The sequence below is a fragment of the Oenanthe melanoleuca genome, chromosome 4A (assembly GCF_029582105.1).
Source record: "Oenanthe melanoleuca isolate GR-GAL-2019-014 chromosome 4A, OMel1.0, whole genome shotgun sequence".
Classification (NCBI taxonomy): domain Eukaryota; kingdom Metazoa; phylum Chordata; class Aves; order Passeriformes; family Muscicapidae; genus Oenanthe; species Oenanthe melanoleuca.
The window spans coordinates 16,486,970-16,559,058 of NC_079338.1; positions in this window are offsets into that span (position 1 = coordinate 16,486,970).

Consider the following 72,089-nt stretch of genomic DNA (forward strand, 5'->3'; position numbering starts at 1 on the left):
AACAGAAAATACTTTAAGTTTCTTTTGCTCATCTCTCTATGGTAATTTCTCCCCATAGAAGAATTTACTTCCCATTCTCACGACCTTCCTATGAATCTTCTCTATTTCTAACAGATATTTCTATCAAAAGACATAATTAACCCCAAAATCAAGGGAAGACACTGAGATCAAATAATGCTTAATGAAGGCACCAGAGAAACTGAAAATCCCCTTAACATTAAAAAATAAAATAAAAGCTGACAATACAGTTTATTATCTTCCAGGGTTTCTGTGATCTCTGTTTAATCATATACAAATGTGAGAAAAATTGTACTGCCTCAGATTGAATAACTCTTTTTCAGTTATTTTGAAGCTGTTGCATTAAAAACTTAATCCTCAAATCAGAAAAAAAAATGGAAATATTTTGAAAGACTGAGTTTAAGATGGCAATTCTGGTGTTTAATCAATCCTTACACTGACATATTACCAACTGATCTCCTAATTAAAACATGACAGTATCTTGATCAGCAATCAGAGGCAGAAACAGCACAGAAGAGGGTCATTATTATTGGATTTGTAACCTTCATAATTCTTCATTTCCTCTTTATCTTCTCTCTAGTAAAAATGACCTAATAAATTACACAAATTGATTAAAACAATAGAGCATTTTTACCCTTTTCTTGTTAAATACATAATTCCTGCACTTGTAAGAGAGGAAACACCTCTATGAAATTCTAAAGGAAAGAAAATTGCCTATTTACCAAGTCCATCCTTAAAAGAACTGCAGGATCCCTTTCTTAAACTTCATTTTCTATAAGTTCAGGAAGGTTTTCCCCCTGTATTTCTGCCAAGGCCATGCTGCCAGTCAGCCAAGCTGCAGTTATTAATGGCCAGTTTACAGACACTTGTTCTCAACCCAGCATTTGTATTTTTTAAAGCTCTTCCCTCCACTTCTCCTCATTATCTTCTCTGCATTCTGATTGCTCTTAGGAGGAATGAGTCTTTGTCAGAAGCTTTTTCACAGTCTGCTGTCTCCTCCATATGTCTGGCAGTTTGTATTGTGTTTTAGGTGATTTGTCACCAAATGGATTTGGAGATAGGGTAGAGAGCTTGTTCCTACAGCTGTACACATTCATCTGAGAATTAGGACAAAATAATTTAAATTCAGTGAGGAGGCTGACATTTTTCTTGGAGCATTCTGCTTTAATCCTATTTGCATTTTCATAAGGAGTCAGTTCCTGCTGAACAGCAAGATGAGGATGGTACAAGGTCTCCTTAGGGGCTCTTTTCTGAATCCATTCATGGAAAAACTTACCCATGGGAAAACCAAAACATGGTAAAGGATTCAAAATGTTCAAAACAAGAAAGGAACAAATATGAATGTAATGCTGAATGAAACACCATGAAAATGTCAGGAAGGGACAAGCTTGTCCTTCTTTCGGTCTCAACTGTAAAAATCATATTGAAGGTGAATCCCAGAAGAAGTGCAAATCCTCACAGTATTTCTTAACATATTGGGGAAGAGGAACCTAAGCCCTGGAAGACTTAAACATGAGAGCAAGGAGATTTCCTGGCTAGAATTATCTTGCTGTTGAAACAAGGTCTATCTTCTTTTTAATGTAAGTTAATAATAAAATCATCCCTGTTTTACCCTGTTCTCAGCACAAATCCAAACCCCAGCCCTACACCAGCTTCTGTCCCAGCCCAAACCATCACAAGTAATTACTGATTAAAAGTACACAATTTGCACAACAAAATGTCCTCCCCCATTTCTAACAGGAAGTTCTGATTGGTGTTTTAAAAGAAGGATTATGAAATTAAATAGAGGTCTTTCCTCCAGTGCATGTGGCTCATTAACATTGATGAGAAAAAGCCTTTTGGAGTGATGGGAGAAAAATATACCCCATGTGCAATTAGACATACATGGGTCAGTTAAAAAAAAAATCCCCAAAACCCAAAATCTTGCTGCCTCATTGGAGGTCAGTGATGGATACAAGGACCAGGAGTGATAATTTAGTCCCCAGAACAATGCAGAGTGGTAAAACTGCTGCCCAAGCTCACAGGTACCCTCCTTGCCATTCCATTTGTATTTTGCTAGAACCAAGAGTCCAGGCTTTAAAGCATACAATAAAGATACTGAAATTTGGATGTCACATTGCTTTCTAGAGGGGAGCCTGACACAGAAGGTCACAAAAAAAGGAAAGCTGAGCATGAAGCCATACCAAGAGTGGTTCTAAAGCTGGAGGCAGAATTTCCAGTTCAATTTTGAGTCAGAAAGGGCCTGTTGCTCTCATGTTTTCCCCTGGCAATTTAGAGCTAATCTCTTAGATTGATGACTGGGTATTTTTCCTTTTTTTACCTCTGGTCCCCATTCTGTCCATTGTGTTTGATCTCTCTCCTTCCTTTGTTATTCACTGCCTTGTTTTTCACCCTTCTCCTGTTATCAAATCATACCTTATGAGCATTCCACAGGATATTAAGGCAGTCATTGCTTAAACACACATCCACAAATCTAAACAGGGGAGATCCTGCATGCTGCACTGGAGAAACTGGTCACAGTTAATAGAGGTAGAAAATTGTCATCACCTGTGCATTTGAACTTGCTTTCAGCTAGCTAGGATTTAATATTCAAGAATAAGATTTAAGAAGAACTAACAGGAGATGTGGCTGAATCCAGAAATGGCATCTTCAGGAAAACATCCTGGAGAGCACCAATATGCTAGGGAAAAGCATTTCTCTGCAATAACCAACTTTTTTAACACATCAAATGTTGTCACAGTCCTGACTTGGATTATTACCAGGGATGAAAACCACCAAACAACACCTCTGACCTTCAATAAATCTCAAGTGTGTCCTGTGTTGCACTGCAACACTCTTACATCTTTCAAAAGTAGAAATCACGTGAAAAAAGGAAAAGAGCATTGTCACAACTACTTTTAATAGTTTGGAAAAATATGGTAAAGACTGAGAACTATCATTGTGGGGGAGAAAATGGGGACCCAGAGGAAGCTCACTTCAGGAAAGGATGGCAGGAGTGCACATGGAACTAAGGAAGGAGCATGGCCCCTGATTTATAGAAGTTCTTCAGAGCAGCCACATTTCCAAGTCTCTCTTTGATATGTCTGCAGTGATTATCATAGCCTGCATCCCATCCTAAGAGCTCCATATGTGACATTTCCTAGTTTGCATAAATTCACAGGGAGGTTGCACTTCATATGTTTCCTCACAAATGTCTCAGCGTGGATCTCAGGGATGCAGCTACAGGAGCTGGGCTACATGGAGAAACTTTCATATCTATATTGCATTCACATCAAGCACTTCATTTCTTTGACATATATCATGTATCAGGCTTTTGGTCTTGTCACTGAACTTTCATTAGATGCCTAAGGAAAAGCTCTATAAATGGTGTTGCATTTAATTTTACACTGTCCTTGCTCACCTCTACAACTGCAGAGTAAAATAAGGGTTTTATAGTTCTAGAACTGAAGAAAAGCTCTGATTTTAAACATAAGAGCAGAAAAAACAGCAATTAAATATTTTTAGTGCTACTGATGCAAATTAATTAATATTAATTTTTATTTTTAATATTTTGCCTATTTTATTTATATATCTTAGGGGGAAAAAAGTATTAATTGGAATCCTAGGTACCCATATTCACTAAAAGTAGTAATACCCCCTACCTATATGAATATGGATGGATGTTGTAATCCTGTCTTGACTACAAATCTCCATCTGTGTGTGAAATGTTGTGTTCTGCCATGCTGGCTGCTCTGTGCTGTGTCCCTGAGCTGACTGCCCCAGGCTGAGCACAGGAATCCCAAATCCTGCCAAGCCTGCAGTGGCAACAAGTCCAATGGCACATTGGCCAAAGCCATATTGCTGAATTTCTCACTGGCAAGGGATAAACTGACAGTGCTAAGTCATCCCCAGAACTAACTGAAAATTATGTTTGAATTTACATGTTTGGAACCCTATACTAAAAAAAGAAATTAAAAAAAAAAATCCCCAAACCTTGTCTCCATTTACATTCCTGTCACCATTCTTTTAGTGATCTCATTTTCCCAGTGAGAAAGTTGCAATTCCTCTTTGCCTGGATAAAAGGCACAAGTGATATCTGCAGCTTTACCCCCATTTGTTGTTCAAAAAAAGAATAAAAAAAATTCCCTGCCTTCCACCTGTCAGATGCACTATATTTCACATTCTCTAAAACAGCCATAGATTTTAGAAAAGTTAGTGTGATGCCTTTTCCAAAAGAAATGTCACTTCAGGAATCACTCCTTTATAATATAGTTATGCATACATTAAGGAAATTACATACAATCAACTTCTTTTTGGATTAAGTGTTCTTTCAGAGCAAAGGCTGTGTGCAAACCAATTCATACAATCAGATACAATATTTAACATCACTTCATCAAGAAAAGCAGTCCAAAAGTAATCTTCCTAAGATGATACCACACAAATTACACCCAACTTCCTTTAGAATTTGATTAGGTGAAGAGATGAATCATAATCAGTGCTTGTTATCTCTGCAGTCTATTTTTATTAACAATAACCTTCCCAACGTGAGCAGTAAGCAAGAAATCTGTATTTTAAGGCAGTTATTTTTAATCTAATGAAAATCTTGCTTTTAAAGCATCATGACTCAATTCAGCAGCTTTTCTATTTCTGTTGGGTTGAGACTGACTCATTACTTCTCAGAGGACAGATCCCTGCAACAATTCTTCCTTCTGCAAAGTGCTTAAGATGCTGATAATCATCTGTGCAACATTTATTTTTGCTTTCCAGCAAATAAAACTGACAGACTGGATTTGCAAATCCAGATGTTTAGTGTTACTCATAAACCACAAAGGCCTAAATTCCAGTTCAGAGTAGTCTTTTTGTTGCCTGTTACGTAAAGTAACAAACAGCAAAGATTTGTTTTAGACCAATTTTCTTATTAAACAAATAATCTCACTAATAATGAGTGAAAAATAATGAAAATACTCCAACTCATTCAACTATTAAAATGAGCCAGATTTGAAATACTGGAACCTGCTGAAAGTCTTTCCTTTCTACAAGTGCAGAATTGATATCTACTCAAAAAAGAAAAATCATACCCTTAAATTATAAAGGATTACTTAGCTAATGTAAGTTTAATTAAGCATACACTCCTGGCACAATATTTTAATATTCTACCCTGTTTATTCTGGTGTAGAGAGATTTAGTTTTAATAAATTGATAGAGATGTCACCTGTCATGAGTTCTGCTAGCACTTAATTGAAAATAATTTATTGCATTTATCAGAAGTTGCAGTTAAAAAGGGGAGGACCACAACATTTCTCACTATATTTAAGTAGACCCTGGAGCCCAGATGGGATGTGCTTTTTGGGTTTTTTTTCAAGAACACTTTGTACATTAACATTTTCCTTTAAATAAAAACTTCTGGAATTGGTTTAAAATACACAATGATAAAATATTGAGAGAAAGATTCTACTGTGTAATCAGCAAGCTTTTCCAGAGTGAAACATTAAAAATAAACCCTAATGTCCAGTGTTTCTGCTCCAGGTTATTTTTGCTGGAAATCAGGATTTTCTTTTATTCGATGGTCTAACACACCAGTTTTGTTCCACATGGAAAATTCTACTGAGGAGAAGCAATTATAAAATTCACCAGTTGTACTATCTGGGTAGCTTGTGCCATTTTTATTTTTTAAAGCAACAGCTTTTGGTAACTTGCTCAAGTGAATGAAAGGGTTGTTCCTGTCCTCAAGGAAGGATGAGTGTCTGTCCTCAGGATTTTTCCCAATTGAGGGATGCTGAAATTTAGTAGAAGAGGCAAAGAGCCCCCCAAAAATTTTGCCTCCAACTTAAACCAAAAAGTTGGAAATTTGGTTTATTTGCATTTAAGTGGGAGAAATTTTAAAACTTAATCTTGCTTTAAGGGACAATATTCACCTGTGGAGCTGCTGGGCCCTTTGTAGATTGGGTCATGCTAACCTTGAAATACTGATTAGATAAAATTAATAATGCATTTGCTCCTGTAGTCCTGGTTATCCACACTTTCATGAGGGAAAGGCCATGCTCAGTGTTTTTATGGACTCACCAGGAACACGGATTAGCTCAGCAGTCTGTCTGGTTGCAGCAGAAATACAATTATGCAAATGAGCTGTGTGCTCCCTGAAGACTGCTAATAGAATGATTGACCTATATACTGTTTAATTTGTTCTCATGCTTTCCCTTTATTGTCTTCCAGCTGCACCAGAAATTAAAACTTGTAAACTGCATTGCTTCCCAGTTATATATCAAAGGTGCTTGTGTCACTTTGTGTCAAAAGCAATTAATAGTTTGCATGCTCCTTATCACCAGCAAGACATTGAGGGTGGTTTTTATTTTGTATTTTTTAAAAGCAAATCAGTGCCTCTATGTGTTAGAAACGTGGGAAAAGATCTCAATTTATAGTTAATAATAATAATGATAATAATAATGATAATAATAATGATAATAATAATGATAATAATAATAATAATAATAATAATAATAATAATAATAATAATAATAATAATAATATTGTTTTTAGAACTACACTAAGAAACTGGTAATAAGCTAAAAAAAAAGAATATTTTTTTAAAATATAATGGGGAAATTGCAAGGATTTCACTGGAAAGTGTTGTTTCTATTTAATAGCTATCTAATTATTTTTTGTTAATACACTGGGGTGCTTTATCTATTCAGCATATCAAAGTTCAAGCAGGGCAAGAAAAAGCTGTCAGTATTTGTCAGTGGGCTGTTGGTGACCCCATCACTCTTGGCAGACAAGGCTTATTTTGTTTCACCATAGCAATTTCTTAAACCCAATTTTTTTTACTCATGATTCCAATAAATGTTTGCAGAGTGCTAAAATGCAAGTGCTAAATGAGATATTAAATGGCACACGTTTAACTTAGTTGCTAGACAGAAAATGGATTTGCTCAGCATTAAATATCAAATTTTAGATAAAAATGACCAGAGCAACTTGTCCGTGCCAAGTTACAAGATGACAATATAAGCAGAAAAAAAAAGTATTATTTCTTTGACTCCATCATTGTTCATGTATATCAGCAATATTTACAACCACATCCCTCTCAAAAGGGATCTCAAAAAATGTCCAGCCCTTCAGAATCCTAAAAAACTTCTCAGAGGTTGTCTGAATCACACCTCTCTTTTGAGGTTGAACAGGTCAAGAAACTAAAGCAGCCAAGGGGTGCAAAATTCTCTGTAGTTTGGGGAGCTGCAGCAGGAACCCAGATTAATTTTCAAACGGTGTTTGCACTTTGACATTTTAAATCTGCTGTCACTGCCATTGCAGCCTAAGATCGATTGTCAGTTTCTAGCCCACACTGAATGGGATTAGTTGTATTTTTTTTAACCAGCTTTATTTTTTTGTGTGCTTGTTTATAGCAAATTTGCTTTCCTCAAGCTGTAAATATTTGGTGGGAAACAAAGCAAGAAGTGGAAAGGACATGCAAACACTCACACTGCAGCATTCAGAGAAGGAGCACCAGGGGCTGGGATTGTCTGGGCTGGTTTTGGGGGGCTCTGGGCTGGCTCCTGAGAAAAGCTGCCAGAAACCATCCCTGTGCCTGATCAGAGCCAGCTCAGCTCCAAGGCCCCATGGAGGTTCACTCTGGAGCAGCCTGTGAAGGGCTGCAGCCCTTGGGAGGAAATGTGTGTGCAGAAGGCAGGATCCCCGTCTAGAGCAAAGCAACCAGCAGTTCTAACCCAGGAGAAGGGTCATGCCCAGATGGATTTCCACTAGTTCTGAAATTAATGAACTGCAGAAGGTCTGCAAAAAAAAGACAAAACTATGTAAAGGAGATTTAACTTCAGAGCTCAGTGACATATCCCCAGCACTGCCTTAAACTATGAACTTCAGGGACTTGAGAGAGAGCCCAGTGTCCTGGTGACCAGAGAGATGAGCTGCTCTGCAGGGCTCTTACAGCAATTTATCCTCTGGAAGGTCCTCAGCTGAAGCCTCCCACTGAGCTGTGACATTTAATACTCTCATATCTTCTTCTTGATACACATTCCCAGCTCAGACTAAGCATTCAGATTGGGAGAGAAGAATTTCAGATATTGAAATTGTAAATGGAGATAACAGTTGCAAATGTCAGTTGTATCTGAAAGAAAAATCGTTTGACAAGATAGATTCATTAACTCTTCATTCTTCTTTGATAAAATGATTCACTGTTGTGTTTTTCAGGCATTCACACCTCTCAAATACTGAAATAGTAGAAGTCATGAAAGTTTGGTTGTTTTTGTTTTTTTTTCTCTCTCTCCCCCCAAGAGGAAATTTAAGCACCTGAAGAAAACAGAACTGGGAGTTACAGGAATAGTTGGGAAGGATCTCCTTCCAGACACCACTCAGAAATAACAGAAATAACACTGGGGGTGTTCCCATGCCATGGTCTGACACTCCCCAGCATGGGAGGGATGTCAAAACCAGGAAAGGAGATGACAGAGGAACCATTCCATCCCTGTCAGAGCCAGGGAGCAGCAGACCCTGCACAGCCTGTCCCAGGATTGCTGGAAGTTGAATTCCCATGGGATGTAAATGAGCTGTCCAGATGTTGCAAATGGAAATTCAGAAATTGCCCCTTGGTGTCCCTTGTCCCCTGGGCTGTGGATAAATTATCCTTGCTAAACTTTTCCTCTGCATAAACCACCCTGGTACATGTAGAGCATGGAGTGGGTAAAATCAACTCACCCAAAGATTTTGTGTAATAACATCAACTTCCTTTTGATTGAATTTGCACTCAAATTATTACAGTCATTTCCCTGCAGAAGAGTTCAAAGTATGGTTTTTTCCCCCTGTATTTTCTCACATCCTAAACTCACCATAGGAGTTGAGAGTTATTAGTGGCCATGCATGTAAAAAGTGAAATTTAGCCCAAATAATTAAATTTATTGGCTGCAATGTCATACTGTGTAGCTACACAGTTCTGTCAATTGCCAAAGTGTAATTCAGGCCATACTGTCTGTTACAGTATAAGTCTTCTAAATCCCACATGATTTATGCAACTCATACCAAAAGTTTTGAATATTCATAACAATCCTCACAATCTGTGGGCAAACTACACCCGTAATAATTCACAAATCATTTAAAATAATTAGTTCGTTGGAGGATTTTCATCCTGTGATCAATAATTGAACAGTTAAAGGGGTAAAAATCTGTCAAGTGAATTATTCATGGTGAATCTCACCCACTGCAAGCAAAAACTTCAAAGAACACAACCCCATTCTGCTCCCTGAGACAAGGAGCAGTGAGGAAGAACTCAGCTGGGAATATTTCATGGAAATCACATGAGAACCAAAATATTCAGGGTTAAATAGACAACAGCAACTCCATCAGTAAACTGGATTAGGTGGCTCTGTGCCAATATTCTGCATTTCCATGGATTGAATCAAATCAGAGCCAAATGTGAAGATGCCATTGGCAGACACAGGGATTGCTGCTCAGCCACCCAACTCAAACATTTTGGAGTCATTTGTGAGCAATATAAAGTGTGAAGGCTCCAGAAAACAGAACTAAGGCAATTTTCATTAACAAATAACATCTCTTTGTTTTTTCAATGTATCTCTGTGCTACAGAGATGTAACAGAGGTTTTGAATCATTGTTTTTAAACCAATTAACCAGTTTATGGTTATTTTGTTTTCCAAGTGCTATTAATTGTCGTTATCTACTGATTAGATAAAGGGTACAGAAGTCTGGAATCCTGTGCTGGGGATTCCAGATGCACTTTTTTTTAAACTCGAAAAAAGTTGCTAATGTCACTTATTAACATAAAATTACATTTCAAAATTACATTATTAATAGAAAAATAGCTTGCCAATGAAGATTAATGGAATACCATTAGAAGACATGGATTTTCTAGCTTTATTAAATCAGTCTCCTAGGAACAAATTGTGTTAGGAGAAGATAATCTCACTGAATATTCCTATGCATGTGTTGAAGATTATTTTTTATTAGCTCAATATATTAAGGCTACAGTAATGTGCAAGAATTAGTACCCTGATTTCTTATCACAAGTGGTATCCTTTGCTAAGGAATATCTTATTCATGATTTAGAGAAGAAGAAAGATGATTGCAATTTCTAAATTGCTAAATTCATTTTTAGAAGAGAAAGAACACAGACAGGAAGCAGAAATGAAAAATATGTAAGGTCTGGGTGGTACAGCAGAGGGTATAAATGAATCACTGCATCTCTGAGAGCAGAGAAGTTTCCCCTCACCTGACCTCCATCTAGTCACTCTGAGGAGACAGAAGAAAATGATGGATCTTTGCTCATCCTTGCTATTTTCTGTTTCACTGTCTGGGAGGAAAAGATAAAAATCTGATGTGATGAGATTTTAATGTCATGAAATATGACAGACAGTTGAGACAGGAATCCTGATCTGAGTAGAGCACCTGAACACTCTAAAGCACAATTCTCCAAAGCTCACTGTAATAGAGGATTTTGAAATGCTTGCACATAATTTGGACCTCTGTTTTGGAGGAAATAGAACTTGCTCATAATTTAATAAATCCACTTACAGGCTAAAGGAAGCACCAGGAACAGGGGTTTAAAGGAGCATTGGGAATAGCTGCTTACAACACTGCAGCTGAAATAAAACCTCTGTGAGGTGCTGAAATGCACTCTTTGCTCAGGGCTTAACCAATACTTTAGAGTTGGCACCTGTGACAAATCTGTTCTGGATTATTAGTCAGACTTCAGGCCATGGTTGGGGCATCAATCTCTCATTCTGTGGCATCTGCTCATTCACTAACCTGTACAGCTCCGTGTCAGAAAGTCAATTTTTGTCCAAGGATTTGATAGATGTTAATGTGATTGTTTCAGCCTCCATCCTTTTGTTCTAGTGATGATGGCTCAAGCTTTACTCTGCAGAATCTTTTAAGGCTGAAGCTTGATTGGATAATAAGGCACAAGATTTGAGTTCATCTGCCCCTCTCTTCTGCCAAAGAACACATTTCTCTGCTAAAGACACAATTCAGCAACCAAAACCCAAAGAAAAAAGTACAATTTCCCCTGTGTCAAGCTGGCACGTTGTGCTGTGGGCAGATGTTTATTTTTGGTGGAGTGTGGGGCTGATGGATCCCCCCTGATGTCTGAGACTCAGGACATTGCCTGCTGACCCTGCATCTGGATTGGATTTATTGTATTTGATTCACTATTGCACTACCTTTACTCACACTTTTAGAGGGATAATACAAGTTTTGGAAATGTTTGACTTAAAATGGGATGGATTTTACTTGGGTTACCCTAACTACAAGAATATGGTTTCAAAAGAAAAATGGCATGTTCCCCATTCTTTTCCATTATCACCATGAATTTCTGGTTTTAGCTACAAATACCAGTTGAGAGATATTTGATTAAACGACTAACCAATCATTAATGAATTTTCATTACTGCATGAGGTCAATTAATATATTAACATAAGATTCTTTATGATACCTCATCACCTTTTAAAACCACAGTCTCCATCACAATTATTTTTTAAATCAGCACTGGAAATGATAACTTATTCATATTCAAATGATAACTAATGCCCATATTCAGCACTGTGGAATCAAAACCAGAAATATATAGTGGGAAAATAAACCTCACTTGAAAATTAGATTTGCAGTTAGAAAAATTATACATGTGATGAAATTCTTTTCTAAAAGTGCAGCATTAATCTTTGGATTTTTAAGGAGAGGAAACCTATTTCATATAAAGCAATGCTCCTGTAAAACTGTAACACACAGAATAATTTTTGTTTTCAAAATGTCTCAGGCAGGGTGAAGTGATTCCTGTGGAATGTGTGGCACAAACTGCAGTTCCATGATAAAGTTGATATCTGTCAGGTGCTGTGGTGCCCTTAATTAGTATTACTGATCTTACATATCTGTCAAACACAGGATGGACCAACAAAACCTAATTAGCTGTTTAAACTCATTGCTGTGCCACGTTCAATCTTGAGCTTGTCACATTTAAATTTCTTTAAACCTTAATAATATTCAAGATCATGCACTTGTGTTAAAGGCAACATGTGTTTGAGCCATAATGAATGGCTGATGGGGAAGTATTCATTATCACTCAGACAACTTTTTTTCTTTATTTATCCAGGTCATTCATTTATCTTTTCTATAAGATTTATGAGGTTGTTTTACTCAAACCAGTGGAAAAACTAAAATCTAATAACTTGTTTTGCATTTCATATGTTGCTAATTCTGCCACATTCTTGATCATTTAATTTTAATGGCATTAATAATTAATGGTATTAAATCCACCTGAAATATGATTCACTTGAAAAGAAGTGCTAAATACAAATATTTAATTTGTATTTCACATAGACTAGCTGAACTGCATTCAGAGACTAAAATATCTGGGAAAAAAAATTACTGGAATTTCTTAAATTTATAAATATTTTTCAAGGAAATTCTAGATGTGAAGCTACTTTAGTTGCCAATATCAAGAGGTAAAAACTCTCTGCAATAAAGAGATATTAAGAATTGCCATAATTTAGCATTTGCATCTTTGATTTCACATTCTGAACAGCAGCTGCAGATGTTTGCTACTCTGAGATGTGCTCCCAGTTAATTTTAAGCATTGGTAATTTAATAAATGTTATTAAAAAACGTTGTTAAGGAGCAATAGAAAGTCACAGCAGAAATAGAGCGTGGTGCCTATACAACACTTGCATCAAAGTTTTCTACAGAAAGTGGATGTAGGAATTCTTGTTGGAGGGAAATTGAGCAATTAATTTTCAAGGCTCCTGAATGCTTTTGTCAAACAAAGGTGGGGATGCAGAAAAAGGCAAGAAAGGCCTTGACAGAACTTTTTGTAGGGAATTAATGATAAACTAGACCAGAGCTGTGCCTCAGTGTGTGACACAAGCATCAGACTGAGAAGGATTTTTGCAGGAGCATCACTGATGTTCCCAGATGGTTTTGAGCTGCTGAGCCTTAGAGATGGAGACACAAAAAAGTCACCTGGACATCCTGATGCCACGTGAAATGCAGCCACACTCCTAAGGCTTCTCCTGGTAAGCAGCAGTGCTAATATAAAATAAAAAGGCTGTTTCCTGTTTCTCTAGACAGCTCCTAAATAAATATTTAGCCTGCAAAATTTTCAAGCTCCAAAAACATGAATGCCATTAATGCCTTGTGGGGGCTGTGCCAACAGAAATAAATTTAAGCAAATACTTTGTATATTCAGCAACCCTACACATCCCCTGGCATCTGTCACACAAAACCATTAAAAGACAATAAGGGGTAATCAAGGAGATATTTTTCTCCTTTTCTGATGAGGTAATAATATTGTAAATAATTTTGGATGAGGAGATCTACAGGATGGATGGATGCCCTGCACTGGGCATGTACAAAAAATGTGAAAGGGAATGGTAAAATAATAATGTTGCATTAATTGAAATAAATCATTAGGTATTTTTACCTGAATGAAATTATTTCATGTATTCTACTGCAAGATCTTAAAGGGAAGAAAAATAATGTGATATTCAAAGTTAGACAAGGAGTATCTACTCAGAGGAGAAATGCCTGCAATAATATCTTCCAATAAGTTCAGAATTCATATTCAAAAGGAAAAATCAGAGAACATATCTATTTTGGCATGCTATAGTTAATGACTCTTTGGTATTGATAGCAAGGTCAGTTTTTTTCACGTTTCATAAATCTCTTTAAATAAGAAAGACAAGGCAACAGTTAAAATACTTTTTTCTTCTTCAATTCTGTGTGATCTGAATGGAAATTAGCCACAAAAAAGTGTCACCATTAATTCTCTAAATCTGAGCCTAAACTTTCCTGATACACCTAATATTGTGAATTTGAACAGCAATAACTTACACTCAATATTATTGACATACATGTTATGACAGAAGCCTAATTTTTGATTCAGACACTACTAAACTAAAGAGTAAGACAACTCCATGTCATGTTGAGTACTTAATTTTTTTCCCTCTATTTTTCATTATCTGCCCTGATTAAAGAGGTCGATTCCTATTCTAAGAATGGTGTACAGAGAATAAATTAATAATTTGCTGTGTCAATGCAATTCTTCTTAAGTGACAAGCTGCAAGTCCTTTTCCACTGCTTTGCTGTCCAGCTGATAGTACCCAATTTATTCAGGTTATCACATTTTCTAAGCTGTTACCCCTCTGGCAGCTATCACTCTCCATCAGAATCATAGGCCTAAACCAATACTTGATTATTTCTAGATATTTAGGCAGCTGTCCTGTTGATGTGATTTCAAATGAGATTTATTCCTCCTAACAGAAAAGCCAGTGTTGATTCACTCAGCTTTATGGTCCTGTAATCAGCAGGAAGCAGCTATCAGGTAACCTCCATTTTATTTAAAGTGCATTGACTAGCTCAGCTCATGTTTTTCTTTATTAGATGTAATGAAAATATGGAGTGAATAGTTTTCCTAGGTGATTGCCCCATTTAAATGCTTAGGGGTTGGAAAGAAGATGACCTAAAGCTAAATTCTGAATACAGCATCTCCAGTTTGGCTCTAAAGTTGGAATATGGACTGTTTACAAGAGTGACTAAAATAAAAAAAATAAAAATATTGTGTCCAGTGCTGTCAACTTTTAGTAATTCCTTTTAGTAAGGAATAGGGAACAATCAGAGCATTTTTCTTTTAAGTTTTGCATTTAAATCCATTCACACCTCTCTCCACAGAACCATGGAATGGTTTGGGTTGGAAGGGACCTCAGAAACCCTCTGGTTCCAAGCCCCCAGTTAAAACTCTCCAACCTGAAAACTTAATGCACAAAGCCATTATCTGCTCTATTTAGGGCACAAAAAAGCCATGAAATCATGTTTCCCTCTTGTGCAGTGAGCTCATACCCACTGAGGCTGAGCTGGATGTTCAGCTGGCTCCATCAATAAAAATGTCACCAGCAAAGCACCTCAGTGGTGCCACAAGATTTGTGTTTATGGCTGGTGTAGCTGCTCCAGGGATGAGGCAGGAAGTCACAAATGGGAGAAAGAAGCAAAGCAGGGTATTGGAATTGTGTAGGATTTCTTTGGGCCAGGACTACCCTCACACTGAATGAGTTCCCTGTCTCAAATCCAGCTTTTAGTGCACTCCCCCTCTAAACCAGCTCAGTAAATGAGATATTCTTCCTCCAGCACCTGTGGATCAAGGAGCACAAACCCAGCTGGAAGAGTGGTGATGATTTCTTGATGCCATTTCCTCATCCCCCCCTCCCTGGGCAGGACTGACCCCCACCCAAACCATCCTGCTGCACTTTGGAAAATCCTGGCCAGTTTTTTCATTCTTACCTGCCCAGGCCAGGGACAGAAAGAACAAAGAGCCAGCACAGGAAATCTGCACTGCAACTTTCCAGGCTTCTAAAATTGCCACCAAAATAAAATAGCATGTGCTTTAGAATACACCACGCTTCTTGGAGAATTTCATCATAATTTGTCATTCATTCTGAGATATTCATTTGTCTAAAAGCAATTAAAGCTTAATTGCTGCATAACCTGAATAATTTAGAAATGCAAATTAGGATAGCAGGCAAGCAAGTATGTGTTCATTAATTTCTTTGTTATCACCATCTGTTTAATTAAAAAAATGAGTTTTACTGAATGACAGCTTGCTAACTATATAAACGTTTTCCTTAATTGAAAATGTCTTTTGCAATTGAGGTCAGCATCTGACAAAAATTGTTTGAGCTTTCTCAAAAAACATTTTCTCTAAACAAATTGTTGTATTTTTAAATTCACATTAAAAAAACATTGCCAACATATGCAGTATAACTCAAGCAATGACATCTTCACTCCTTAATGCAAAGTCATAATTTTAGGAAAAAAAATCAGTGCTTTGGAAAACTGATAGTTATTACATGAAAGGTATATGCAATTTATCATCTTTATTATAGATTATTTTGAAAACTTTTATAAAATCCAGACTCAAAATATGAATACTTCTGGCAAAAAAAAAAAAAAAAAAAAAAAAAAAAATCAACTGAAAAGGAAGGAATGTTTCAAAAGATGGAGCATATGATCTTACATTTGTCTTGGGTTGGCCTAAACAGACAAAACTGGGGGCCTGAGGACAGAGCTCTAAATAAATAATGCACATTATAATGAAGGATAGGAAAGGAAGGATGGAAAGGAAAGGGAAAGGGAAAGGGAAAGGGAAAGGGAAAGGGAAAGGGAAAGGGAAAGGGAAAGGGAAAGGGAAAGGGAAAGGGAAAGGAAAGGAAAGAAGGAAGGAAGAAATAAGCCCACTGAGTGTTAACCAGGATTTCAGCCATCAGCCCCATACTTTCTGTGAGATCAGTAAACTCATTATCAGGGACTGAAATCTGGAGGAGTGCAGCAGGGCAGTGTTAGACTCCTGTACTACAAACTCATCTATTATTCACCTTATGCTGTTTACACAATTAATTCTATTACTTTGCTGCAATTTAAGTTACACTTGGCTTGTACTGTCTCCTGCTGCTGTTAATAGAAATTTTCTATTTTGGCTTTCTATTATGGCTTCTGTGTCAGCACCTACATATTTACAGAGGGCCCATAAAAGGCCTTTCTGCATTGAAGGCAAGAGTGGTGATAAAGGTGACAAAACTTGGGTGATTTGCACTGAAAAAATCCCCAAGAATGCACTTTCTCTCACACTACTCTTTGCTGCATCCCCTTTTGTAGTAAATTACTGGGGTAACTGGGAGATATGCCTTTAAATATTTTGTTACTAGACTTTAAAAAACAGAAAAATTACTGTGCAATGTCATGGCTGTTCCCCCAAAAAATTAAAAAAGTGACCTGCCCAGGGTGGTTGTGTGCCAGCCATAAACACAAAGTCAGGGAGACACTGCAGGGCTCAGCCTTGGAAACTCCCTTGCAAAAGGTGTCTGTCCTCAATTAGATTTTAGTCTTTAGATTTTTCCAGGTGTGGTATAAACATCATCAGATATTTTCAGGCTCTTCCTGAATGTAGAAACAAAAATTATGATTGCCACTGAAGGCTTTGGGTAACACATAAAAACTGAACAACATTTTCCATGGCAGAGGAATCCAACAGGGACTCAGGAGGAATCCCAAACCTGGATCTGCTCAGGGGACAAACTTTGTGTGACTCAGGTGTTTGTGGTTGTTGTGGGCAGATCCACAAAATCCAGTTTTGTGAAACAGGAAAATTCCTTGTGAACCAAAGAAACCCTGGTAAATCACTGCAATACATGTTTATTTTCTTGTGATTTGGAGCTACTCTAAAGTGAGAGTGGATATTAATGTGTTTTCATGGAATTCCAGTGAAACTACATAGAAGTTGGTAACACAACACAAACATTCATATGGGAGTACAGAAGGGTGAAAAACTGTGGAGAAAAGCAGCAAAGAATCCCACTGAATGTAAAAATATAAACCCCAAGCAAACAAAATCAAGCTCCAAGTTATCAGCATGGGTTAGTCAAAGTTGCACTATCCCAGTGTTCTGAGGTGTTAATTTCTAAGTACCACATTAACATTTTTGTGCAGCAAAGATCATTTTGGCTGGATATTTTTCCTGCTTTCACTAGGTGGCAATATTGTATTATATTCCAACATATAAGCAATGTTTAAATAAACAAGGCACAAAGATAGCCAAGTAAACTGTATCAGTGCATTAAAGAAATTAAGGGATAATTAAATTTACTTCAATAGCTTGTATTTCCACAACCTCTCTCAGTAAGAATATCACTTGGGTTTTCTCTTTGATAAACCATGTGCCACTTCTTTGGTGCTACAGTGAGATTCAGCACTTTTCCCCCCAAATGACATCAACCCTCCCTCTGCAGCTCCCTTTGAGAGGGATTGCCAATTGCTGTTTCATCACACACAATAACTAAAGAGAAACCAAATACTAAGTGCAAAAACAATCTTATTATTCAAATTCATTAGCAGTTTCCTCATTGCTCCTGTATGTATGTGGTGGCATTGTTTGGGATCCCTACTATGTGACCTTCCTGGTCCCTACAGCTCACTGAATTTTCCCTTACCTCAACAAGAAGTCACATGGAATTAATTCTCCTTAGCCTCAGATTAAAGGTGTGTTTGTTTCCACTCTTTTCCTGCATCTTTACAGCAAGGAGCAAGTGAAGCAGGAAACATTAGATGAAGCAGAATACTGATTTATTGGTTAAAGGGAAGGAAAATGCATTACAGAAGAAGAATGAGAAAGTTGCAGTGACAGAACCTGCTCCTGAGGTGTGTTCTAAACATTAATTGGACCAGGAAACAGAACCTCAGTCAAGCCTGCATGCTCAGGTCATTAAGCAAAAGATTTATTTGTAGTTTTTTTCAGATCCACTAGCTGTGTAACCTCGACAGGAATGATTGAGAGAGTTTGATTTCAGGTGACTGAACACCCATTTGCTTCAGGCATGTTTCTGGCTGGTAGGAAATAAGGTATTTAAGATTCAGCTTTTGAGAGCTGGCAAGAACTAGTGCTAGTGCACACAACCTGCAGAGTCTGGAGAAATTGTTTTAATGATGAAAAGTGATTAGGAGCCAGTCCTGATGGCAGCAGCCTCATTTTTCTTCCACAAAGCCACTCTTTTCCCCAGTAAACTTTTATATGGTGGCAAATCAAAGCAGTCTGAGGAGCAGCTCCCTGCCTCCTGGTCCACTCGCTGTCACAAAGGGTTGAAAACTCTCCTTGACTTTGAAAAAGTCATCTGGTGTGATCAGGACAGGTTTGACAGCATTTACTGCAGTAAGAAGGGGAGCACTTGGGAAAAGCACCCCCAGAACACACATCCCCTTTGGGCACAGTATCCAGGCAGAGAATTCCAGGAGACATCCAAGAATATTCAGTCCAGCCCTGACTTAGTAATGACTCCACGTGTAACAGCAGTAAAGCAAGGCAATAAACCTTACATCAGAGCTTATTATAAGCTCTTCATTTCCTGACTCAATTCAGAGATCATTATATCATCTAAAAGAAATGAAAATTTCAGATGGGGATGTCCAAGGGGCTCATTCTAGATACACATCACTGGAAACTTTCTGTTGACATGACAGGAAACCATACAACAGAATCCATTTCAGATCTTTTATTGACCTTCCCTACTATTTAAGTCTTTACTTAGATCATTGCTGCTTTCAAGATATTCACTCTAATTAATTTTAAAATTGTGTTTTACAATTCTTTTTTGAATTTATGTCTGCATTTCTTCCCCCCATCCCTTTCTGTTACATCAGGTGTAAAAACATTAGCTCTGCCCACCAACCTTGTCCTACAAAAGACTCCCTGTATCAGCAAAATACCACTGATGCCTTTTCCTGGAAAGTGATGTAGTGAAAATTCATGAAAACAGAATATCCCTAATCTAGTTCCTTACTGTTATTGCCTTATGCAATAACATCATCCATTTGGCCACAGACTAACACAAAGGTAATTGGATTCTGGCTCTCACTAATTCCAGTGGAAAGCTGTAGAACCTTACTACTAATCAGTTAGAAACATCTTTTGGCTTCTAGTGAGATTTTGTACATGGACAATCCACTTATTTTTCTCATTTCATCAATAACATTTATTCTGAGCTTCTGCAGTAGTCAGGACAAGCATATCTTACATCAAATTATATTTTTTTAAAGAAATTGTTGGTTTCCAGGCTGTTTGCATAAAATTGCTCCATTCCATTTAATGTATGTTCCAGTTTGCATCCATCTGTATTGAGCATGGGACACCAGTTTTAAACTGTGTCCAAGGGTCCCTCTGCACTTACTGTGCAACAAAAGAAATTCTTTGAAGGACTAATTCATACTCCTAGAAGGAATAATTTAACTAAAATGGTTTCATATACCATAATATGCTGTAGAAACGATATAGAAATAAATATTTTTAGGAACTAATTGTTTGCCATATTAACCTTGGCATATTGTTCACTTCTGGATTGTGCCTTTGTGAGAAGCACCAAAAAAAAGGAATAACAAATAGTTGTCCCGTTCTAGAAATGGTTCAATGACTGTGTTCCAGTTCAGGGCTCTAATACATCATCACATCAGCTTCAGTCATGGAGGGTTTTTTCATTCTAACACCTTTTTTTTTCCTCACAACTTCCTATTTTCTTATGGGAGGTAAAAAGAAGAGAAAGGAAAAGCCTCATGGATTCAAAGGCTAAGGATGTGTTTTGCTCTTTCAGAGAGGTTAGAAGAAGGTGAGGCTAAGGAATAAACTTAATGGATCATTTTTAGTATTCTATTTGAATAAAATTTAAATTAGAGAAGATGGATACCACAGTATTTTTGAACTGCAAGATGCAGGATACTATTGAACTCCTCCCTTGCTTATTAAATTGGTAATAAAATAACAAAGGGACAAATGCATCCTCATTTAAACCCATATTTAGTATGCAAATCACTAATAAGGAGGGTTTGCAAAATCTCTGATGCAAATTGTGTCTAAACTTGCAGCATGAAGAAATAAGTGAAAAAAATGATTTGGGCTTGAAGCACTTTACAGCCTTTTATACCAAAGGACACGTGATTTATGACAGTGGTATAACATCTTTACCCCTACAAGAGCTTCTAGTGAATACTGGAAATGTTTTCTGCATATCAGACATCCCCACATCAAACACAAATGGTGATGGGCATTCTGGCTGGGTTATACATCAAGGCAGTGCTGCAGAGCTGCACCAGCAGCCTCATTATTCCACAGTCCTGACTCATGGCCAAAGGAGCTGGGGATGCACCCCCCAGCTTGGAGTGTTATCTCTGGGTATTTGTGCTCAGGGATTTGCAATAATTCAAAGCAGGCTCCAAGCAGAGCTCTCAGACGTGTCCTGTTAGCTGTAAATAAATGGAATGTAACAGAGCAAAGAGCTTGTGAAGGGGGGAGCAGCAGGTTTGTGCTCTCTGAGCAGCCTCAGGAGGGACAGCACCACCAGGGACACTGCAGGGCACAGCTCCATGCAATCAGGAGTACCTGAAAACCTCACTTTCCAAAGAGCCACCACCTCCAGATGTAAATTTAACAATTACCTGTCAGAAAATAATGAAGAAGGACTACATTTTTTATTATATGGTGGGTCTATGATGACTTTTTGGGAATTCTCTGTAATCCATGTCAAGGGCTGGGAGGGGAAGTAAATCACATTGCAGTCAGCTGATCCCATGACATTTCTTTCATTTAAGGTCAAAACCTCATTATTTCAATGTAATGAAATCTGGAGGTAGACACTGGTTTCGATTTGCCTCTAACCTAAAATTCCACTCAGAACATTAAACGAAGTCACAACTTAATAGTGGTTTCTCATACAAATGCCAGAAAACATGGATGACCAGGGCAGCAAATGCCATGCCTGATTTTTGAGATACTTGGATAATATTTATTAGATTCTGAAGTGAGTTTGATGTATTCTACTGAGTTCAACACTGCTTCCTTATCAAAAATCAGTTCCTTTACTATAAGATAACTGTTATTCACAACCTGTATCTGCTGATTTTTTTGAAGTCTTTATTGACAAAGAATATATAAATAGGGATTCCAGCAGCAATTTTTTTTAATTCCAAGACTGAATTCTCCAGCCTACATATTAAATTAATTTACCAGTGCTAAGGGATGATTCAAGAAACCATCAGTTACTCTAAAGAGCCCCCAGAGCTCCCAATTCTTTGGCTTTGTCCTCATGAAAAGGCTTCAGACAATCACTGTGTTCTGGAGCTCCTTGGGAAGGAGAGGGACAGGACAGCAAATGGTTCACAAATTAAATTACCAGGTATTATAAGGCAGCAATGTAATTATAGATTATGGAACTTCAAAGCTCAATACTCATGTAATCTTCCCCATTCTCCTATAAAATATGAATATATTTTACACTAAAATAAGCCAGGGAGGTGTCATACTGAGGTCTGCTAGACTTAAAGTACCTATGGATGGGGATGACTGAGGCTTTTCAGTGGCTGTGTGCACAAGGGGATCACAGCAGCTCCCTGGCCAAACCCACACATCTCCCTCCTGCTCTGTTGCTCCTCCTTGTCTGGTCCAACTTGGGCAACTTTCTCCATTTTTGAGGGAAAATTTTTCCTCACCCTTCTGTCTCCTCTCCCAACCTCAACTCCTCGTTAGAAGTCACCAGAAACACAAACCCCAATGTTTTAACTACTGAGTTGTGAGGAGTTTGGGATGCAATTTTTTATTTTTAGCATATCTAGCAGTAGCTAGGTCTTCCAGATGGAAAGATGACACTACAAAGCACAGCACATATTTGTCTCCATGAATTTCTGTTGTTATGTCTCCGGCTGAATATTCATTACGAATTGATCAGCATATTTTATTGGTATGTCTCACACAGATTGTTTCTGGCTCTTGCTGCCTATCAACATGCTGATTCACCAACTGGTAGGCCATTTAATTTATCAGCTGTTTTCAGGGCTAATATTTAGAGGAAAAAGTGCACAAAAGTAGCTAAAAAATACAGAAAAAGAAAAGAATGCCTTTATTGCATTTTTGGCTATAGGAGAGAGGTGAAAAGGATAATACAATATAGTTCCTGGTGTAATGGAGAAGCAAAAGAGAGAGAGAACTTTATCTAAAGAAACACTACAGTTTATATAGGGTAGTACAAGAAAAACAGAATAGAAAAGGCTCATTGGTCCAAGAAGGCAACACCTCTTTGAAAACATGCTTTGTGCAAAACATCACAGACACTCACAGGCTCTCACACACCCAGCAGGTTGATATTCATTGTTACAATTTCTAATCCTTGTGAAGCCTGAGAAACCTAAGGCTTCAAGGCAGTTTTCCCCTGGTTCCCAGCAGCATCCAACAACTCTTTATCAATAGTGCATTCAGTGGTGGCAAGGTCTGCCCAAGGCCAGCCCAGCCTGCAGCGCTGGGATTTGCATGTCCAGCACAGCTCCAGCTGAGCCAGGCACTGAGGAGCAGAGCAGGACAGGGCTGTGTGTTTGTAACAAGTCTCTTCATGTCCAAGTGTCCTGCAGGACACTCAGAGCTGCTGCCACCTGCCAGAACGATGCTGGGCCAGGGTGACGACCTGGGATCACTCAGTGATACTGATGGCACTTTCCAATGTAAGTGATAAGAAAATGTGCCTCAAAGTCTGCTTTTGAACCGTTTTTAAATTATTTTTACCCTGTTTTCTGCAAAGACAGACTAATACTAACCCATTATCCCTGTGTGTTGCACATTTCAGGCAGTTTCTGATCTGTGGCCCTTGACTACTTTCAGTGTCAAATTGCACACACTTTACAGATCACTTATGTTTTGTTACATATGTCTCCAAATCGTGCTAATTAACACTTCCCAGCAGATTCTCCACTCAGTCAAACCTTTTGCCATTGGGGCCCCCCAAATAAACCTGTTATTTGCACAGATTTCAAATCAACCTGCCCAGAACCAGAGAGCAGATGCTCAAGGGTGAGTGGGGCAGACCTGTGAAGTTGTTACAAGTCTTCACATTAATCTTTCCCTGATGAAAAAAGACGTTCAGAAAAAAAAACTAGAATTAGGTAAAGCCTAAATGTTAGAATCCCACATTTTGTCCTAAACTCTTCAGAAATGGTCTGGGGAGGTTTGTCAAAAGTTGGATTCAATGATCTTGGGGCTCTTTTCCAGCCTCAATGGCTCCATTAAGAAGGGCTGTACAGAATAATTTTTCACATACATGTGAGTTGCACAAATACAGTGACAAACCACACAGCTGAGAACTGCTCTGACAGTAGCAGCTAAATTCTATCAGCTCCAGCCTATTTTACCCAGGGATTAATTAGTGAGGTATTTAACTCACTCAGGAGAGCCTTTTGAGTTTGAAGGAAGAGGGTACAGGCCTTGCATAAAGGAAAATGTGACATGTCACTTAAAAACTTAAATTTTAAGGGCTATCTTTTCTTTTTAGTGAGCCACACTGAAATTTATGACTTTTTCCAATATGGATACCCCTTCAGGAAAAGCACATAGAACTGCTGGGGAGAAGATAAAGGCCAGTGCCAAAAAATGCCAGTCATCCACTGATGAAGTCTGTGCAGCAGGATGGATAAATAAAATTATAAAGTCATGCAGGACGTGTCAATACACCTTCCTGACAATGCAGGAAGTTTGAATGATGAATTAGAACAACTGGAAAGCCACTCCCAGGAGAAAATATCATTTAAGCTTTACTGGATCCCTGTTCTGATTCACCACAGCCCATCAAACTCATCCTTTAGGGTGGGTAATTGGCAATACTGAAAAGTGTCTCACTGTTCAAACCAAACCCACCCAAGCCCTTGGATTAGATCCTAGACAAGCTATTTTAATGACTCTTTAAATATTATGTTTTCACTCTTGGTGCCAAAAATTTGAAATTTTGTTTCATTGGTTTCAGCTTAGGTTCATGTTTCATGGGAGAACTCAGCTGCTTTGCTGAAACATTTGTATAAAATCAGCTTTATAGAACAACAGCTGAAGATTTTTGAAAATAAATGTTATGATTTGACATTTTATAAGTGAGCAGCACTTAAAAGTAAAAGCAACAGAAGGTTATGCCCAATGTCCTAGAATTAGTTGCATGTCCTGCATATAATTCAGTTTTCAGAATTGATTGCTATTGCAAACCATGAAAATCCAATATTTAATTTACTCACAAAGAATAAGTCACAAAAGCTGATACATTCTGCAAGGACATGTGTCTGTTGTTCCACTCACAGACAAATCAACATTTTTGTATGGGAATAAGAAAAGATTTCTCCATCATGATAGTCAATGAAATCCTCAAAATATCTGGTTTGGTTCTTAAACATTTCACTGTTCCAAGCCCTTTGCAAATAGAATTATGTTCACATTGAATTGTCAAGGGCAGAGGAAAGGGGATGGACTCTGATCCTTCCATCAACAGTGCTCAGTTGTATAAAAATATGGAGAAATTTGAACATTAATAGGAAATTCAGTGATTTTCCTCAAGTGAATCTTGCAAAAAATTTTCTGCTGTACTTCTCTGCACTAAAATTGACATGACAATATTAAATAATAATAATAAATAGCATCTCTGCAGCTAAAATACAGGTAGACATGACAATTTGTACACACTCAGCTTGCTCTGGAGGAGAAAATACAGAATCACTATCAAGCACCATGACTTTTATTCATAAATTCTAAGCAATGTGTTCACCAGAGAGCAAGAGATATGAATACCTGGAGTTAACTCAATTAGACATATGACAAACATTCAACAGGGTTGTGGAAAACAAGTTTTGATGGCTTTATTAATATTTTTCACTGGCAGAAACATTCAAAATGCCAGCTGCAAAAGTTACATTTTACTAATACTTCCATTATGCATCTGAAAATAAAATAAATTGTGCACGGCAACCTCTCAAAACTGAATTAACCAAATCACATCATTCTGGGAACATAATTTCTGGAGAGCTGAGATGCTTCTCAGATAAGCAGACATAAAAATTTAATACCTTCCAGCACTTGATTCTGCACAGAGGAAATTTCAGGATCTGCTGTAACTAAACATGGGCTACATTTGTAATAATCCAAGCACTACACCATCACTTTAAATGTCAGAATTGTTATTCAGCTTGATTTCCTCTGTATGATGGCTCAAGTCAATTATAATGACAGATAGCATCCTACTGGCTTATCTGATTACCTCTGACCTTTTAACAGCTGCAGAAAGCCAAAACAGCCTGAAAGAGGAACTCATGCATATATGACACAAAACTGGAATTTCCTATCTGAGCCACAGTCAAGAACTCACTGAATGTCAGCAGATTTCTGACAAAGCCTATAGCAAATAATTTCTTGGATGGTTTGGCACCATGAGAGCCTGTCATTTATTATGGCTGAGTACTGACAGGGGACATAAACTTGATTAATTTTATATCAATACATGTTATGAAAGTCATTACAACATACAGTTCATTTTAAAAATTTGGAATCCACTACCCAAAGTAACCATTCATTTTGAGTATTATTTCTTTTATCAGAAGCTTGGTTAGATGATTTAAGGCTGGGCTTCACATGGAAACAAAAATCAATATCAAGTGCAATTGTATATATTCAAAAAATGTGCTTTAATTTTGAACAACAGATTAGCAACCAGCTGCAGAGAAATCTCTCACCACTCACATGTCCTTTCTCATTCCTCAGACATAATTACTCAAATGTCTCTGATAACTAATCAAAAGCTTATCTTTGTGTAAAAAGCCCAGAAACACCCAACCCATTCCTCATGGTATTCTGAAAAAGACATCCAAAATGAAGCTGCACCTACTTCTCATAATAGGCTGATGTTAATTTCAGTTGTCTTAAAAATCTTCAATTAATTTTCACGGAATTTCTCAAACTGATAATACTGGTTAAAACAGTTCTAAATTCTCTGTACAAAAAAAGCTCTCAGCTCACCCACCAGTACAGAATAATAGAAATTTGACACAACTGAGATGAAATCCCAGCTCTCCTTGGGAAAACACCACAACCAGCAGTATCTGTACCTGGAGCACAGTTCCACCCCAAGAAATCAGAGGTACCATGAGCCACCTCTTTTGGGGTCAGCTGAGAGAATGAACAAAGCAACTCAAGAGTAAATTTATTGACAAATTAAATTTAAAAATGAAAACAAAAAATACCAGAATCAGTTGATGTCTGAAACTTATGAACAACAATATTTGTAGCATCTGGATAACTGGGAACAAGAAAGAGAAAAGTAAAATATCTACAGAGTTTTTTTGTCTGCCTATTGTCTTCTAAAATCTAATTATGCCAGCTCATGCCTCAAAAGGAAAGCTGTTATTTCTTGGTTGCTTGCTTTAATTTACAAACTTTTCTTTGGGAGCTCATTTTTAAAAGAAGTGTCTGCCCAGGTGCTCCTAAAGATCCCATCACACCAAAATGTCGTTTTCTCACCCTCCTTTGCACCAGCTGCACATTTCCTGGGGCTTTGGCAACCTCAGTGCCTGATCAATCCCCTACCCTGAGGACTCTGCCCTGTTCTGCAAAGTTCTCACAGCAAAAATAAGGACACCTGACTCAATGGAATGGGACCTTCACTCCAATGAGTTTCAGAAAAATAAATATTGAAGAGATGAAAGAATGCAATTAGGATAGTAATACATCTCAAACAATGTTAATAACCTTTAGAAGCAGAGAGAATACCCAGTTTATTCAGCTATCATAAAACAAATATTAAACATACTCTGGGAAAAAAGAAAAGATATGTAATTTCTGCTCAGAAAAGTAATTAAAAAGTGAACAGAATGGCTTGGCAGCTGCACAATAATCCCCTCCAATATCTCAACCAGCCCATACTGGTGCAAGATGCTCCACCCAGCATCACCAGATAAGAATATTGCTGCAATCAATGGAACACTTCCAATTTACTTAAGGTCTCTGAACTACTGAGCAGAAATAATACAAATTTCCAGAGAAAATTTGAAATATTCACATATTACACCTAAAAAAGAGTGACTGAGGGGATTGTGCCAGAATGCACTATTGTGTTCCTCCAAAAGGAAAACAAGAATTTACTGATTGTGAGGCCCAGTGCAGTCAATACATGTCTGCAAGAGTTCAGCAGTCTCCCCTCTGAAATATGCTCCAGGAAAGGGCTGCTGTGTGTAAGGCTCTGCATAGATGCCATAACATCTATTACAAGAGAAAAGTCAATTAATGTGCAATCCAAACCCTGCTTTGGAGTTTATCTGCACACAGAATAAAGTCAGTAGCAGTAAGAGTATGCTATTTCCTCCAACAGTGGAGAAAATGAGGATGGTTTAATCAATATGATGACAATTTAGGTTTTGCTACCCTACTAGTCAAGTCAGTAAACATTTATTGTGCAGGAAGGGAATGTATTGGAAGCAGGATAGTCAGAGGAGAAAAGACCAGTTAATGGCTTCCTAGGAAGCCAATCCTGTTGCATATTCCAAGAGATGCTTTACAGAAGAAATGCTCCTTGAAAGCTGGCTGGCAGATATCCTAAACAGCAGAGAATTCAGGTTTGTGTTTAGTTTTTATTTAAACCCCTCAAGTTTTCAGGGTGAGCCTGCCCACCTTCATTCTTTATGTGCTAAACATCTCCCCAGACAAGTGCATCAGCCCTGGGTGCTCTATAAGGATGGAAGATGGAGACAGGAAAGGTGACAATGACATCAGGGTGCCACGAGGTACCCACTATCTAAAAACCTACCACCTTTGGGCTACCTAAAAAGTGGCCAGACAGAATTAAGGGAATAAAAAGCAGTTATCTTTATTGAAGGGCTTTCAGGGCAGATGGAGCCCACCCAAAAACAGATGATGGGTCATGGGTTTTCACACTTTTATAAGTTTGGTCCATTTGCATATTGTGGGTTAATTTCCAATTACATCTGCACGTAATGGGGTCATTTACCCCAAGTTTACTCCCCCCAAAACTCACTTTTGTTTGCATTTCTCAGGGTTTGAGACAGTGAGGAATCCTTGATTCCCAGGCCAGGAGGGGAATCAGTCTGACCAAAATGGGAAAGCAGTAGCTCACACTGGATATGGAGTTTAGAGTTCTACACTAAAGAACTGCAGGATTACAAATAAATGAAAAATATAAAAGCTGAAATCCAAAGGCATCATCACAACAAACACCATATTTTTGCTATGGTTGTGCACTTTGTGCCAGCCCATCCCCATGTGCTTCCACCTCACAGTTTAGAAGCCGTTTGTGTCTTAGACAATGTCTATGAAAAATTTGAGAACCAGTTATTTTTTTGAGGACAGCTGAAACAAGGAGTGGAGCATGTAAGGTTTGCACTGCAATGCTTAGGGCTGCCAGCTTCATTTTCACTCCTCATGCTGAGCAGTGCAAAACAGGGGGAAAAGCTTGAAACTACATCTACAGTGGAGAATGGGTCCCAAAGTGCCTCAACTAACCTCATCCTCCTTTTAACAACCTCCCTAAGCTTCCATAGAAAATACCTTCCTTTGTTTTTAAGCCAGAAACCACAAGCCAATTAATGCTTTATGAAGAAAATTGTTGTTAAGGTTGTTTTTCAAACTCAAACGGTGATACTTTACAGTAAATGGACTTTATTTAATGCTCAATTAAATTTTAATTGCTTGGTGACACTATTCATAATCATCAAACTAGCTAATGTTTATTAATAGCCATTTCTGATAGAGTATAGCACCTCAGATTTCCATGTGAATTTGGGAAGACAAAAATAAATTTGATACAGTTGCCAGCTGAACAATCACATTTAACACACCTCTTGCTTTAGTACCCAGGTGGCTTTAAAATATTTGAAACTTTAAAACAAATAAAGTACAGGTAATAAATAAAATGTAGATATGAGGGCAAAAAACATCTCTCAGAACTTGAAATCACTGAGACAACACCAGAAAATATATTGGAAATCACTTCACTGGAAACACTATAAATTGTCCAGAAATTACTATCTTATAACAACTTTTTAATACCAGACATTTTAAACACCCCCATCCTAATTTAACAAATTATTCTCCAACAGATTTCAGCACTCACCTCACTATCAGCAGGTTTTCTCATATATTCCTCCCATGGCAGACTCAAATCCTTCTAAGGAACTTCTTCCCTTTCTGCCCTTTGGGCTTTCCCAGAAGCTGCTTCTAATTGCTGGTGTGATGCTAACTGGGGGAAGTAATTAAGCCCTTCATCATTCCCCACTGACCTGCTGCCTTCTAGGTCATGCATTTCCCACTGTGAAGATCAGGTTTTAGTAGAAAAGCAGAATAAAGTGAATAAGCATGGCTTCAATGTGTGGATATAAACACAGAAAATTCAAGTTACTGCCATGTCAACCAGGTTTTTAACTGTAGGCAGCATGTGTGGGCTGATTTTTTTATTCAGGTTTTCATTGTGTTGGGGGAACTGAGGTGATGACCATCCTGCCTTCTACACTGAGAACTGCACAGAAAGCTAATTGTGCCTTTGAGCAACCCAGTTCCTTCAGGAGTGCACACATTTATCATGGATAGCTGTGAGAGCAGGTCGTGAATTGCACTGGAGAGAAGGGAAAGTCTTTTTCTCTCATCAGTTTTCCAGGTTTACACAAACTTCAGCTGCTCTCTTCATTCCAATGCATGATTTTTATACTTTGGAGCCATTAAACCATAAAAAGGAGAAAACAAAAAAAGAATTTTGGGTTTTTTTCACCCCTGTTTCACCACCAGAGAATCCCTGTAGAGATCACTGTGTGCAGCTGTCTTTAGTAACTGATGGCCTGACTCTGATTTTTGGGTGAGCTCTGCTGGAATCACCTGCAGCCTCCTCACAGAGGGGATTTCCAGCTGCACATCAGCAGGACAACACACTGAGATGATTTAAAGGAATTTATTTGGCAATTGGGACGTTCCCCCCTCTTCCACAGCATGAATGTGCTTTAAGGCATAAACCATTTCCATGATGGCATTTTCATCTTTATGGTGGAGCCAAGATCACCAAAATGGTTCATTTCCTGCTGGAATGCTTTGCTGTGTCCTCTTCTGAGCCATGTTTCCTCTGGGCCTTCCAATAATTCAAATAATCTACCAACAGCAACCAACCTTGTTAATTACTGGCTCGCTGTCAAAAGGCAAAATTAAATTCTATGCAATATTTTATGTAATAAATCCATTATTTGATGAAACTCACAGCTAACCCAGAAAATAATTTTCAAACTTCTCCAGAGTTAATTTGGCAAAGTTTACTTTAGAAATCATATTCTCCTGTCTAGTACACATATTGTGAACACTTGAGCAGCCTCACCTTACCAAGTATACTTCTAAGGCCTTATTTATATTGTCAGGTGAATGACTCTCAATATGACATTATCATCTACATTCTCACTCAAAAATGTGATAACTTTCTTTTTTAACATGGGTTCATTCTCTTAAAATTGCTTCTTTAATAATTAAAAGTGTTTAAACCTCTCCCTTATTATTTTGCAATTCTTTACACAGCATTTAAAGATAGGAATTTTTTTTTCCTTAGGCTCAGCATGTTGGTCAGAAGACTGGACCCTGTGTTGGGTCAGGAATTAGAGAGGCACCATCCTCTCAGATGGGCTCTGAAAGGTGCCCTGGACAGAGGAGCTGGGGAAGGCACAGGGCTGAACAACCCCCTGTGCTGTCTGGATTTATCTCCAGCAGTTGTTGCAATAACTTGATTAAAACACACAAGCTGCAAAGGGAATGGAAATGCCTGAGTCCTCGTTTTCAAGGAGTTCACTGGGAGCTGCCTCCCTGCCCCTGGAGTGCATGAATGCCTCAGATATTTGAGATGTGGCACAGGAACCCAGCACGTGCCACAGTCCCCAGCTAAATCTAATTAGGATAGAAAGTGTATATATATATATAATTTTTTTTTTTTCAATCTGTTAATACATTATGATTGAACACCTGTCAACCCACAGCACATTTCCAAAAGTGGCTAAAGGTTATTGTTGTAGCAGAGCAGCAAGTTACATGATAGTCTTCCACAGGGCTTGTTAACATTATCAGAATTACTGGTGAACAGGAAAAGTTATCCCTTGGGTTCAGGATAAAGGAGTGTAAAATGCTATTACCTTCCTTTTAGTGGCTCTTTCAATAAAGGTCTTTTTAAATAAAGTCAAGAAAATGACATAGCTCTTTTCAGTTTTCCTGTGAAGTAATTACAGCTGTAGATCCTCGAATTCAGTGTAATTTCAAATGAAAATTAACCAGTGTTAAATATCGATTGCTTTTCTCTGTCATTAGGCTTAATGAACTAAGCATTAATACTGTCAGAATGGCATCTGGTTACATTAAAAGATGCTATGAGGATGTGTCAGCACTTATTTCAAGGGCTTTTTTATAGACAACTTATGAAAAATATAAATACCACATTATATTTGAAGCCAGCAGTTTTCTGGAATGCCTTGGGATGAACTAACAGCTTGCTCTTTTCAAAATGAGCAGCTGAGTCTGGAGGTGGCACTGTTTCCCTTCAGCAGAAAAGTCAATCCCACCCTGAGACAGAGTCCAGCACACCCCAGTGCAACAGGTGGATTTGTGCAAGGGGCACAGCTCTTAAGGAATGAAATTCAACTAAACAGATGCCTCATGTACACTCAAAATCCTCTGATATACTCCTCTATATCATATATAATGCCATCCCATGTCTGTTTGGACTGCAAGTAATTTAAGAATTTGAAGATCAAGACTCTTCAGCAGATTTACTTAGATTAAAATTTAATGAATTAATGACTGTAATAACCTTAATTGGCAAAAATTAGTTTAAAAGACACAAGAGAGTGAAGAATTCTGCAAACAGGACTTGCTAAACCCCTCCAAAGGGTTTTTGCAGGTAGCTTTATTTAGAGTATGCCTTTATAATTATAATTCCTTATAATTTCTATTCTTGGCACATCATTCCAGCCTGCATCCATCCTCACCTCAGGAATAGTGGCACAATCACATTTTGAAAAGAGCTAAGGCAATTTCTCCACCATCAGGCAATAGACAATTTCAATCCTAGGAAATTCCATTTTCAATTCAATAAATAACCTGTTTAAATATAAATATATTTTTATATTGAGTTTTCCTCTCGGATATTCTCAATTCCTTTCTCAAAGTGTTTATAGGTAGTTTGCATGAAAGAAAACAAGTTTCTGTCTGTCAAAATAGGGATTGACAATGGATTTGTGTAATTTAAGCAGTTCAAATTTCAGGTGGAAACTTAAAAAACGTGTTGTCAATGTATCCAGAAAGAAAACCACGTTCTTGATGTCACAAGAGCATCACTCAGCAAATGCAAAGTTAGCTAAATAGAGCCAGCAGTGGCAGAAGAGAAGGAGTGTCAGCTTCAGGGGAAATGAAAGGAGCTGTGCCACTCTGGCTGCACAGACCCTCGTTAAAGGCACTGAGAAATTGTTTAAGGACTCTGCTGCTCTCTCAATGCCTGTCTGTGCCTGCTGCTCCAGAATCCCCCAGCTCACAGGGCTCTGGGGCCGTGCCCTCCTGGCTCTGCTCTGGGGAGGGATTCTGCTGCCCTGGATGATCCCCTGTCCTGCCCCAGGTGTCTCAGAGCTGGGATCACCTCTGCAGGACATGCAGGTGGTTTGGAGCCCAGCTCTCCCCAATGCCCATCAATGAGAGACTGCAGGAGCTGTTCTTGGAGGTTTCCATGGTTGTTTATTGTTCCTTACCTCAGGAATGCTTTGTCCATGAACAGTGATCTGCTCACCAGACATCCAGGGCAGAATCTGCCTGAGAAAGGCAGGACTGATCTTTTATACTCTAAATTACATGCTATTTACAATTATTTTCCAATACAACACAACTTTGTTAAACTGTCCATCTCTTCCCCCATCCAATCTGCAAGTGCCAGCATGTCACCCAGCATGGATGACACGGAGAAGAAGAAGGAAAAAGTATCCACACCCCAAATTCTCCATGTTGGCCACGTGTCTCTTAATATAAACATTCTAGAAATCTGCTAACTCTACATTCTAACAGTCTAATTTACACTCTATTTATTTTTGCAGCTTGCATTTCTTCTGTCAATGTTGGTAAATTGTTCCAAGCACTAAATCCAGCCCCTGAGACACCTGGGTCTCACTCGAGGGTCTTTGGGGGGTCTCAAACCTCCCAGGGAAGCCAGAGGAGCACTCTGGGCTGCCACAATCCTGTGACTGATTGATTCTGTAATTCTGTGATTGATCCAGTGATTGACTCTGGAGAAGGTTCCACCCTCCCATTCCCCTTCCCTGGGGTGTGAGCAGGGACAGGAGGAGTTGGCAAAGCTGGGACAGGAGGAACCTTCACTCTGCTGAGGGACAGAGAGTGGCTGGAGGGGCAGGGAAGGAGACACAGGCAAGGCTGAGATCATTTCCATCTTACAGTTCCACTAGATGATATTATTTGCAATTAGAAAACCTGCCAAAGACCTTTCCCCAGACCTGACATCCCAGCCTGAGAGCTCCTTGTGTGGTCCTTGGGCAACCTGCTGAACCCACACCTGCAGGGTAAAGGAAAAATAAAGATTATCTTCTCTACACAAACACAGCAGGTGAATATTTTGTGTAGCCAGAATTAAAAGTCCATGCAAATAAATCAGTTTCAAATTTTAAAAAAAGGAAAGTAAAAGCATTTCAGTGCTTTGCTTCCATCAAGTAGAAAAGACTCCAACTTTCTTACCAGGTGTTTTAGTTGTGTGCCTTGATGCAGTTCATTGAACGAATGCATTCTGAGAGCTTTAAATTGAGATTTATTTGTTCTTTTGCTAATCATGACTCAACCTTCTTTTAGATCAATTAACTAAATCACTCTGGAGGCAGCTCAATGCATTCTTTATGGATGAAAACCTTTGCTCTCTATTGCCCATAATATCTCTCCACCCCAATAAATACAATTAATAACCTACTTGCTCACTAGTGTTTGGAACTTCCAATGTTTCACAGCAATTCATTTCTTATGACTTGCTAACAAAAATAGATTTGAGTAAAACATCAATATTAATACGTGCTTACATTCTCCCTTCTGTTCTTTCAAAAGTACTTAGTTCTCACAAAGAAGTTTATCATGGTATTACTCATGTCACTATAAAACCTCAATGATTTTTTAAAAAAGCTTAAAAATAAAAATATGTGATTACTGCAATGCATACTAGCATTCTTTTTTTTTTCCACATAGCATACATAAACCCAAAATAAATTTAAAGTTTCCACTCTGAAATTCCCAACTAGAAAACTCTATTTAATTACAGTATTTATTAGCACAGGAAAGTACCTGCTCCTAATTTCTTCTGCAGTTTCAGCAAGACAGGGCCCTTGATGTATTACATTTCCTGTAATAGTACTTATATTCTTCCTTTTGTTAAAATTCATCCTGAGATGATAATTATTCTAGCCCAGGGCCAGGGATTCAATAACAGCTGAGACAAACCATGGCCTGCCAAAATGCTCTGCTCAGAGAGCATTTCCATCAATTTATATTTAATGAAAGAGGCCAAAGGCTCTCTGGCCACCTGGGGATGGGATCCAGCAGCCCCACGTTGGTCTGGGATTGTGTCAGGAGAGGTCCAGGGTAGATTTTAGCAAAATGTTCTTCCCCAGAGGGTGCTGGGCACTGCCCAGGCTTCCCAGGGAATGGTGACACTCCCAAGGCTGCCAGGAATGTTTGGAGAGCACTGCCAGGGTGGGAATGTTGGGGTGTCTGTGCAGGGACAGGAGCAGGACTGGATGATCCTCATGGGTCCTGTCCAATTCTGTGATTCTGGGATTGATTCTGTGATTCTGGGATTGATTCTGTGATTCTCTGATTGATTCTGTGATTGATTCTGTGATTGATCCTGTAATTCTCTGATTGATTCTGGGATTGATTCTGTGATTCTGTGGTTCTGTGATTCTGGGATTCTGTGATTGTGTGATTGATTTGGTGATTCTGTGATTGATTCTGTGATTGATTCTGTAATTCTGTGATTCTGTGATTGAATCAGAGAATCACAGAATCACTAGTTTGGAAGAGACCTCCAATATCACCTCAACTAGACCATGGCACTGAGTGCCACATCCAATCTTCTTTAAACACATCCAGGGATAGTGACCCCACCACCTCCCTGGCCAGACCTTTCCAGTACATGATCACTTTTTCTATACAAAACCTTTTTATGGATGAGGATCCTTCCCTGCAGCCACGACAGGGGCTCTGTGGTGGTTACTGTACAGAACTCCTTGTGTTCTCTTGTTCCCCTTTGTGGTATTTCCTCCTGTGCTGGGGAGGAGAGGCAGTGTGGGAGCAGCTGGGTGGGCATCTGTCACTGGCCAAGGGTGACCCAGCAGAGAGGAGAACACACAGATTCACTTTTTCCATCGTGGAGGATCAGGAGGGTGAGAGGAGACATGGGCTGGGACGTGAGCTGCTGTGGCACCCCAAAAGGGACAGTGGAGCATCTCCCCATCGACCTGCTTTCCTCATCTGAAGTTAAATGCTTGCATTATGATCCTTACTAAGATTGCACTGAAAACTGGAGGGAATGTGGATGGTTGTTTTATTGCCTTTCTTATTTTTTAGAAATAAAATTAATGTTTCCATTTGAAATAACCCCACTGAGGGCTCAACAATATTTTTTTTTAAAACGATCTTTCAGGTTGGAAAAAATTATGATTCCAATTCTCCATTTCACTGTGAAATGAGGATAGAAGGTAATATATTTGTTTTTTAAAAATTTTTATGGGATTTCTAAGGTTCCTACAGCATTCAAAAACAAATTTATTCATAGAAGTAGATCTACAACACATTGTATTTCTTATGACAAAACAAAGTGCTAAAAATCTCAGCTCACATTAAGCTGTAAAACTCAGAAATTAGTAAGGTTCAATGCAAAATGAACATATATTTCTGGGAAGAAGACTGTGATCAAACTGCATGTTAAAATATGAATTACCAAGTAAGTGAGAGGTTTCTATAATAATGATGATGATGATGATGATGATGATGATGATAATAATAATAATAATAATAATAATAATAATAATAATAATAATAGTGTTGGAAAAGCAGCCCAACCACAGACCTGTCCATGGCTGCAATGAGACATCTGTATGAATAATGAATTGTACAGTTTTTGAGATACTCTTTGTCATCTTCCTTTCCAAAAGCTATGGGGCTCTGGAGATTATTAACTTTTCCAGTTAATTAACCTAATTCATCATGCAATTTTAATGTCAAATATTACACTATTCTTAACTCCCATTTCAAAGACTCATCCTGGAATCTATTAATTTTCTCATTTAACTTGTGTATTTTATGGTTTTACTATTTCTAGGTATTCTTAGGATTATTTTTTCTTGTGTCTAAAATATGAACTCCAAGAAATATCAAACACCAGAGATCAATTGCCTGATTCCCATAGGAACAAGAACATTTGTATATATTTATGGATTGGTCAATGCCTCAGATTTTGTTTAATGTTGGTCTTTATTGTCTTGTATACAAAATTCCACCCAACATCAACAAAATATTTTATTCAACTATTTTTTTTTTTGTATCACTAATGAAAAAATCAGTCCATTTAGGGTGAATATCCTAACTCTATGCAAATTCTTAACCAAACACTAAAATCGACATAAATAGGATTGAATTGTCAATTTCAACTTCTCTATTCACATCAACAGCTTTGCTGGAAAACACATCATGCCTATTTATTTAAATAGCTTCAAAACTCGATTTGAAACTATTTGAGACCAATTTTTTGGTGGTTTTGCTGTCATTAAGGGTATAATCCCAACCTGACTGCACTGTGCACTGCTTAGATGAATAATAATGAAAGAACTACAAAAAAAAAAAAACCAAAACGTGCATCTCCTGCTTCTCTGCTCTGTGCAAACACTACAGAGAGGAATATCCAAGGTGGCAGGAGCTGCCTTTCAAACTGGTCATGCCAGCACAAGGTTCTCTTGTGCTCTGTAAACTTCTAGCATGGCTCTGGGGCACCACTGCAGCACCAAGATAAAAGCAGAGATGATTATCTGCCCTCTCAAAGAACACTCTGCCTGAGAGATGTCAGGAGGGTTTGGACCAGGATCGCTGTTTTGCAGATTAGATGTCTATCTGTAGGAGATAAGATGTTTTTGTTTAAATGAAGCTTGCTTCTTTTGTTTCTCATGTGGAAATTAATTTTAACTCTCTTGGTGTTTTCACCCTTGATACCATTTGTAATGTATTTGCAGGCAGTTAATTTCTTTTTCTGAAAAAAAAAAAACTCCAGGAACTAGTTATTTATTCATTCTCTTATCAAAAGTGCTCATGTTCTAAATATTAATTTCTTCTCCTTACATCTGTATTTTTCCCTTCTTAAAAAATATCAGTAAACTACAAAAGAGGGGTCTCTGGGCAGGCAGTGAATGTGTTGGACAGCAGTTGAAAACACGAATCTTTAGTGATTCAGACCAATATCCAGGCTCCTGTGGTGATGTAGTGGAATCAAACACTGCGCCCAGTCCTACGAGAGCTTTCCAGGCTATAGATTTCAGCGTGATAAAAGTGTTCTCAGACTCGAGGAGGAATTTTCTTCCTCTCTGAAGACTTACCTCCTGGTTAGACAGGCTTGTGATACTTGCCTGCTGGAAAATTTTCCCTTTTATCTAGTTCTAATTGGCTGCTTCCCATGGACCAGGAGCAGCAGGGAGCTCCCACAGGAGCCAAGGTGGGCAGTGCTGGCTGACTGGCAGCTGATGGATCCAACAGAGAGCCTACACCACCTTTCCCAGAGCTTTTTATGCTGAGAGGAGATGGTTCTTTTTGCAGGAAAATAATTCTGGAGAGAGAGAGAGAGAGAAGCAGAGTTTAATCATCCTTTTATCTGCAAAACTCCTCATTGTTTCCAATAAGTTTTCTCCTGTCCGTGACAAACCCCTCGAGTTTGGCACTGTCACTTAAATTCTACTGAAAGCTGCACATAAAACTGTTTGCAGGGATTTTTTTTTTTTTTTTAACTCAAATCATTATGACCTAATGATCAAGCCATTACAGCAAAATGCTAAAAGCAGAGACATACCAGCAGTAAATATAGCTTGCATCTATGCCAGATTTGGTTATCTCCTGCACTCTGTGTTATTGCTACAGTGAGCAATAATGTGAATCATCTGATTAGAGTCACTAACAAAATTCTCAGCATCAAAACTGATGAAGTCAGTGAAAGCTCTGCCAGGATTTTACCTACTGTATTCAGCACATCATATTTGCATTTTTATGCAATGCAGGATGCAATAGCTGCTTTTTAACCATATGCTTTTAAAAATCAAGCAAGCCCAATTTTAGCAAAATGCATTTGGATTTACAGATGTTCCAGACTGAGCCTCTGCTCTACTCAGGAAATGCTCTTCCTGTTCTTACTGCATAAAGCAATATAAAAGTTTGAACAACAGTTCTATACCTTGAGCTACAGTGACTGGATTCAGTGTTTATAGGTTAAAGCTCCATTAGGGAACCAAGCACAGAAAAATTAGAAGGAGCTTTTTATTTTTATTTGTACTTGCATTTTTATTTCTGTATTTTACAATTAAATTCCTTGTTCAACCACATCCACAATATTACAAAACATCAGGTATCTGTGGTTTTATTGTCAGTCACCCACTGTTTTCCTGCTTGTGGAAGTCTCTTGGCTCTGACACTGGTAAATACCACAAAATAAACTGTTTCTATATTTAAATCCATAAGCACTACATGGTTAGCAATAACTGTTACAAGTATTGATTTTATCTTTCTCAGTTCAGGATAGTAATTCCATTTTCTGATTGCAACTTTGCTCAAACATTAAATTAGAAGATGTAGAAAAGCAACCCATTGTTGAAAAGTAATTTGGTGTGGTTTGGGGCTTTTTTTTTTTTTCTCATTTGAAAACTTGCTTAGTGCTTGTACATCAGGAACCACACTGAAAAGCAGCACACATCTGTGATGGGAACAAAACCAAGTGATTAAGAATAACTCAGCCAACTAAATGAATTGAAATTGGAAAATATGTAGCAAAAGTTAAAAGCAAATATACAAAAAAAAAATAGTTTCAATTTGTTGCACACCCCATGTGCAATAAGTGAATACCTGTGTTTGAATCCTGTGTCCTCAGTGCCCCATCTGTCTCAGCTTCAATCCCAGCAACTGCTTCACAGTTGGATATTAAAGATAAAGGAAAATTCCTCTGTGCCCTGGGTGACCCAGGTGTCACCATGACCTCATATCTGAGCTGCAATGAGGAGAGCCAACCCCACATTTATCAGTGATCCTATTCTTGCAGGAAACAGGAGCCTTCCAAGCCCAGCTCTGCCCTGAGATGTCACTGAATTTTGCTTTCAGCTGCTCTTACACCCTTTGTAAATAACTTACAGTGCATTGCTTAGCCTTGGAATCCTAAACTGGAACCAGAGAATTGAGCTGGACTGTCTTCTAATAAAGAGAGGTAAATTCATGCATTCACAGCCATGCTGTTTGGTTTTAAGCATTGGTACAAACATACCTTGAGTCAATTTTGTTGATAAAATTAAAGGAATAGATTATTCATTTGTTTAACAACAGTGTGGAATCAGTAAGATTTTTGACTATTTTTCTATATTCATCTTCTGCATATAAAATTTGGTCATTCCAAAACTACTGACAGAACTTCCAGACTGATTTTTATGTGGTGAAACAATCAGTTCCTTCATCAGACACCTCCCAAAACTGGGAAGTGCAATTACATGAATCTCCTCCAGGAGCAAAACTGATATCTAAATAAGTCTGTAGCATAATATTTAAGTACCAGTTTAAGTACCATAGACCACAGTTATATGTGCCCTTAAGTGACAATAAGCTGATACACTAATCTTTGAGAAATTAGGATTCTAGTTAGAAGTTAGAAGTTAGTTAGAAGGAACTAGGCTTGAAATAGTCACCTGAAACTTAAATAACTAATTTCCTGTCATTTTATGTTTGCTCAGCTGTACTTGCAAGGGGAAAAGATGAAATTCGTGAGCAGATCCAAAGAAACACGAACAATTGCAACAAGAAACTTACTCAAAATCACAAAGGAAAAAAACTGGAGTTCTCCTAGAAGCCATTTGTGTTGTCATTGACAGAAAAGGTTGAGAGTTCAGGATGAGGGAGACTTGCCTTACTTCTTCTTTTTAAGACCCCTCCCCACAAAAACAACCCCAGACTTAATTAAAGAAGCAAACCACTCATGCTTAATATCCATCATAGCTAATTCCCATAGGAGGCAAGGAATGGGAGGGGCTGGTATTATGGATATATATCTGTTTAAAGCTTTTGTCAATAAACAGACTCTGTGATCACCTGTAATTTTGCAGTGTGTATTAGAGGATTGCCTCACACTGCTGCCCAGTGCTGAATAAACATTCACTTTCTAACTGTAAATTGTTAGAGTCTTTTTGTCCATCACAGTTGATATTAGTATTCAATAGTAATCAATATTACTAATATATATTGATATTGGGATTAGACCAATACTCATGTTTTGGTAAATGAAAGCAATCTAAAAGCTTATCACCCTACAGCAGTGGTGTCTTTAATTTTAATAAAAATAGAACTGTGACATGCCTGACCTTATAAATAATGTCGATGTAATAATTTTAAATATTATTTGAATGTCATAGTGATAATAGCAGCCTAAGTGGACCCATAATTAATACAAACTATGGAATTCTGCTGTTCTACTCAGTGTCTGGAAGAACAGCAGCAGAAAGAGTAAGTGAAATGTCCTCTTTGACCCTATCTCTACACCAGAGTATGACAAATTAAAGACATAAAATGTTTAAATGACATATAGGGTACACACAGTCTTTCTCCAAGAATAACAGGAGAAAAATTAACTTTTCTGCATTGTGGATCCAGAACTATTCACTGTGGTATGTTAAGGAATTGACATGTGCTCCCATTGACTTTAGGAGTGCAGGATCTGTATTTCAGCCAAGTAATTTATAACTCCTTTTATTAATAATGACAACTGACAGTATATCAGCTCCACTGCAATAAGAATCACTGGTTGCTCACAGAAACTCAGTGCTTATAAAACCTCTGACAGAAATCCACTTATTCTGCTCACTACTGCCTTGTGCCTGCTCCTTTCTCTCATTAACCATTCTCCTTTCTCTGCTTCACACATGATTTCTTCTTTCAAGGTATTTTCTTATTTGAATACAAAAATGATATATATAGAAACCCGCTAAAATATCCACTCCATCAAAATCTCTAAAGGCAAACCTCATATGCTGAGGGTTTAGGAAGGTGAAAAAAAGAGGTTTTCTCAGTTTGTATTCACTGCTCATTAATGAGGTCCTAGAACATCCCCATTTGTAAAAATCACACATTCTGCCAACAAAAAAAAAGCCACAAGCTGTCTGGAAGTGCTCATGCAACTCCATGCTGGCTTTTATACTCACTGCAAAAATCCAGATTACAACAGAATGAAAATAGAAGCAAATATAACATTTAGGAGAAATAAAGAGGTAAAGGGGCCCTGCATTATCAAATATAAAGGAACTAAAGAGCTGTAGCCTGTCTATACCTGGTGTTTAAAGGCAGTGGGAGAGTAGCAGCAAGGAAAGGTAATAAACTGGCAAAGATGTATTCTCATTTATGTCAGATACACACTGGTTTGACAGCAGAGCAGGCTGGGTGGGAAATGCTTCAATGGACTCAGGGACTGCACTCAGGAATCCTAAAAAGATTTAATGTCTCTTTGTCCCAGCCTTAAGGACAGAACCTGCTGTGCTGCCCTCACAGCTCTGGTTTGCAGCACAGGTCTGCAGACTCCCTTTTCTTTTTCTTGCTGTGGATAGAATTATCTGATAACAAAAGCAGGGGAACATGTATTGACTGTAACAGTGAAAAGTGTCTCCAAACATCCTCATCCTCCCTGAGCCAGAGTCCTGGTCTGTGTGGCATCAGGTAAGGTTTATAAATTCGAGCTCTGAGCTTTGAAAAGCCACTTATGTCATTTCTACACCCTGAGGCATTTTGGCTGTGCTTTATGGCTGAGCACAGAGTTGTTCCTCTGTGCCTTCAATAATTCAGAGTTCTAAAAAGCCTCTGTAGGTGGGGCCCACAGGGGTAAGTGAGGACACCATGGCTTTGTCTTTGATGCTAATGAGACACAAACATGTTTTCCCCCCAGTGATTTAACTAATTCCTATCAGCATGTCACTGTCAAATCCTGGGGAAGACACCCGGAGTTTTTCCTTCTGTACAAAGTCAGCACTGCCCTTGTTTAACTTACCTCGTGTTCAAGCTACTGTTTCTCCTTAATATTTACTTGTGTACTTCATATTTAAAGAACAGCTTTCTGCAAACAAATCTCAGTTCAGTAGAGACAGCAACTCGTTTTACTCTGATAATTTTTAATATGAAAGTGTTTTCAACACTGTTGAATTTCTCAAGCACTTTTTTTTTTTTTTTTGAGAATTATGTCCAAAAGTGCCAAAGGTTCTTTAAGTTCTCGGACTCAAAATTTGACTTTTCAATTAGCATGACAATGGTGTCAGTGTTAATAACCACTAACCAGAATTAAAGAGGACAACACAAGGCTCTGGGAAAATAAAATGTCTCAATGCATAAGGGTTTCAGCCACAGTATGTACACACCTAAAATGATTTTAAAAATAAACAGAAAAGGGGGAAAATGCCTGAAATATCCAGAATTTTCTAAACATTTTTGAGTTATTGATTATCTACTTTTATTTTTCTTCTTTCTAAACAATTATTGAACTACCTTTCATTACCTGTTGTCTCTTTCTCCACTGACTTGGTGGCCCAGCTCCCTTTTTGATTCCCTCACCATCCTTTGGTGTCTTGTTTCCCTTTTGAGATTTTCCAAACACAAGACATTCTCCACCCTGTTCTAAATATTAAATTGGATGTTCATTAGTAACTGACTTAATTACTGTCCTCTGCTTTCATGTCTCCAAAGTTTTCTAAAATGTTATAAACACCTTTCTTCTTTTCTTTCATCAGCAAAGGCTCTGGTCTCAGCTTTTTTATTGCTTTTGTTTATCTTGGGGTTTACACTCAATATGTTAATTCAGTTGTCCTTTGGAGTGCCAGTAAGCATAAAATACAATAGAGTGGGGAAAAAAGAAATGCTTCTGGGTGTATTTGTTTAATACTTTTGTCTTATCTCTCTAAGAAAACAAGATAAGTGCTTTTATCAGATCTATTCTCGAAATAATTCTGAAATTATTCAACAATTATTCAATTATTAAAAACTTGAAAAGAAGAGATGAAAAAGACAAAAGGTCCTGGGAGCTTTTTATAAATCAGTGACTACAAGGAGTAGAAGATATAAATTAACTTTTGCAGTGGAAGAAGACAAGTGGATCTTAAATCCAGCTATGTGTACTGGCCAGCCATGACATCCATCCTCCATCCTGAGCAATTTCCAGTGAGAACAATGGGAAGATGGAAAAAAAACAGATATTTGATGGGCAGAAAGGACAAGATAAGACTTTTTTGCCCAGGTCAGCTGTTTATACATGTGCACAGATAAATCTGGCAGTCCATCTGTCAAACAGGTAACAAAAATATTCCAGAGTGAAATATTATATGAGCAAAACAAATGAAATTAATTTTAAGAAGGGAACACATAAAAGACTGTGTGCAAAACTTATAAAGAAACCCTGACTTAAGCCAAACAATTCCCAGGTGATAGCTGCATTGATTTTAGGAGATGAAAGGCTTTTAATAAGGTGGAAAGAAGGAAAAAACCCATTTCACATGAAAGCTGTTGGGAGAGAGAAATAAATAGGCATTTTTCCCACAGCCATGACTGAATTAACTTGAACTGGGTCCATGTATTTGAACTCACAGAGTGATAAGCAAATTACTGAGAATTCCTTCAATTAATTCCCTTGTTGCTTTAGGGGCAAAGCTTGTTTTTGCTGCTCTGGAACCATCACAAAATTAGGTATTTTTAAACTGACTTCATATAATTACAGTACTAAAGTTCCTCTTTGGGTTAAAATTCTTGTATGGATTTGCATAACTCCTCTGCAAAACATCTTCTGTACAAAGATGCTTCTCTCTGGGGGCTGCATGTCCTATTTTGACAAAAAACCTTTGTGCAAGCTCTGAAGATGGATTATAAGCACCTAGCAGCAATTAATAAGGATTGGAGAGAACTCCAGAACTGTAATCCCATTTCTCACTATCCCAAAATTCAAAATGGAGCTCTGAGAACCTTTGGCTGCCCCATTCCCATCAACGATCACAGACAGAGACCAGTGCACATTTCAACCCCTTTGAACAACTCTAACTTTCAATTTTCTTATGAAAGGACTTGAAATGCAACAGCATTTAAGGGGCAATTTAAGTCCCACGATTTAGGATTTGTAAATATTGAAATATTAAATAGAATATGACATTTCAGAAGCAGAAAGAAAAAAAAAAACACTTTAATTTTTCCTATGCCTAGTATGTCTTCTATTGCTACCAGAGGAATTCAAATTAAATTATGTGGAATCCAAAACAGGAAAAAGAAATGGCATTGTATGAATAAGATGCCTTCTAATTTTTGTGTAGTTTTTTATTATTTTCTTTTATTGTCTTTCTTTTTGTATGGACACATCAAATATGACCATGAGATATTGAGTCCTGGAAGTACAAGAGAGATTTATTTTATGATTTTGGATCTTTTGTCTTTCTGCTTGATAAATGAAGTTAGTTGTCATTAAAGGAGCTAAGCAAAAGAGATCTTCAGATAAATTAAAAAAGTATTACCTAAATCTAGCTGTTAGTGTTTGATGATTTATTAAAAACAACCATATTTGTAATCTACTTATTGGAATTAAATTGTACTTAATATTGACTTTCCATTCTATCTTAAAATATTTGATATAAACTTTAATTCCATGATCAATAGCTTCAGCTTAGTCAGAAATGTCACCATGTCTTAAGGGAGTAGGAGTTTATTTAAGCAAACATGAAGGTAAACACTGAAAGGGGAAATCTACTTTCTCTCTCATAAATATTTTACTTTGTTTCATCAGCTGGGCTAAAGAGATTAATTGTTAGCACTGTAAATTCTCTCCTCACTCCTTACAGCACAGGAATTACACAGTGATTAGCAATGGGCAGGCAAAAGCAGCTTATCCCAGAATGTTCCATCTAACTTCATAATTGTTTATAGAGCTCTAATCTAAACCTTATGAAGATTATTGTGTATGTTTTGTTTTTCATCTCCAAAAATACCAGGGAGACGCCAATAACAACAAGAAAACTCAAAATAAAACTCCCTGTGAGCTGCCTTGGCACTGAACTGTCAATTTTTGGCTTTTAAAAAGTGTGATCAAGAACCAGTGATTGCTTGAATGTATGGTTTTAATATAATTCTTTATCTGAAATATTCCAGAGCTTTATCAGGATGCTCAACCCCCCTCATTTTCTGGGGCAAAGGGAACTTGATTGTTTGAGATTTAGGGCTCTGTGGCAAATAACAGATTTTATCCTGCTGCTCCCCCATAGGGAAAAGTTGACAAATATGTAAAAATCTATGTTTAAACTTTGATACTGCTAGGTTTGAATACTTGCTGTTTCATATACCCAAAGTTTCCCACATTTTTGACATAAAATTAAATTAAAATCAAAATTAACTGAAAAATGTCTATTTAGTTATCTAAGCAAGAGTTGAAATGTAATGCCAGTTGTTTGACAACCTTATCTCCTGTGATTACTGTCAAATATGAATTCTGCTTTAACCAGATCAAACAGAAGAAAAATAAGTCAGAGGGATGTTTATAGGATTTTCTCTGTTCAGTTGAAATACATATAAAATGTTAGTCTGTAAATAAACTTTGGTGTTTTTTTTTTTTTTTTAATTAATGGGGACTCAGCACTGACGTGCTAAAAGAGAAGCACTTAATGCCACTCAAATGCCACTTTCCTCCTAGCAGGACCTCAAATCTCAGTCTGTTGTGTGCTTTTGTCTCAAGAGAAAGGCAAAAAAAAAAAAAAATAAAAACAGAGAGGGTTTCAGGAATCCTTATTTCCAAAGAAACACTGCTGTTCTGAGGCTTTCCCACTTCCAGAGGTTAAAACATGACACTGAATGACCTTTTAAATGCTTGTGAAAGGAGAAAGGCTGGTGATGCTCTAAGGTAAGGAAGAAAAATGTATTTTAGGCATAAACATGAAGATTTGTGTCAGGATCTGTAATGAAAAGCACATTTAAGCAGTCAGGAAAGGCTGAGGAGCCTGCACAGCCCTGTAGCACACAGAAATATCACCCTTAATTTGCCCATCTGTCCAACAGCTGTAACGTGCCATCTCTCCCCCTCTCTCCCTAGCTGCAGATAATACATGACAGAATAAAGAGGTACCTGATCAAATGGGGTTTTACATTCTTTGTGGAGGTGTTTTTACATTCTTTGTGGAGGTGTTTTTACATTCTTTAGGAGGTGTTTGCTGTGTTGTTCCTCTGGTGACCTTCTCCAAGCCTGCAGAGCAGCAGCTCCTCTCTGCCTGCAGTTGCATCTGGGTCCCTTCTGGAGCCTTTGCTGGGATGTCAAATCCATTACAGCCAGTTCAGAATGGTATTTTTTTTTTGCTAATAGTGCTGTCAGGGAGACAATAAGCAAGAAACAGTGCCTCAAACCTAAGCAAGGGAGATTTCCACTGAATGGAATTTTATCAGAATTTTTTTTTTTTCTGAAGTCAGAGTTTTCAGAAGGCAATTTCTGCTGAATTCCTGATCCTATACCTTATGTACACCTAATAATTCAACATTCAGATCCAAGCACTCAGATTTTTTTCCAGGGTAGGGAGAACATTCATCTATTAAACATAATCTGAACATCTCCACCATGACTTGACAGCTGAGAAAGAGGATGAAAAAAAGCAGTGGGGGCCATTTTTGTACACAACATTTTACCCACGCTCATTCTTCTGTTCTCAGAGTATCACAGGAGCTAATGAGCTATGAAACACTGTCAGGCTGGGGTTATATTTTCAAGGCAGGCATGAATAATTTTCCCCACGAACCATTGTTTCAGGAAGAGGCTGAGATTTGTATCCACCATCATCCAGCATTTCCTGCTAGTTGTACCATACAGCTCCCAAAATAAACTCTTGTGAGTACTTTTAGACCTTTTAGCTAAAGGCAATTTGTATTTTCCAGACACTTCAAGAACTTTATTGTAGCAGATTCATAATTCTGCTTCTATCTATAACTCAGATACATGTAAGACAATGCATTATTGCCTCATACTATTTTTATTCTCAGGAAGGAAGCTGAATTGAATACTGCACCATAATAAGCACAAAATTACTTAACTGATGCTAAACACAATTAAATAGAATATGTAGGGCAATAGGGGAGCTAGGAAAACACACAGAAATAGTTTTTATGGGTTTTCATTACTGAAAGTCTTGCTTTGCTACACGGAGTCATCACTAAGATGGAGAGGAGCACTCACAGCCCTAATGCAGATAATTTTGTCAAGGTCATTAGGTGTTCAATAGTGTTTAGTAAAACTGGGAAAGGATTGCACCTGCCTGGCTCTGGGATGGTTTGTGTAGCAGGAAATGGGAAATGCTGTGCAGATTGGTTGCAGATTATTCTGGGGGATTAGTTACACTGCTTGCAGATGCATTTGCTAGGGGTAAAACTAGGCAGACAACAGGTTCACAATCATCTGCTATAAATTCTAATTTTGTACCAGGCACAGGCCTATCAATTTGTGTCTAATTATATTCTTCCATGTGAGATATAAAATACCTCAGGGTTTCTATAATAAAGGCTCATTAATGTGGACGAGAAATAATTCTGAAACTCTTTCTACCAGGGCTAATGTTAATACAGATTTTAATTGCTCTTACAGGATATTAAAACACTGATTTTTTTTTTATATCAGCTTTAACCTAATCATTAAATGGACCCATTTTTGTAACCCTGTATTTTCAAGGATTGCATCTTACACTGGTAATTGCGTCATTACCAGTCAAGTTGAACCAGAGAATAAAAGATGAATGCAGAAAGGATAAAAGTAATATTATCAAAGATATGTGAGAGTCAATGCCCTTCAATTCATTGTGATTCCCTTTTCCAGCTTTTAAGTATCCTTTTCTGCCTTAGATCACTGAATATCCTAAAATATACTTGTAAAAATAAAGCAATAACATTGTGAATGAAAGAGAATTAGTGTTGCATTATTTAAAGGAATTTAAATTTTTCTCTAAGGTAAAATCCAAAAGCAAAATGTCTCCAATGACGACCTACGCTTTAAGAATTAAAATTGTTAACCTTTGATCTCAAGGCTATAATTCTTCTGAAGCTACTCAGGCCTCAGAGGGTGCAAAACAAGCAGGAAAACATCCCAGACTGACATTATTTGACTTCAAGAACAGGTAACCAACAACTCTGTTCCTCGGTGTCCCATGTTTATGGATGCTGAAGAGAAAAACACTATTTTGCCCACAATAAAAAGCAAATTCTCCCTTGTCAAATCCCTCAAACACCACTGTATTTCAAAAGCCTTTTGGAAACAGCATTCAAGTGGATATTTTGCACCGAAAAAGAATAATATGCATGGACTTGGTGGTGATGGAAGAGACACTTTTGTGCACACCTTGTCAAACTGCAAAGCAGCACCAGCCCTGCTGTCATCTCAATGGGTGACAGGGCATTTGTCACAGGACTGCACAACACCTGGATAAATAAAATGTACCATGGGCAAAAGGGCCCTCGTGCTTTCACTTTGGTCAGGAGAAGGGAGAAAAGACAAGAAGCCTGAAAGGCTCACACTTGGCTTTCTAACACACTCACAGATTGAAGAGTAAAGATGGTTTGAAGAAGCAGTTTGTGTGATAGAACTGTCAGTTCCTTTGTACAAGGGAGCTGAGCAAACAATAAACTGATAAATAGATTCATAAACCCAGGGTACAGGAAAGTGAGAGAGGAACTTACAAATGTACTGAAGTTTTGGTACCACCAATGAGAAGCAGGAGCAGAGAAATACAATTTTTTTTTTTTTTTTTTCTGTGATATTACTGTTAGCAACATGAAGAATATGCTAAGGTGTCTTAAAGAATTCAGATTGAAATCTTATCAAATATCTTACTCAGAATTCTTCCTCCTTTGACAATTGCATGAAAACATCCTGAGCATGATATTTCTAAAAGCATTTCTAGTGGAAAACCCTCCTGGGAGCCTTGGGGGGATTTGCTGTATCTCCTGCAGGCTCTAATAGAGCAGAAATCCAGCAGATCTGGGTAATGTCCATCCAGCTCTGAATGGAACAGGTAGGAGAGACAACAAATAGAAGTAGTGAGAGCAGAAATCAGCTATTTCACACAGCCCTGGTGCCCAGGGGAGTTCTGCTTTCAGCTCTCACAGCTGGGTGCTGTGGAGACATTTCAGTGATGCCATAAACTGATTCCACTTAGGAACTGCAACACATATATTTGTCCTAGAAAGTGAGCTAGAGAGAAAGACTGGGGAGTTTTTTTTCCCCTTCAAGTTTCAGAGGTTTTCTGAAAACCCAGTTGCACTCACAAATGTCAGGGCCTTAATTAGCAGGTGAATTCATTCCACCATTAACGAGCCATTTGGAGGGATGCACCATTACCTTCCCAGGCTTCAGCTGGGAAATAAAGTGTGGGTGAAAATGAGATGACCTAAATATCCTCCACATAAAGAGGAATGGATGGTGCTGGGAGGTGACAGCCCCAAAATAAGAGTTCTGAAATGTCTCAGGGCAGAGTCATCACTGCAGGAGTGTGGCAGCAACAGGGACAGATTTATCTCCCCAGGCTCCAAAGTCCTTCCCTAAGCACCTGAATGCATAAATACATTTTATTTATAACTTTCAGCTCAGATTTACCTTTATTAATCTTGGAGACCAACAGAGAGGGAGAGAGGAGGCAGGACTTATGACAACATTCACATGAAAACATTGCATTTTTAAAAAATTATTTGGATAATTTACAAGCTGAGTATTAGCATTAATACTACTCAGGCATTCTGTCTTTCCTTCTTCCTTTTTTGAAAGTGTTATTACTAAATAACATTTATTACTAAATAAATAATACTAAATACTAAATACTAAATAACCAGCCAAACAAAAATAGTAAAGAATATGTGGTTTTGGGTAATAACCACTTCTGTTTCCTTAAATATCTTGGCATTATATTGTTGTTTGGTATTTGTATTTTAAAATGATTTATCATCTTCTTTCTGTTTGTAATTCTAAATACTTACAAGAGTTTCAAAAGCAAATTAAAAGTGATTTTTCTAACAAATTAACAACACAAATGTATTAGAAGCCATTCTATAGGCTGTAGTCAGTTCCAAATGCACCATTTTTGTGCAATGTGAACAGATACATGCATCAAGTCAATAACAAACATCCTTTAAGAGCAATAAAACATGAAAAAGGAATAATTTCTAACAAATACCTCAGTCCTGGAAAGAGCTGTGGCCCTCTGATATTTCTCAAGGCTGCACAAAGGCTGAGTGGGTGCAGCACCTGCATCCAGCCACGACACCACAGAGGAATGAAAAGCTGAAAATATGTAAAAATTCTGAATTATTTTTCCCTGTTCACCTGAACTTTTCCCACTCCTCTTCTGCCCAGGAGCTCTGCTCTTCCCATCACATCCTGGCCAGGGCAAAGTGGTTTTTCAGCCAGGAGCTGAACACTCAGAGCCTGAAAAACAAACAAACAAAAACCAGGGGTGGCTTAACCAGGAGTCCTAAAATTTCCTGTGCTTGAAACATCCTGCCTGACCTGAGATCAGGCTGTCAGCTTTCAATAAGTGTTTCTTCAAAATGTGTTTTTCAGGATTTTATTTGGACTGCTCAATCCCCTCCCCACTTTAGGCAATTCCTGGTAGAGATTTTCATGCTTGGTGTGCTACAATGATGGCACCCTTTAGTTAATTACCAAAAAACATCAATTTTAGAGTGAAAAATGTTTTCCTCTGACATTTATACTCATTCCTACCTGTGAAGAGGATACAGGAACCTTTCCTTCCTACCCAAGAGTCCAGCACACACAGGCAAATCCATTTGAATAGTTCACATTTCTGCTTTGGCTTGGTTTTGTAGCTTTAATTATTTAATTATAATTTTCAAATTATCAAATCAAATTATTAGATTTTCCATGAGAATGTCTCTATTTGTGTTATATGTAGTTTTTTACAATCTCTTTAATCTTTGCAAGTGATAAATAAATAGAAAATCAGAAACTCGTGCTGTAGTCAGTTCTTTTAAAAAGCAGAGTTGTGAAATGCTGAAACCCATTTTTTCCAAGATGAATTTATACAGGATTGAAGAATGGTTCCTTATTAATCAACTCATTTAAACTGGAACAGAAAAATGCCAGTGACTGTGGGATTTTTACCATTCACCACATGCCCACATTAATTACAAAAAGGCTGAAACCAAATAGTAATTTTTTTTTTTTTTTTCTGCCTTAAGACCTGACAATGCATGAAAAACCAGCCATGAGTCAGAGAGATTTGTAAACCTTCAGGGTAAAATATTCAATAGGAGAGAGATGGTGATACAAAGTTTTATACTTGATGGAATTAAACTGAATTACAGGAACTGTAACAGATTTTGTGCAAGATGAAAGGTAAATAATGAGGCAAAGAGTCATTGCTTATGGCCTGTGCTGATGTATTTATGCAATTGTCAGCTGCTTTATCACCCACATGGGAAAGATTTGAATTTTTAATAGATTTGAAGTTCTTGAACAGCTGTCCTACAATCTAGAGGTACTTAAAAGAGTTGATACATTTTGCTAGCTGCTTTGTGAGAAGATGTTTGGATGTGGAACACTGAGCACCACTCTGAAACATTCTGTACCAAATGAAAGGTACTTTTCATTTAAATGTAATTTTCTGCCTAAAGTTATTTTGGTTTTCATTTAAGAAACAAACAGACAAAGAGAAGTGGTTTGGATTTATGCAGAATTCCTAATTCTGTGAATTTGGCTTCTGCTCTTTATTTTTTAGGGACTGCTCAGTGCATGAAGATAGAAGGATGGCTCAGACTCTGGGTTTTTTAATATTAAATAGCTATGGAAAGTGTCAAGATAATTTTTCAGTCTCTCTTAATCAGAAAATATGTTGAATTAACATTTAGATTTTTACTAGACTTCAGAAAATGCAGAAAATCAGTGGGCCATGTTTAAAATCCAAGAATTGAAAGTATGCCTAATCAGAAGTACTTCTAATCATGCAGATCCTACAGGTAAGAATCTAAATTTACATATAACAAAAAAAAAATAATTTCAAAACCAAGAATGCATTTGGTCATACTCCATTCTGAAATTATTTAGGATTTTTATTTCTGCTTTGGAAGAATTTTACTTAAGAAATTGTACATATGGTAGGTTTGTTTAATTTCTACTTCTCTGAACATATAAAATAATAAGGATAAGACTGTAAATAATAGAAATTTTTTTTAGAAACATGAAGGACACAAGTGAATAATTTATAGTTTCTTAATTCTCTGTGATGGATTCAGGTCATGTTTCCTGTTATACCAAATCTGATTGCCAAATTGTCAGCTCTAATGCAGATCTCAGTTTTAATCTCCCCTGCAGCCCAATTACAAAATTACTTTGTGATAAGTTCCTAGATTTTATAATTATATGTTAAAACTTGTTTTGTTTTATATGAAAATAATAAAAACTACTTTATGGAGCACTAATAAAAATGGCAAGAAGTTCTTAGAAATGAGCTAAGACCTTCCCATTCCCAAAATCTGAAGACCACAAAGTTACACAGTGCATTAAGGAAAGGAAGAAATAAAATCTTAACTGTTCTTCTAGAAACTGATCTTACAGAAGCAATTAATTAATAACTAATAAAGAGTCCTGGTACAACTTTGTAGATACTGTCTGCACCTAAGCTATTATTATTTGACAGGAATTAAGCTGCATCTGGCAAAATGATACAAAAATGATGCAAAAATGTGGAGAAAAAAAACATTGATGATAAAGGGGAATTTGTTTTGAAAAGCAAAATATTGAAAATTAGCTATCTGAGAGTCAGAAGATATAGGAGTGCCAACTTGCCTAAGAGAAGTATTATCATTATTATTATTATTGTTTTTATTATTATTATTGCTACTACTACTGCTACTACTATTACTTCTACTTATAATAATAATATTAATAATAATTTTATCCATAAGGGTATTCATTGACAATGTGCTCCTCTCAGCCCCAGCACAGCCTGGATTTTGTGCAACTGGAATGTGGCCAACACCACATTTATTTTATGCCACTGTCAAAAATTGGTTGATGGTAGGATGGGACAAATTTTCCTGTGTGCTTTGCAAACCTTTCACTTGGCAGAGATTAAGTGGATTTACATGTTTTACATGATATAATCAATGAAATACTGAGCATTCACACTATATTATGAAAGAATGAATAAAAAGCCCACCCTAAATTGGCAGACAACTTTAAAATTATACTCCTATTAAGTGCTTTGGATTTTTTGGCTTTGGATCTATTTCAGAAATGAGTTATCTGATGAACACAGAAATTGATGTATGCTTCCCAAACTTCAGAACAGAAGAAAGAAATTAATCACATTTTTGCCTCTCAGTTGTTATAACAATGATGAATGATGTACTCCTCTAGAGAGGTTGCTGAATCATCCAGTAAATTGTTTGCTCTACAGTAGGTCTCATCCACAGATATGCTGACCTTCAGTGTGTTCCTGACAGGCTCAGTTATCAAAATCTGTTTTTCTGGCACAAATTCTGCTCTTCCAAAACTGTAACTTGTTCATTTGTAAAAAAAGGCTGCCAGTAATTGAGCCTGTTTATAACCTCTCTGTCAGGACTTTTTCTTTGTGTAACTCCAAACAGAAGAATGTTTCACAGATTCATAATGATGCATTTAGTGAAGTAACCCATTATCAATGTCATAAACACATTAGCAGCTTAATTTAAAATGAGGGCAAAATGCAACTGTTCTGCATAAGGAAAGCTGATAATTCAGGGGAGTTTAGCCCTTCATCATTTACATAACTGGCTAAAAAGGAGCTAAAAATAATAATTAATATGTAGTCTTTACCATATGATGCCCAATTCTCTGGAGAGGTTTCCTGTCTCAGCACCAGCTCAGCTTTGGGGAGGATGGCAGCCACCCTGGGAATGGCCACACAAGTTTCATACCATGGCACAGGAATGATTCCTTCTGGGGTGAACACTCAAACACTCATTTAATTTTTAAGCTATCAACAGCTCTGCTGGATGCAGAAAAATCACTTTTGCTCTTTGCTTTGGCCACAGACTCTGCCTTTGCTGCTACAGCCCCTGGGTCCTTATGAGAAATACTGATTGCAAACATCTGGGGGCATTTTTACCATCAAACACAAGTTTCTTTGGTCCCACTCACTAAATGAACCAGTCTTGGCTATTCCTGTATTATTTCTCTGAAGGGGATGGATGAAGAGTTGTTTATGGAATAAAGAATTTAGTAATTTTAATTTTACCTGGAATAGTGTTCCTGACATGCTGTAGTTGTTATAAGCTGGCCTTTGATTCTAATTTTGACTCAGACTCAGCAAGGTCTGTAAGACAAGACAGACAAAGCTTCCAGGACAGACTCAACTTGACTTATGGCATTTTAATTCTCTTCAGCTCCTGGATGAAGATCTCCTACTCAGGTGGGAAAACCATTCTCTGGATGAAGTGAAGTTGTAACACAGAGTTACAGCAGCAGAGAATGAACATCAAACACAGCAGTGAGGAGCTTCACAAACAGCACCAGGGCTCCAGGGAAAACTGAGATCCACAAAAAAAGCTCAAGAAAATGGGAAACTACACTGAAGTGGTGTGAAACCCTGAGCCAGCAAATATCAGACCAAGAGCTCAGGATCTGTCACTGCAGGAAATGCCTTGGAACACTTTCCCTTAACAGCCTCGAGGTGTTTTAATTGCAGTGGGGATCACACTCAGCACATGTGAAGATCTGGGATGTGCATGACTCTGAGGGATGTTCTTTCTTACTCTGTATACTTAAAATGTAAATTACACCAAGTGCTTATCATTCATCATTGCTTATCATCAAAGCCACATTATCGTTTGCAGACAACACTTTTTTACACTTTTTTACAACCACCTTTAATGGTACAACAAACTAACAAGTTTTTCAGAGCATTAACTCTGTAATTGCCTCCTTTTTTTTCATGCAGTAACAGATGGGTGTTTATCTCTTGGGAGAAGAGAATCAGGAATCCTTTATTTGCAAAGCAATTTTCTCTCTCACTGTAATCAATACCTTTTATCACGTGTGTATTAAAATCCAGTTAAACAGCAAACCCAAATGCATCTATGTACATAAAGATAAAAGTGAAACTAAATAGGTGAAATGGTCAGTTGAACTTTTTATTGCAACATGGTGCAGAGGGTGGAATTCTTATTAAAAGCTCAGATTTCATTGTCCACATTTTGAGGAAGGTGTGTGATTATGGGAGAGGCTGCAAGAGTCCCAATGAAGTAGGGAAGAAAAATCAACAGTTTCCAATATTTACTTTTATCATCATGGTTCAACAATTTTTTCTGCAATGGCACAATTCTTGCTGAGTGATTGGGGAATACAAATTTTTGATTCTCACTGCTGATGCACACAGGTTTGAAGAGGAACAAGCTCATCTTTGTCTTTTGCAGTCCAGAATTATATAACTTGATAAAAATTCCCAGATTATATTTTGACCAGTTTTTAACAGATCTGAATGACCCTGATATTTTATTTCATCAAGAAATAAAAATAAATGCTTTGGGTTTTTTTTTAATGATGGTACAGTGATTATTCTGTACTGCTGTGTAAGCAAGTAGAATAAATGGAGGGAACTAAAGACTGTGGAAATGAGAAAATTGAAGTATTTCCTCTCTTTTTTTTATTAAAAACTCTCTAAATCCACCTGTCACATTCTGAGCTGCAGTGGGTTACTGTGGATTCTTTACAATACAAGCTGCATTTTCCACTGTGGTTTGACCATTTCACCCCTGAGTAAGTGAACCAAGTATTCAGATTCAATTTTAAGCAAACATTCTTCTCCAAGCAAAAATTAACCCCTCACTTAAAGAATTCCTACTTCATATTTAGTAATGCACCTTATTTATTTTTATATCTAAACAGAAATAAAATGCTTCACTTCTAATGAAAATGGGTTAAAAAGTCACCTTTTTGAATTTTAAATGGAAAATCTTCTATGCTTGAAGGTTATTTTAATTAATGTTGTTTTTTGACCCTCATATTTAAGGGAAACAAAGACTTGTAAATGTATTATTTGACATCTTAATTAGTATCTTTCATAGAGACCATAAAAAGATCATCAAATTGCTCAGTAAAGACAACAGTGGTGTAAAGATTCCCTGTTAATATTCCATGGATATTTCTGCAAGTGAAGGAAGATGAAATGCAGAAAATTACTTACAGCTAGGTCCACTTTTGTTTTTGCAGTCTCAGAGGAGTTGCCTGTGAACAAAACCAGACCTATTTGAAAGACAATCAGCAATGATCATCATAGGAAAGATCATTTTACTGAAAAAAAGGAATTATTTCCTATTCAACAACTGGTCCATGTCAATGATATCCCATTCCTGTTATTGCTCTATTTGGCTCATTGGCAGCTGAAAGTGAAAATAAACTTTTGCAATGGCAAAAAAAACCAGATCCTCAGGACAATCATCTACAAGACAAAGATTTTGGATAAAGTCATAGCTGCAAAATGAATATTTTTAGAAGTCCCTCTTAGCTGATCACAGACACTTTTCAGTAATATGAATTTCTAGAGAGAATAACAAATAGCCTGGATTCTTTACTTAAGAGGCCATATTGATTTTGGAACCAGCTGTACTTAAGGAGATACATTAAGAATGCATTGCATCTTAATTATAACCAACTCAAAGGTGCAATACTTTTTATTGGCATTAAACAAATCAATCAGCATGAATTAAAAATGACAGAGAACAAGAGATGCTGTACCTGACACTGTGAGTCTATAACTGGATAATATAATAATAATATTAATGAAAATAAACTGCTGGAATACAATGTCTGTTAACTGGAAGTTACACATTCTATTGCTAAAATAACCCCATGAAATAAAACTGCTTGTATTGCCAGGATGAATTCCCCTCCACCTTTTTTTTCCCCCCTTTGTTAGAATGAGCTTTGGCAAGTTAACTTTATGTATTTTTCCTAATTCAATTCAAGTTATCTCAGTGTTATGTGATCTAACTCAGGCAGAAATAATTAATGTTTTAAATATGGACTAGAAACACGAGTGAAATAGCATCTGCACATGTCCCCTAGAGAGAGTGAAAAAAAATCTGAATCAATGAACAAATGAAGATATGAATCAATGAAGATATAATTTGATCATACTTTGATAGAAGGAAAATAGGTTTTGAATAGTTATGAAATTTCAAAAAAATCTATGATATTTTAGCTGTTTTTCTTAAATTGCCTACATTTCTTATAAAGAGAATATTTGACTAAAAGCTACTTTTTTTTTTTTTTTTTTTTTTTAATTTGGAATGACAAGTCTTATGCCCATGATCAAGATTACTTAATAAGAGCCAATGTTTTGGAGAGAACTTTAATGAAGAACATTTCCTGTTCTGTCCCATTTTAATATTCCCTGCCACAATGCTGTGTTCTGAACTTGGTCAATTCTGTTTTCATTACAGTATTGGTCACATAAAATGAAGTTTTAATGATTTTACCAAGCCTTCATGAAAAGAATTAATATTATTTTATTAACATCCTTATCCAATCATTTTTCTTGACCGAATGTTTGCAGTGCCTTAATTCCAAAGGTTAGTGCAAGGAGCAGTTATTACATTTGACCTAAAATTAGAAGCATTTTCAACTTTGCCATCCTCCTGGAAAATAAACTAGTCTGGACAAAAATATAAATATTTGGAAGGGCTCCCTTTGCAACAATTGCATTTTTCCTGCCCTGAATGCCAGGGCAGTGGTGACCAAGTGCACAGACTGGCTGCCAGCTGTGCTTACAGAACAGTCAATCAGTTTCTTAGAGCTCAAATTATTTCCATGGCTGGTTCCTAAACCTTGTAGCACCAGAAGGCCTTAAAGCAGATATTCTGAAAAAAAAAAAAAAAAATTTGGACACTGAGTGTCCAAAAGAAATTGTGGCTCTTTAATCAGCTAATTACCTGCAGGGTTAATCCTGTTCCTCCTGACATTGCTGTTAGAGCTGTAAGAAATATTTTTTTGTCTTTGTCAGATTTTGCTCAAAGCCAGACAGAATATAAGAGTCAAGAAAATAAAATTAAAATAACCTTTGAATAAACAGGTAACATGAGATAAAAAACTTTGAATTTGTTCCAGAGTTGCATTCTTGGATGGTTACATACAAAATTCTTTTGGAGGGGCTCTGCTCTTAGAGCATTTAACAATAACTTTGATTCCAGAAAAGCTTTGGGAAAATTATAACTTGGGAAGATTTTGTAGAAATAGCAGGAAAAATTAAACCAGAAATTGTCAGCATTGAGAGAGATAAAATGGGAGAGGTGAAGGAAACAAGCAGTTAGGCAAAAATGTTCAATAGTTCGACTCAATTATCACACCTGTGACAGGAGTGCTAAGGGCTAATCAATGCAAGAGGGATATTAGGCAGCAATGCATCAACACTTGGGTTACTTCTGCAATTATTTTCTAGCAGAGACAAAAATCTCAGCCCTCACTTTGTAAGAACAAGTTGTTATCCTGAGTTTCAGAAGAAACACCAAAGTTTTATGTTTAGGAAAAGTGAAGAACGAGATTTCCTTATGCCAGTCTGTGAAATGGGCTCATTTCAGGTGTCCTGAAAACTCTGCTGAGCCATCAGGAATAACCACTTAAACCCAGTTATGATTCACAATAAATTCATAAAAACAACTCAAATGTGTTCAGTCAATTAAATTAAATCATATCAGGGGCTTTTTATTGGTTCTGATTAGAACCTATGGACTGGTCTTTTATCAGGAGCAAGTTTTAGCATACTGCACTTTAAGGAGAGCCCCTGTTAACATAAATTTTAATATGCCTTAGAAGAAGATTAAGTGGTTGAGCAGCTGAAAAAAATATAACAATTTGATAGATTACACTTAAATCAGCCAAATATATTTTAATAAAAAAGTAATTTTCGACTTGCTTGCATTCAAAACACTCCACACATTTTAAAACCTCCTCTGTAGACAAAGAAGTGTGTGTAAATATAAATATATCCAGTATGAGCAGCAGGATAAGGTCACTGCCTGAGGAGGGACATCACTTGCCTAAAGTTTTAATCATCTCCACATGGCATGTCTTTTTTTTTTTTTTTTTTTTTTTGTCCCAAAGACAATGTAATTTAAAGTGAATTAATACAGTACAAGGAAGTGTGTGATGCTTGGGGATATGGTGCTAGAAAGGTTTAGGGGCTATTTTACACACATTTTTATAAGCTCACAGAGTAAATCTCAGACTCCAGCCATTGTTTTTGGGCATGAAAGAGTTCAAAAATCCTATTAATGTCTTTGTGGAAGTGCTCTGGCAGTATTGCTGCCACAGAATAATGTATTTTGTATTATCACTTATTACAGCAAAATCCTAACTTGTGAATCCAAGGGAGTTCCTGAAATCACTTCTGAAAAATTATTCTCCTTTCCTTGCAATATTTTCAATTGCTTGCATTACCTTATTGTGAAAATATAATGGAGTGCACGACATCAGTCTCTCTCCTTCTCTTAAAATAACATAGTTTTGTGCAACTAAGACAATGTCAAATTTACTTTTGTGTAGTTGTTCTGCAATCTTTTTAAATCACACTATTTTTTTTTCTCCCTGGAGTTATTTAGAGTTTTCACTTTAAATGAAATTTGGCCTTTGAGAAACATAGTTTCAGTCTCAATTACCAAAAGACTTTATTCCAGGAAGGGATGGATTTAGGGAGAAGTTTCAACAGTTTTCTTGTGTAGCCTGTGATTTTTTTTTTCCACTCTAGCTGTTTAACAAACAAAATTTCAAGTCTGTGCATAAGTAGCAATGAAAATGAGAATCTAAATCCTTCTAGTGACCTTCCTACCCATTTGAGATGGATCTAGTCCTAATTTGACTACATTGAAGACTAAACCACTTTTAGTACTAATCAGAGTAACACAAAGATTTTTTTAAAAAAATTAGCTAGAAAGAGAATTGTTTGGAAGACATATAAGGAGGAAGGAAATGGAAAAAAGGAGTGGAAAGCAAAGATTCACAGATATATGATCATATTTAATCAAGCTGTGTTTATGCACATGTTATATTTCTCTTTAGCTGAATGAATTCTCTGTTCTGTTCAGACCAAACTTCATTTCTGGCAATCTCTGAACATTGCAAGTATCTAAGATTCGAATGGAAACATTCCTTCCAGGATAATTTTCCACTCCTATGAGAAGAGTCTCTTGCTCCTTGCACCTTAATTTGGGTGTTGCATTTCCAGCAGAGACATTTCTCTGTGCAGCACAACTGCTCTGGATCTGGGAGAGGCAGAACAAATCAGCCAAATGACTGAAACTTTGCAAATCCAGGTGACAGAACGAGCCACATTTAATAATGAAGCACCTTGAAGCATCTCACAGAGAAAAAGTTTCCACTCAAAGGGGAGCACACAGAGCACCCAAGATTCAGGAGGCAGAGCAGGAGCTTTGGCTCCTGTTGTTCCTACAGGTTATTCTGCAGGCATAACTTCACTTTAAGATCTCATAATTGAATCCCCAAATTTGGAAATATTTACCAAATATTTACCATGCAGATTAGCAGAGAGCAAGGCAGGCCAACCCAAGGGCTCACCACATCCATCAGGAAAGTTTTCCAGGCAGGATTGCAAGGCTGGGGTGCTGTGTTTAGACATGTACATAGTTTGTATAAATCAGAATAAAATAATCAAATCATTCTTGGGTGGCTTCTGTTGTGTTTAAAAATATTATAATAACTCAATCTGGATAAAGAGAGAAAAGACATAAAAACCATGGAAAAATGCATAATGGTTTGGAGATATTACCTGTTCCTGGGCTCTGTAGGTAAAATCAACTTCTGGTTATGGAAAAGTAAGCAGCAATGTGAATTAACTTCCACAAACTAAATCCATCATATGACTTCATTTTCAGCATTTGTTTTTTCTCCCAGACAAGCAATTAACTTTTACATCTCAGTTCCAGCAAGAATCAATTTAAAATTTGCAAACTGAAGAAAATGATGAAGGAATTTGAATTTTAAAAGTAAATTAGAAGAGAAAAGATTTAATATCAGGTTAGAAGAGTAAAACACAGCTGGAGAATAAGTTCTTTTCAAAAGAATCTACAAACTCATGTAAAAGCTAAACATAATTAAGATGATGGTACTTTATAATGTTTTTGGTTCTATTCCAACTTGAAATCAGCTGATAAATCCTCTGGGGGCTTTGGAGGCTTCTACTTCTTCAAAAAGCTTTCATTGAGGGGAAAGGGAGATGGAGAAAAGAGGGAAAAATACTGGAAAACTACAGCAGCTAAAGTGGTTCTTGGGATGTCTGGGCTAAGCATGAGAAAAAGAATAAAAAACTTAAAATAATGTCAAGCTCAATTGACAAATTTTAATCAAGAGTAAAATGTAAGAACCCTTTTATGGGCAGGTTTTATCTAAATGATTCTTTTTGATTGCTGGTTGATTAGATGTCAGCTCTAATTTTTTTAGTGTAGGAAGGAAAAGCCACCTTGGATATCAAAAAAATTGTGCTGTGGCTAGTATAGAAATAATGCAATGAAATCAAGAGTTTAATTGTTATTTTAATAACTATGAAATCACCTGTAAATATGTGCTCTGCTGATTTCCAGTGACTGAATGCCAAAAATCTTTCCTGTCAAGGCCACTGTCCCAGATAGAACAGCTGAGCCACTGACACTTGTTGAAGAGGAAAATTTAACAAAATTAATGATATTACACAGTGGAACTTTGTAAGAACTTTGTGAATTAAGACAGTTTCCAAGCTGTAGGAATGGATGTTGTGGTTCATTGTTCTGTTTTCTCCTATATTCAAAATGAACAGCTCCACAGAAACAGCAGTGCTTCCATCATCAATCATTCCATCCATTATTTATCATAAATGAATTCATCAATCTTATCTTAGAAGAAACTACCTGTGAATTTGGGTCTGAAAGCCAGCACTAAGCAAAAGGTAGATGCTGCCATTGCTTATACAAATTGATTCTGCTGTGATCAATAATTGCTATTGTGGCTGAGCTACAGAGCTCTGGGAACCAGGAGAAGCTGCACACACACTCACAGAGTGTTTTTAAACAATCTGTTGCAGATTGAAACCATCTAGATTTAGCTCTTCACTGATATCCAGTGTTGCCACATTGGACCATCTGGTCCTGTTCTGTTTCTGCCTCATGAACCAGGAAAATGAGTATTCCTTTTCCAAATCACAAGTCACAAGTCTTAAATATTCGGTGATGAATTACTACAGAAAAAATTAATTAATAGAACATCTGCCTGCCAAGAAGATAGAGTGCAAGGAACTAATCTGTTACAGCTCCTGGCCCAGATCCCCCCATTATTCTGGCAGCTAACAAAGACCAGAAGGCAGATGGGTCAATCTGGCCAACAATTTTTTCATGATGCTGTAACTGTCACCTGGCAAATGGAACTCAAGCTAAAACCTCTTTCTGTCTGTGCCTGCAGCAAGCTGGGTGCTCTTCCAAATCCCCCTCAGCATCCATCACTGTCTCTGGGACATTCTGTGACATTGAGAGTCTGGTACTAAATTACCAAAGTACACAAGTCCCATTATGTGATAATGGGTTCAGAACAATGAAGCCACCCCTGAAAACACTTCTCACATCCCATGAATTGGTAGAGCTGATGTCAAGCAAAAAGGACTTTTTTTTACACATATGGTATGGTGACTTCAGGGCAATAATCTGTAAATGTGAATGTTTTGCTTAAGAATAATTAGCTTTATTTTTTTTTTTAATTGAGCATTTGCAATTCTTCTATTCAAACTGAATATGCAATGTTTTCATTCCACTCCATTTTTACATTTGCTTTGAGATGTCAAGTGTCATTTTTACTTTGGCAAGAGGTCCTTTGATTAGCAAGATAAAAGAAAATGTTTGTTCTGAATAAATTCTTATTTTTTATGTTACAAATGACATGAATGGAAAACTACTAATGACACACTTCTCATTAGCAAACTGATCCCTTTGCTGTGGTAATCAAATAAACTTTTTCTTCCTGTCAGTCATCATCCATTTTTATAATTACCATCACTGTCCCCATTTTTTTTTTTCTTTTTTCTTCTTCTGAAGCACAACTTGAAATATATGTCTGTGAAATCTTTCTGGTGGGTCTGCCAATGGGAAGCTGATGGACAGGACTCCTGGTGGGGCAATGAACTTCCAAGCACAGAACTAAATCCATAACCAGACACAGAATCATGCAAGGAGAAAGCAAACTGATATTGTGAGAGGTCAGAATTGCAGAGCTCCAGTTGGGGCACAGAACTTGTGCTCTGTGCTGAAGTCAAATAATTCACTGTTGATATTGTGCAAGCATCACTCAGCCACTCTGAGTGGATTCTCACCAGTGCCCTCGAGGGCACAGCCTCCAGACAAAATGGCAAAAGCATCTGTGGGATCATAAATTGAGCCATTATGTAGAAAATGAAAAGAAACAGCATAAATGTGGGAGCCTGCAGTGAGAGAGGAATATTTAGTGAGCTGCAATGGCACTGGGAATCAATATGGCACAATGAATGTGGAACCTCAGAGTGCTGTTCCTATACAAGGAAAGGCTATTGAGGATCAACATTTTCTGTTCTGTCCTCCAATCTTTTTTAAAAAATGCTTTGTTTAGCTGTACTTGAGGGATGAGGCTTTTAAAATATTGGATTTTTAAACACAAAAGCTGCAGCATTTCAGCCCACTTCTCAGGTCAAATCTGTTTCTGGAATTACTCAGAACAGATTCACAATGTGAAATGAAAGAAATTAGAGCATTAAATATTCTGATATGACACTTGCAATGAAATTGAGAGATCAGCTTATGACCAGGTCAGTGTTTATTTCATTGATTTGTGATATGATGTGAGCTAAAGCATTCCCAGCTGTAAATTTCTCCAAATTCAGGGGTTAAAGTCATAATCCCCATCCCTCCCAGACTCCAAAGCTGAAATTTAACAGGATTTTCTGTCCCAGGTCTTAAATATCTCTGGTCAGGACTTAAATATTTCACATAACCTGGCTACTTGCAAAACAAATGTGCTGAGAGATGCCAAAGCCATCACCTGGTAAAGTATTGTGGGAAAAACCAGGGAATAAGAATGTTTGAAACTCTGTGAGCACATCAATTAAACAGGCAAAAACACTGACTTTGGTGAGTTGGGTCAAAAGAGAGAGAGAAAAAAAAACACTTTTTAAAGAAGAGTGAAAGATTTTTTAACTTCAGAAAAGACCTGCAATGATCATCTTGTCCAAGAGCCTGACTTCAGCACTGAGCAAACAACCACAAGCAAACAAAAAAATCCCCTCCCAACATCTATTGGCAAGGAAGAAACACTCCCTTGCCATTTGGGTAACTCTTGCCCATTTCTCAAGATAATTTTTTGTCCCTGCCATCAAGGAGCAACAGCAAAATATCTGAAAATGTCAAATCCTTTTAGTTCATCCTTTCAAAGTAAAAAAAAATGTGTAAGAATTCCCCTTTGGCTTGTTTATGGCAATGATGGAATAGAAATCTTCAGTCCTCTGTGTTTCTTCACAGGAACCTTTAAAACTTCAAGTCCAGGGGTTTGAACTCATTGTGCTCAGTGACCTTTTGCTGCTCTGTGTCACTTCTGTCTCCTGTGCAGAGAATTTCTCTCTTTTTCTGGGCAGTCTGGGGACAAAGTTTCACAGTGGGAGCTGGTGATTCCACTCAAGCTAGAATAAGTGAATGGAAAAAGTTTAAAATACTGCCCCTCTTGAGCCAAGTAAATTTCCATATGAAGATCTCCAGTATGAAGAGTTGATTTGTGATAGTTATGAAAATAATAATTTCCATATGCTGGCAATAATCATTGTCAAACAGTGATTAGTTTGCTGCTATCACTCCAGTTATTCCTGTAAGAATCTGTGCTGCAGACTTAGCAAACTCTTCAGAGCTGTGGTTTGTGATTGTTTGGGATTCTTCTACAGAGAATTATACATCTATTATCACATTCAGCCAACACAATCACACAAGCAGCCTGACAGCAGACAGAAATGCAGATTATATTGTGCCCAACATAAGCCCCTTATCCCCTATCAGTTGCTCAGAAAACCAGCCTTGTTCCTGCAGCAGGAGCCCAGGAATCAGCAGATAAAACTTCTGTTCTGTTCTGTGCCATACACTTTGCAGTAATTGCATTACATCCTCATGTCTTGCTTTATTCACAAGCACATCATGATAATTTCCAGCTCACTGACATGGACAACCTAAAGTATTTTACAGGCATTGGGGAATTTCAGAATCTAGAGAGAACTGTGATGGAGATGTAAATTACTGTTATGCCATGCATATATTCTCATTTTTTTACAGTATTATCTGATGCATTTCATATTTTGAGTTAACTTCCACGTTCCAGGATAATTTTAAATGCCACACTTTTCCATTATGTGGGAAGAGATAAAAAAATTATTTTCAAAAGAAATAATTTTTTTTGTTCTTTTCCAGCCATCTCATTTATATTTATAAGCAAATGATATTTTGGGATGCAGAGCTATTTTCTCCCTCTTTATAGGATCTCCTTATTCACAATGCCTGGGTTTTATTACAGCTTCATCCAAAGATTAGTGAAGCCACAAGATGAGAAAGTGGGGTCTCTATCCCAGGTTTGTCACTGCCTTGTCACCTCAAAAAAAAAAAAAAAAAGAAAATTGTAGGAATAATTGGAAATCGAATGTATCATTCTCAGAATCAGAAGGTTCTGATAACTGGATGCAGATGTAACAACAAATCTTAAATCAAGAAGTTCCCACATTTAGCTCTGTCAGGTTGCCTCCCCTCTCCACATCCTCGTGGGGCTGACATTTACCAATGTTAAGTCAAACTATACAAAAAAAAAAAAAAAGCCCAAAAGGAGATGTTGGAAAGATTGACTTCATTAAATGGCATCTGCATTCAACACAACTACAAAGCAGCACACCAAGGGATCTTTGTACACTGCTGCTGCTCCACTGACATCTGAAGACACTTCTAAGGTGTAGAAACTTGGCAGCTCTTGCAGCAGAAGAGTTTGTTTTTCTAAGTTAAAGCAAAGCAACTCTAAACATTTCTCTGCTTAGAAAACGAAGTGTGTGAAACAGGGGAAAAGAATCACTCCGGACAACTTTCTGCAACTCCCCCCTCTCCAAGATCACCATAAAAACATTATTATTTAGAAAAGCTTGTCTAAGCATATTTTGTCAGCAATAATGATTGGCTCTTGCCTTTGGTGAGCCTCTTTTCCCCAGCAGACAGCAATATTCTGATAAGTGGCAATTGCAGCAGGGGGCTGCACCTCCCAGTCCAGAACCTGATCTTGGCAAATAAAGATTCTCCCATTGTGGCTGAAATCATTAAACAATTAAACAATTCAGCTGCAGTCAATCCATCCCAAAGTTCCTGGATGTTCTCAGCCTCCAGATCTCAAATCTTTCTCCAAACTCCCACTACTCTGAATGGAGCAAATGGGAGATTTTTTTCTCAGATGCAGAGCACATAGCTGAAAGAAAAAGATTGCTACAACTTGTGCACACACAGGTCACAGAAAATGAGAAATTCAGTCAAAGCACTGCCAAAAGAATAACTTTTGAGTGATGTCAAAATACCAGGTCTTCTGATCTTTCTGACAAGGCTCTTCTGTGAAAATACAACCTTTTGTTTTCTCCAAAATGTAAAGTACAGAAGATGACAGGTAACACACCCAGAACAAGCTTCTAAACTCTTCCCGTTGAAAGGAAACCTTAGGAATGCCTTAAAAAAACCAATTGTTCAGTGGAACTAACAAACAGAAAGGTTTCTAGAAATTGACAGTAAAGCCACTTTCTCTCATCACACCACTCTCCTTTTCAGAATATTAAAGGTTTTTTTATCAGATATTTTAATGAAGTGCAGACACCCTTCACAGTCCTCTTGGATGGACTAGGGTTATCTACACCTTTAGAATAAATAATGCAATTTCTTTGAAAGAAGGTGTCTGTATGCACCTAAAGATTAAAACAAAAATAAAAACCCCATAGGAACATACAACAATGCCAATATCCAATTGTCACTGTGCACCTGTGACAGAAGAAAACATCCTAATGAGCTCATAAAAAATCTGAAATCCCCAGAAGGAGACACATGGATGCTGCAGTGACCATGATCAACCAAATGAGAGACTGGACTCCTTTAAATTGTTGTGTCAAAAAATCCTGGGCTGATCAAGTTGCCAGATGGAAAAAAAATAAAGGGATTAAGTAGATTGTGCAGCTCTGAAAGGGTGGCCTGAAGATGGAAATAGTCCCAGACATTTCCTGAGAGTTGTCTGCTCATTCTTGGTGAAGCTGAAGTTGGGAATGCAGCAATATTCTGGAAAATTCCTGCTGCTGCTGAGGACACAAAAAATCCTCACCAACCTCAGGGACTTCAACAGGACACACTTAGTGTGTGAAGTGCAGGATGAATAAGAGGAAATGATGAAAACATTACTGTAGTACTTTCCCAAGAATTCCTCTTTAATTATTGATTGTAAACCCCTCTATTTCTAAAGACTTATAAATAATTTTAATATTTCACCATTGAAATATTTCGCCTGTAACCAAAACCCATATTTTTATATAGAATTAAATCAGACTTCTGTCATTTTAAGGGGTACTATGTCCATTATTGTCCTAGATACAAATAAAATTGTTTGCACAGCTATTAATATAAATTTATATGGCTAAATCCAAATTGTGGAACGCTGAGGGTAACAAATAATATGAACTGCTCTCAAAGTAACAATTGAGTTTTCATTCTGATAAAGAGAAACCTTGACCAAAAGTAGGTGCAGTGAGTTTTCTGGTGAGGAATTTGTGAAGAAGACAAGAAATGAATTAGATTTCTTATTATGTTTTATTATGTTCTTATAAGAATAGATTTCTTATTATGTTTTACCAGGAGCAGTGGATGGACCCAAAGGCTCTTTGTAGGTGAGAAATGTGCAATACATTTTTGCTTTTTCTGCTCACAATTCCAACCCAACCAAGAACATTCAACTGCAGCTGTTATCTTTGTTGTGCAAGTTATTTTTACAAAAATGTAAGCTTCTCATGTTTAAATAAATTATTTAAAAGAGGACATGTTAATGGGCTATCATAGTTTGCTTTCTAACATCAGGGATTCTCCATGGGTATGAAGAAAACATAATCACACATATGGTGGAACTAAAATGTACTATTTTTCTTGAATGAAATTCTCTTGTTAGCTCAGCAGGCACTGCATGAGATCACATATCATTTTTCAACCATCTGCACATCTCACAGTATTATGGACAGAAAATTTCTATTATCCAGCCACTAAGACTTTATGCTGGGTGACTTTTAAGTGTGGATTCACTGGAGGATCTTTCATCATTGGAGGCAAATTTGGCATCTATGCAGATGCCACTTGCATTTTTATGGATTTCAATTCAAAGAGTAAATTCAAGTCTGCCCTCTGCCACTCCTGTTTCTAACACTTGATGGATCCAGGTAATTTGGACACATGACCCTTCATGTCACAGGCAAGTTAAAAAAATTCATGGCTCAATTTCAAGTGAAAGACACTTTAAGAGGCATCAAGAGTCCTTGATTGTGATTAGCTGTTTGATAAAAGAGAAACTTAATAAACCAAATAAAAAACAACCTCCCCACCCTTCACATCAACAGCTTTGCTGTCAAAAGATCAGAAGCCAACATGTTAATGTGCTCTTTTTTTTTTTTTTATGAAATGAAATCCCTGATGTTGGTGTTCAGTGAGTTCAGATTAATTCATAGTTTGTCACAATACAGTGAATTACCAAATCTAGGGATGTGTCAGAATTTCAGACCATGCCTCTCTTTTGGTGTTGTTGGCTATCAAGGGGCCTCCAATCCCAGGCACTCTGTTACTCTGCCATTTATGACATTTTCCAGCTTCAAATTAGAAATCTCAATATGTGCACAACGACAGGATGTTCTCAGGAAGCTCTGACACAATATTCTTGTTTATATAAAAATATTGTGGAGATTAAATCCATTTTAATTTCCTGAGTCTGTACAGGTCTGCTTTCTTACTTGAAATATAACATCTAATCTTTGAATATCCTGAAATTAATTAAGAATGTGATGAGTTTTACATGAAAGGGCAACCTGTTCTTAGGCTTTCATTATTTTAACCTGTTCCTCAGCACACAGAGCTGACCCATTTGTTTTTTCAGAAACAAATTATGGAAATTCTGTTTTTAAAGTAACATAACTAACTGTAGCCAAGTAGTTGAACAAATAAAAATCAGGAATGGAGGGAAACACCCAATGATTGTTTTTTATCATATTTTAGCTCTGCATAATTCCCTCTATACTTCCATTCTATGCACATGCAGCATTGACAACAGTGGACTTCAAGCAGAACCAGTCTAACATCAAAACAGGGTAGGAGAAAAAAAAAAAAGTTGCCTCAGCTCCACAGCAATGGAGAACAATCCAAATATTTTCTTTCCATGAGAAAGGACACTGATGAAACCATCAACGCTTCTGTGTCCTGTCACAGAACTATATTCACTGCAAAGGGTTAAACATTAGAGTCACCAGCAGAAACTGCTGGATTTGGATAAAAACCAGTTTGAGAAAAGCTGATATTACTACTTTTTTTTTTTTTTTTTATCACCCAACTCCTAAATATTACATACATGGGGTCAGGGGCAATGATTTTTTAAATTAACTTAATTTGTAACCAAGAGAACTGTTCAGAGAGGTCCTGCAGCCCAGAAGCTGAAGTACCTACAGTTAAATCCTATTTTCTTTCCCTTGCTCTCAGTTTCTCTAAGCTGGCTACTCATTAGATTTTATGTAACCCATACTTTGCTCATTTCAAATTATTTTGGTTTGCATACTGTGGTAAAGGAAGGCATCAGCAGGGCCTTGATTTGCCTGTGGCTTGCTTGGTGATTTTCTAGGGAGGTTTTTACTTGTGTGGGGGGATTTGCATGACACTGCCTGTGTTCTGTAAGTGATATTTAATTTGTCCTTTATTTCACTTTTATCTCACTCCCACCTGGCTGGATCAGCAGTGTTTTTTCCAGGTTTCCCTGCTCAGGTGCTGCCCTGTGCTCTCCAGTGCTGTGTCCCTGTTCACACAAAATGCCACCTGCACCCTGGAAAAGTGTCCATGCCACCCCTCCTGCCCCTGCCACAGCTCCACAGGCTCAGGGATCAGAGCAGCCACAGCACTCTGTGCTCACAGGTTGTTATTTTGATGAGCCTTTAGCTCACTGAACCTCCTACAAAGCACAGTTTGGTTTGTCCTGGTTTGGAGGACAGGTGTCTGCAATAAAGGCAGGAGCTTCCCTTTGGAATGGAGAATGTAAACCCCCTCCCTCCAAATTATTGTAATTTGGAAATTAAGGGACTCTCAGGCAAAGATATGGGAATTAGGAATAACAGTTCTTTACTAGGAAAATTAAAAGAGAAATACAGTATTACAAAGAACAATCCAAAACACTGCCAGAGTCAGAATCCAAGCTGACAATTGTGACAGATTGGTTCAAGAGCTCTTGCAGGATAGTTAAAGATTTTTTTTTTTTTCATTAATTTATATTTGGGGTTTCTTTCCCTTCAACTAGATCCAACCTCTGGTTGGCACCAGCTTTTCCCTTTACAGTAACGTTCAACATCTAATTATTACCCATTTACAATACAGATTTCTGTGGAGGATCTTCTAGTCTGGCTGACACTGAAACATTAAAATTTTGGGGCTAGAGATACCCTAAACAGATAGCAACCAAGGGTTTTTGTGCAGCTAATTATAGCTTTAGAATATATTCCGTGATTAACACAATCTTTTGAACACAACAGAAGTTGTACAGTGTAGGATTATAACCAGAATATTAGACAATAGTGTTTTGTCCAAATACTGCTACTTAAAAATGCAACACCACCTTTAAAGAAAGAAAAATCTGTAAAATAATGTATGTATTATGTGTTAGTCTAATTAAGAATTTTATTAGCACATAAATTAACTTCCACAGCATTCAATTTTTGAGTCTGTAAAGTGCTATGAAAAAACTTTTTTAAATCACACCTGTCTAAAAGGTTGTGCTGAAGGCCCCTGACCCAATTAAAGGTGGAAAACAGCATGGCTGCACTATTTATTGCCATTTCCTTTCCTTGCTGTTGCTAAAACCATTATCTTTTACTGTGTTCTCCATTTCCCTGCATGGCATTTTTAGCATTGCCAAACACTGTTGCTTAATTGTTTCTTCAGGGTAATGAAAATATAAATTGGGGAGTCATTATCTGTGTGGGAGAACAGCACTGGGAGGTTTTAGTCATGAATTCATCACAAAGAAATGGGAGTCAGTGGTGTGACAGCAGAATAAAGGGAAAATATTGTGGGATGTGCCATCCCAGAATGGTGCTGGGTTTAGGACACAGGAGATAAATTACTCTAAACACAACACTACTGACAGATCCAGAATACCCTACCCAG